At 36.3% G+C, this 63,683-nt stretch overlaps 3 protein-coding genes and 3 pseudogenes across 20 annotated transcripts in view; 4 read left to right on the forward strand and 2 right to left on the reverse strand.

The window, feature by feature from the left end:
- Nucleotides 1-8,992: 8,992 nt before the first annotated feature.
- Nucleotides 8,993-10,028, reverse strand: LOC147279947 (uncharacterized; annotated as a pseudogene).
- A 1,820-nt stretch (nt 10,029-11,848) lies between these two features.
- Nucleotides 11,849-17,229, reverse strand: LOC147279948 (uncharacterized). Its single transcript, XM_086252100.1, has 7 exons — nt 16,825-17,229; nt 16,395-16,494; nt 16,222-16,322; nt 14,766-14,825; nt 12,986-13,399; nt 12,403-12,530; nt 11,849-12,022 (listed from the first exon to the last, which is right to left on the reverse strand). The coding sequence occupies exons 1-5, from the start codon at nt 17,227-17,229 to the stop codon at nt 13,322-13,324; spliced, it is 744 nt and encodes a 247-aa protein (XP_086108226.1). The 3' UTR covers nt 11,849-12,022; nt 12,403-12,530; nt 12,986-13,321.
- A 5,493-nt stretch (nt 17,230-22,722) lies between these two features.
- On the forward strand, nt 22,723-27,507 carry LOC147279949 (RNA demethylase ALKBH9B-like). The gene is made up of 6 exons (XM_086251282.1): nt 22,723-23,014; nt 23,487-23,852; nt 25,158-25,243; nt 25,334-25,644; nt 26,866-26,937; nt 27,029-27,507. Exons 1-6 carry the CDS (start codon nt 22,831-22,833, stop codon nt 27,345-27,347), a joined length of 1,338 nt encoding a protein of 445 aa, XP_086107408.1. The 5' UTR covers nt 22,723-22,830; the 3' UTR covers nt 27,348-27,507.
- Nucleotides 27,508-37,725: 10,218 nt separating this feature from the next.
- Nucleotides 37,726-41,757, forward strand: LOC147279950 (uncharacterized; annotated as a pseudogene).
- A 3,351-nt stretch (nt 41,758-45,108) lies between these two features.
- On the forward strand, nt 45,109-47,596 carry LOC147279951 (MDIS1-interacting receptor like kinase 2-like; annotated as a pseudogene).
- A 13,757-nt stretch (nt 47,597-61,353) lies between these two features.
- LOC147279952 (uncharacterized) overlaps nt 61,354-63,683 on the forward strand; it is a 4,221-nt gene continuing 1,891 nt past the window's right edge. For 2 of the 18 annotated variants that reach the window (XM_086249995.1, XM_086249994.1), the window contains exon 1: nt 61,354-63,683. This exon is cut by the window's right edge and continues 1,146 nt beyond it. In XM_086249995.1, the coding sequence (XP_086106121.1) occupies nt 61,358-63,683 (2,326 nt within the window). In that variant the 5' untranslated portion in view covers nt 61,354-61,357. The other 16 variants (XM_086250011.1, XM_086250003.1, XM_086250013.1 and 13 more) reach the window with 16 other exon arrangements.

A 63,683-nucleotide genomic window follows, 5' to 3' on the forward strand; every position in this document is an offset into this window, starting at 1 on the left:
TCGATACTGAGACTGTGAGAGATAGAGGTGGCGCGAGAGACTGATGAGAGTCATAGTGAAACACCTCAAACCTCGAGCCATGAAAATACTGAACATCAAACTGTTAAATCTGCTTTCTCTTACTTTTGAGCCATACACAACAACATAAGTAAATAAAATTTTGTCAAAAACATTTTAAATAAATCTCTCTGGGTCCCACTGCCTCGTCTTCTTTCCACTGCTTCCTCAGTCTGCTTAACCTGCAAAACACAAATCCTACACCGCATCCATGGTGTACCGAGTTATACAACAAACCCGGTAAGCTCACTAAAGCTCGTATGAGTGAAATTTCATAATAATAATTGTCCGCAATAATTTCTTCAATTCCATACTCAATAAATAATCCACAATAAAATCCATAATTATTCAATTTCATAATAGTTCCATCACCAATCATCCAAGCAACAAGATGAACCAAATTCCTCAAATTCACATCAAAATCCCACCAATAATATTAATAATCATTCCAACCAATCAATTGCCTAATCAATCAACCATTAACCTCAACCTCAATCATTCACATTCTAATTAATATCCTCAACGCATAGACACTATCATTTCCATCCTCACGATTCAAGCCTAGACTTTACTAAGTCCTAGCAAACAAATGCAATACAAGCAACCAAACAACCATCTATCTAATTTCACAAACTTCGTTTCATGGAAATCCTCCAGCTTTATAACTACTTTCAAAAATCTCTTCTTTCAAAACCATTTTCACATCCCCTCAACCGTAAATCAAACTCTGAACTGAATTTATCCTTGAAATCTGATATCTCAAAACACTTATTCTTAAAACTCACATCATTCTCGTACCTGTACTGTAGAAAATGTCCTGGCCACAATCCCGCACTCGGGCAGGCTCAAATCCTAGCCATAATCTCGCACATAGAGGTCATTCTGTAAGAGCGGACTCGTATCCTGGCCACAATCTCGTACGGAGGGGTCTCTCCGAACGAGCAGGCTCGTATCCTGGCCACAATCTCGTACGGAGGGGTCTCTCCATACGAGCAGGCTCGTATCCTGGCCACAATCTCGTACGGAGGGGTCTCTCCGAACGAGCAGGCTCGTATCCTGGCCACAATCTCGTACGGAGGGGTCTCTCCGAACGAGCAGGCTCGACCGGTCAACACGTGCATTTACACAGCAGTCTTTAAATATTCTTCTCCAAATTATCCTTATCAAACCCACTCATCAAAAGGAGGTGTCTCTCCTCAAATCACAACGTCTTAATCATCATTGGATAAATAATCAATCATAAACAAAATTCACTCACTGTTTACTCCGATCTACACCGAAACCTTTCCGAGATTGAATTCTACTCACGACCCTTCCCTTGTTTGTCACTCAAATCATTCCAATACTTCCTCAGGACAAACTCTAACATTCCAAATAAATTCCTAAACCTCAGATCCTTATCAATTTATTCTCATGATCCAAATCCTACCCTTCACAGTGCCATTGCTCGGATACCAAATCTGGCAGCATAACGGCATCGGGAATGATATTTCCTGAATCCGTATACCTGTTATGACCAAACAACCAATATTTAAATATTCAGGTTTCACAATTTGGCCGTTCAATGACCGAAATGGGCGGTAACCACCACGCACGGTGACTACCCAGCCCCAAAGTACACCCAATACTCACCCACACGTAAACAAACCCTAGGGTTGGCCTCTAAGAGTCCTGGGGAGGCTGATTAACAAGAAAAACCACCCAACTCACCGCCACAAGTGGTGGAGCCGTCGGTGGCAGCGGCGGCACATACCTAGAAATATCCAAATTCAACTCCGAACAATCCTAATCATATAATAGAACCTCCAATTGCACATAAACATCACAAATTTGAGTCCGATTTCAAGATATTCAAAATAGACGTAAACCCAAAAAAAATCAAATTTCTAAAGTCTCAAAATTGAACATCAACACTTTAGGGGAAAGATTACTCGTACCTAGAGGATCGATTTTGTCAACTGGACCGACGGCCAAAAGTCGCCAGAAACGCCGGAATCGACGGCGGAAGCCGGCGGCTGGCTTGGCTTCCCAAGCTCATTGCTCCGCCGTGAGACATCGTCAGGGCAGGAGGACACCATTGCTGAACTCGCCGTGACGAGAGGTATGATACCCAGTGGGTCCGGCGTCGCATCGTGGCCGGAAAACGCAGATCGCCGGCGAGGAGGATCGGCCCTGTTTCGCGTCATTTCTCCATCGGGGGTGGTCGCCGGAGCAAAGGAGTGGCATGGCTGAACTCGCCGGGGCCTGGGGAAGAAAACCCAAGTGGTCGCCGCCCTCAAATCCGCCGGAAAATGTGAGTCGTCGCCGGAGGCCCAATCGGCCTGAACTGGGTTCGATTTTTGGGGGGTTTCTGGGCTAAACGATCTACAGAGGAAGGAGGAGGGAGGAGAGGCGAGCTCGGAGAGCTTTCGTCCGCCTCCATCCGCCGCCGGACGCGCGCCCACGCGCCGGTGACAGGGCGGCGGTACTGAATGGGTGAGAGAGAGAGAGAGTATCGGGGAGAGAGGAGAGAGAGTGTGAGAGAATCCCCCCAGAAATTTCTGGATTTTTGGGTATTTAAAACCCACTCCTACAAAATTACAAAATTGCCCTTCCCTTCAAATGCTCGTATCTTTCAAACCGTAGCTCCGATTAATGCGTGCCGCGTGTCTACGAACTCGTGGACTCAAGAGCTTTCCAACGTGCCCAAAGTCAAAGATGAAAGTCCATTATTTTTAAAAGTCAACTTTGGGTCGGGTCGTTACAACCTTCCCCCCTTACAAAAATTTCGTCCTCGAAATTTAGCATATATCGTAACAGACAAGTGATGCCCAAACTCGTACCTTTTATCGACCTCGCTGATCCCTCTATTGACCACGTGCCCACGTGATTTGTTTAAGTCTCACCATGCTTCTGCTGCGCCACTCTGATTGACCCTCTGATCTCTTATTAATAAACTTACTCAACCTTCCAACTTTTCTAACTTCAAACCTCATACTAAGTCTCAAACTTCCAACTTTCCTGAACTTGCTGAGGAGCAGAGAGACGATGGCAGACGATGGCAGTGCAGGAGACATTTCTCAAAACTTTCTCAAACATTTTCATGGCTCAAATAAAATACTTTTCTGAAATCACTTGAAAATCATTTTCTTTCTCAAACTAGCTTTCACAAACATTTTCTGAACTGATTTTCTCAAACTGATTTCTCAACTGATTTTCTCAAACCTTCAGTAACATCACCAATTCTCACCCGGGCAGTGTGGGATCACTCACTTCTCCTCACCTGGTAGCTCGCCACTGCCTCGCGCAGCCGCCCACTCAGGGTCTTGGTCCCTGGGTCTTGCAATCCACACACTTCCGGCCGGGTCTAGCTCTGATACCATTTGAAACACCTCAAACCTCGAGCCATGAAAATACTGAACATCAAACTGTTAAATCTGCTTTCTCTTACTTTTGAGCCATACACAACAACATAAGTAAATAAAATTTTGTCAAAAACATTTTAAATAAATCTCTCTGGGTCCCACTGCCTCGTCTTCTTTCCACTGCTTCCTCAGTCTGCTTAACCTGCAAAACACAAATCCTACACCGCATCCATGGTGTACCGAGTTATACAACAAACCCGGTAAGCTCACTAAAGCTCGTATGAGTGAAATTTCATAATAATAATTGTCCGCAATAATTTCTTCAATTCCATACTCAATAAATAATCCACAATAAAATCCATAATTATTCAATTTCATAATAGTTCCATCACCAATCATCCAAGCAACAAGATGAACCAAATTCCTCAAATTCACATCAAAATCCCACCAATAATATTAATAATCATTCCAACCAATCAATTGCCTAATCAATCAACCATTAACCTCAACCTCAATCATTCACATTCTAATTAATATCCTCAACGCATAGACACTATCATTTCCATCCTCACGATTCAAGCCTAGACTTTACTAAGTCCTAGCAAACAAATGCAATACAAGCAACCAAACAACCATCTATCTAATTTCACAAACTTCGTTTCATGGAAATCCTCCAGCTTTATAACTACTTTCAAAAATCTCTTCTTTCAAAACCATTTTCACATCCCCTCAACCGTAAATCAAACTCTGAACTGAATTTATCCTTAAAATCTGATATCTCAAAACACTTATTCTTAAAACTCACATCATTCTCGTACCTGTACTGTAGAAAATGTCCTGGCCACAATCCCGCACTCGGGCAGGCTCAAATCCTAGCCATAATCTCGCACATAGAGGTCATTCTGTAAGAGCGGACTCGTATCCTGGCCACAATCTCGTACGGAGGGGTCTCTCCGAACGAGCAGGCTCGTATCCTGGCCACAATCTCGTACGGAGGGGTCTCTCCGAACGAGCAGGCTCGTATCCTGGCCACAATCTCGTACGGAGGGGTCTCTCCATACGAGCAGGCTCGTATCCTGGCCACAATCTCGTACGGAGGGGTCTCTCCGAACGAGCAGGCTCGTATCCTGGCCACAATCTCGTACGGAGGGGTCTCTCCGAACGAGCAGGCTCGACCGGTCAACACGTGCATTTACACAGCAGTCTTTAAATATTCTTCTCCAAATTATCCTTATCAAACCCACTCATCAAAAGGAGGTGTCTCTCCTCAAATCACAACGTCTTAATCATCATTGGATAAATAATCAATCATAAACAAAATTCACTCACTGTTTACTCCGATCTACACCGAAACCTTTCCGAGATTGAATTCTACTCACGACCCTTCCCTTGTTTGTCACTCAAATCATTCCAATACTTCCTCAGGACAAACTCTAACATTCCAAATAAATTCCTAAACCTCAGATCCTTATCAATTTATTCTCATGATCCAAATCCTACCCTTCACAGTGCCATTGCTCGGATACCAAATCTGGCAGCATAACGGCATCGGGAATGATATTTCCTGAATCCGTATACCTGTTATGACCAGACAACCAATATTTAAATATTCAGGTTTCACAATTTGGCCGTTCAATGACCGAAATGGGCGGTAACCACCACGCACGGTGACTACCCAGCCCCAAAGTACACCCAATACTCACCCACACGTAAACAAACCCTAGGGTTGGCCTCTAAGAGTCCTGGGGAGGCTGATTAACAAGAAAAACCACCCAACTCACCGCCACAAGTGGTGGAGCCGTCGGTGGCAGCGGCGGCACATACCTAGAAATATCCAAATTCAACTCCGAACAATCCTAATCATATAATAGAACCTCCAATTGCACATAAACATCACAAATTTGAGTCCGATTTCAAGATATTCAAAATAGACGTAAACCCAAAAAAAATCAAATTTCTAAAGTCTCAAAATTGAACATCAACACTTTAGGGGAAAGATTACTCGTACCTAGAGGATCGATTTTGTCAACTGGACCGACGGCCAAAAGTCGCCAGAAACGCCGGAATCGACGGCGGAAGCCGGCGGCTGGCTTGGCTTCCCAAGCTCATTGCTCCGCCGTGAGACATCGTCAGGGCAGGAGGACACCATTGCTGAACTCGCCGTGACGAGAGGTATGATACCCAGTGGGTCCGGCGTCGTATCGTGGCCGGAAAACGCAGATCGCCGGCGAGGAGGATCGGCCCTGTTTCGCGTCATTTCTCCATCGGGGGTGGTCGCCGGAGCAAAGGAGTGGCATGGCTGAACTCGCCGGGGCCTGGGGAAGAAAACCCAAGTGGTCGCCGCCCTCAAATCCGCCGGAAAATGTGAGTCGTCGCCGGAGGCCCAATCGGCCTGAACTGGGTTCGATTTTTGGGGGGTTTCTGGGCTAAACGATCTACAGAGGAAGGAGGAGGGAGGAGAGGCGAGCTCGGAGAGCTTTCGTCCGCCTCCATCCGCCGCCGGACGCGCGCCCACGCGCCGGTGACAGGGCGGCGGTACTGAATGGGCGAGAGAGAGAGAGAGTATCGGGGAGAGAGGAGAGAGAGTGTGAGAGAATCCCCCCAGAAATTTCTGGATTTTTGGGTATTTAAAACCCACTCCTACAAAATTACAAAATTGCCCTTCCCTTCAAATGCTCGTATCTTTCAAACCGTAGCTCCGATTAATGCGTGCCGCGTGTCTACGAACTCGTGGACTCAAGAGCTTTCCAACGTGCCCAAAGTCAAAGATGAAAGTCCATTATTTTTAAAAGTCAACTTTGGGTCGGGTCGTTACACATAGAGACACAGAATGGGGGAGATGAGTGTCTGAGTGAGAGTCTGAGAGATAGAGGGCGGCTCGAGAGAGGGTTCGAGTTTTAGCCTTTTAGGTTTGTCTGAATGAATGTGAATATGAATAATGAATATGTGATTTACTGATTTACTGATTTCTAATTTTTTTATTTTTGTTTTTGGTCTATTGTGTGTTGACTCTATTCTAATATTACAGACTTTACACTATTAATTAGTTTAATTTAGGTATGCCACTGTCTGATGAGTGATTTCTAAGTGATTACTAAGTGATTTTGTGATTTTTAATTTGTTCTTTTTGTTTTTGGTCTATTACAGTATTTATGTATTACTCTATTTGTTTGGTTTTTTTTTTTTTTTTTTCTATTTTAGTTATTTGGGGTTTTGTTTGGGGTTTGGGTAGATTGGGGTTTCGTTCGGGATTTGGGTAGATTGGGGTTTCATTTGGAGTTTTGGCAAATTGGGCTTATAACTTGTAAGTTATATCTAATATAAGATTATAATCTGTAACTATATATATTATATAATCTATTTGTTGGTCTATTTGTTCGGTTTTTTTAATTTATTTTATTTGGGGTTTCGTTTGGGGTTTGGGGAGATTGGGATTTTGTTTGGGGTTTGGACAAATTTGGGTTATAAGTTATAACTATATATAAGATTATATATAACTACTATAGAGTAATGAGTATAGTATATATATAACTATATACTACTACAATATATACTAGTATACTACTATAATTATATATTACTTATATAGTTATATATAACTATTGTAGTATGCATACAACTATATATACTAAGTTACTAACTATATAGTTATATACTAAGTTTATATATAACTCTATATACACAAAACATTATTATATAGACTATAGACTATAGAGTATATAGAAATATAATATACTAATTTTATTATATAAGATATAGCTAAAATTATATACTAAAACATTATTATATATATAATATTAAACTCATAGGGTTATATAAAATATATTTTAGGGTTTAAAATAAAAATGTATAAAATGTGTATAAAAATGTATAAAATGTGTACAAAAATGTATAAAATGTGCATAAAAATATATAATTATATTTTTAAAAAATTACACGGTTTGGTTCGGGTAAAATGAGCATGGAACCAGAACTGGAACCGTCCATATACGGTTTGGTTCGGTTTTCTCTTACGGTGTTGACTTTTTGGTCAACTCGGTTTTTTTTTTTGTTTTTTTACGGTTGGTTTGGTTCGGTGTTTCGATGCGCCGGTTATTATGCCCACCCCTAGCGAGAAGACAGTCTCATCAAAGTGACAATCCGCAAAACGTGCGGTAAAAGTATCACCTGGCAAGGATTCAAGATATCTAATAATGAAAGGTGAATTAAAACCAATATAAATGCCAAGTCTGCGTTGAGGACCCATTTTAGTGCGTTTTGAGGGTGCAACAAGCACATATACCGCACAGCCAAAAACTCATATATGTGAAATATTAGGTCGAGTACCAGAAACGAGTTGTAAAGGAGAGTAAGAATTGTGGGCAACAGGCCTCAATCTAACTAATGATGCAGCATGTAAAACTGAATGTCCCCATGCAGAAATTGGCAATTTTGTTTTCAAAAGTAAAGTTCGAGCGATCAATTGAATATGCCTAATAAAAGCTTATGCTAGTCCATTTTGAGTATGAACATGGGAATTGGATGCTCAACATCAATCTCAAGGACATATAATACTCATCAAAAGTTTGAGATGTAAACTCTCTAGCATTACCAAGTCGAATAGACTTGATAGAATAATCTGGAAATTGTGCTCATAATTTAATTATTTGAGCAAGTAGCTTAGAGAATGAAACATTACGAGTCGATAATAGGCTAACATAGGACCATTTTGTGGATGCATCAACTAGGACCATAAAGTAACGAAACGGTCCACATGGTGGTTGAATAGGCCCACAAATGTCCCCTTGAATTCTTTCTAAAAATGTTGGGGATTCAAATTCAACCTTTAATGATGATAGTCTGATAACCAACTTTTCTTGTGAGCAAGCTTTGCATAACTTGTTACCAAACAACACAATGTGTTTGTTTGTCAACGAATGCCCAGATGATCTGACAATGATCCTTCTCATCATTGTGGATCCAGGGTGACCAAGATGGTCATGCCAAAGTATAAAGGAATTCAGGTCAGTGAACTTCAGGTTCATGACACTATTGGCTTCAATTATTTTTATTTTTGTATAATATATCCCTAAAGAGAAAGTTGGGAGTTTTCCCAATATAAGCTTATGGTTATCTATATTGGAGGTGATGCAAAGATATTCCACATTGTTCTCATTTGTAGTTTCATTGTGGTATCCATTCACACGTATGTGTTTAAAACTAAGCAGATTTCTTCTAGATCTGACATAGTATAAAGCATTTTGAATGGAAAATTGTGTCCCATTTGGTGACATAATCGAAGAACCTGATATAGTAGTTACATATATTAGCTTTTGATAATGTTAACTTCGAAAAATATTTTCGATCTCGGAGAACTGTGTGTGTAGTCGCACTATCTGCTAGACATACATCTTCACCATTATTTTTTAAATGGAATATCTACAGGTCTCATCCATGCGAACTAATATAAAAATAAATTAAATTAAACCAATTACTCAAAAATGAAGGAAATTAAAATCTTTATTCAATTTAAAAACTTTATTATGATGTGAGAACATACAAACAGAACTAGAAAACAAAAAAACAACATAGATAGATTAAAAAAAAAAAATTTAGTTGGGAGGGACAATCCCGTCACCAATCATAGGACGAAAAGAGTTCACATCCATGTCCACAAAGAAATCTGAAGCTTCAAGATGGGTCATGTCCATTGGATCAGAAATGTCCATTTGATCAAATTGGTCAACATAGTTGGTCTCCACATTTTTCTCTTTCTCTTTTAATGAAGCTTGATAATTAAAGATCCACCAAATTTTTGGGCGTACAACAGGCCCTAGACCAATGACCATTCACACCACACCTGTGGCAGACAGTCTCAGAATTTTTAGTAGCTTTATTCATTGGACCTTTCCCTTTGGCATTGTTCCACTTCTGGTGGTGATGCGAAGTTTGGGTATTTTGGGACCCAAGTTATGGTTGTGACCACCACGACCTTGACCACTGCCACGTCCACGGCCACGACCACGACCACATGATGTAGTGGCATTCACTTCAGGGAATGGTGTCGATCCTGTTGGACGAGATTGATGATTCTTCATCAAAAGCTCATTATTTTGCTCAGCAAGCAGTAGGAGACAAGATATCAGATCTGCATATTTTTTGAATTGATGCTCTCGATACTGTTGCTGCAGGAGTACATTCGAGGCGTGAAATGTGGAAAAAGTCTTTTCCAACATATCCTCATCTGTTATGTTTTCTCCACACAATGTCAGCTGGGAGCTAATTAGAAACATAGCAAAATTGTATTCAGAAAAAAATTTGAAATCTTGGAGACGGAAGTGCATCCAATCATGGCGAGCTTTTGGAAGGATCACAGTTTTTCTGGTGATCATATCGCTCATTCAAATTTTGCCAAAGAATTAATGGATCTTTGACCGCCAGATATTCACTCTTAAGTCCTTCATGGATATGGTGATGGAAAAAAATCAAGGCTTTGGCGTGATCCTGCTGGGATGCGTCTGTGCCTTCCTTGATGGTGTTCCCAAGATTCATAGCTTCAAGATGAATCTCAGCATCCAAGACCCATGAGAGGTAATTCTTCCCCGAGATATCAAGTTCAACAAACTCAAGCTTAGTCAAGTTGGTCATTCTTGGTCACTACATAATAATAAAATAATAACAAATTAGGATCCATTGATACAATATGTAAGAACATAAAATAAAAACTTTAAGTTTACAATGTTGGGATCCATGAACTTTTGGTTCATATTAATATATTTCAATGGACATGCATTCAAAACTTCCATGTTCGGATATGTGTGTCTAATTTAGAACTTCGGGTTCTTAATAAAAAAAAAAAAACTAATAGAAACTTCAGGTTCCAAGAGTCAATAAGCTTGAGCTAAATACAATATAACTAAAATTAGGAACTTCAGGTCCTATATTATGATGATAAATTTAATATATATATACACATACATTTTGCATAAATGAAACGTACAATCCATAAATGTACAAATGAAAAGATAACATTTAAACAATATAAAATCAAACAACAAACAAGATAAATAAATACAACTAATGATCGAATATTTAAAATATAGGTAAAGTAAAAACAAATACCATAAAGATCAAAGAAAATTGTAACAGACAAAAGAAAGTTCACGTTACTTAATAACAAATTAACAGCCAAATTTTCAGAATAAAAATAAAAGCTCTTAATAGATTTTAAAATTGATGATGAACCAATTATATGATTACAAATATATGGTGATGAATCCGAAGCAAAAGTAATGGACGAAAACAGTAGCACCTAGAAAACCAATTATACATAGACTAATCCATTTAAAAAACAATATATAGCACTACTACAAAATAGCAATCAGACAACGGATTTTCACCGTTGTCTAAGTTTATAATTTACCGTCGTCTAATCGAGTGTTGTCTATTCATACCCCCAATAGACAACGGATAAAATCCGTTGTCCTGGTGCACCTACACAACGGTTATAGATGTACCACCGTTGTATATACAACCTTTAAAATCAATGATTTGGAAGATACCGTTGTTGAGTGCCAATTTAAACATCGGTTTATATTTAAAAACCGATGTGTATATATATGTTAAACAACGGTTATGTTAAGTAAAGAATTGGTTTTACAACTATTTTAGGTAGAAACACGAGGTGAAATAGCCATTAAAACAACGGTTTATTGTTAAAAACCGTTGTCTAATCTATTGAATAATATGTGTATTGCCATGTCTATAGGTTTTTCAAACTACGGTGTTTTATATGAAACCGTTGTATTCATGCATTAAGAAAATTAAATATTAACCACATAACCGTTGTATATACTTATTTGGTACATCGATTTTTGGATTAGAAACTATTGTATGAAGGTACTTAGCACAATGGCTTCTTAAGATTTGTGTGGTATGCTTAAGAATTAGACAATGGTTTATGATATTGAACCATTGTAAGTCAAGGGCACAGACCACGCTTTTTATCGAAAAACTGTTGTATAATGTGCCTGTTTACATCTGTTTTTAGAAACTCCCAATTGTCTTTGACCACAATGCAATTATGAACAAACAATGCAGAATCTGATTGATGAGATAGGTTGTTTTGGTACAACCATCAATTGATTCCCTTCATAATTAACATTTCTAATAAATTATACATTTACAAAATACCAATTCACAATAATAAAGGATTGGAATTTCTAATATAACCAAATAATATAAGATATTTAAAGGTAGTAATTGTATATATGTACCTTGCTCCCTTAACCCAATTTCATTCACAAAACCAGCCATATATGCCATAAACAAAAACCCTCCATATATACCTTTCCAAAAAACTAGGCATCAATCTAATGAATCAACCTAATTGCTGCCATATATATATCAAAATATTATCCAGCAGCTAACCTATCAATCATCCCAAGCTAATCTAGTAAAGTAATCAATATATCATATATACCCAAAGCTAGTCTAGCTAAACATATGGCCTACGTAAAAAAGGTGTCATGCAAAAATCCAACCAGAAATGTCTACATAAACTGGCCCACGAAGTTTGCCCATTCAGCCCGGACTTCATCGATATCTTCTTGGGTATAAGTGTTGTCTTGCCTTCGTTCCCACTGAAACAAGGCAAACATGGAGTACTAATTAAAAATAAAATTCAACCAAAAATTTTATGTAACAAAGATAATGATGTAACACCACAAATAGAAAGAAGAGGATTAGTTCTAAATCTCAATGTCCCAACCTCCCTGGCCCTCTATATTTGTGATGGCATGTCACTATCCCTGCTTGCATTTCATTTGTTCATACTGTTTTTTTTTTGGGGGGGTAAGGGGCATTTGTTAATCTATGGTCTCAATTTAAAATTCATCTATTTCTAAGACCCATTTCCCATCTTTGTTCGGTTAATTGAAAGCAGTTGAGGTTCCTGGGACTATCAAGGTGGCATGCCTATCTTTTGTTTACATAGAGAGTGAGAAGAGCTAGAGAGAGATACCCTTTGGGGTGCTGGTTCAAGAGCAATTCTAGCCCTAGTGATGATTCCAAATTGCCCTAGCCCACCAAGAACAGCGTGGAACAACTCTGAGTTTCACTCTTTTGAACATGTCATGAGCTCACCCTTACCTGCAATTAATCCAAGAATTAAGGTCATTAATGCAATATTGATATCATGATACTGCCAAAGATTGAATTTGAACATACATACCCACAACCACCAATCACCATGCATTAATCAAAATGTATATTTGGCAGCAACCCACAACAACTTACTAATGTGATTGATGACAATCATATTGTTGTATCATTTAACAAAAAAGAGCCCATGTGAAGGCATACATTAATTAATATGCTACAGTCCACAAAGGAATATCACATTAACTGCCTTTCTATTTGGACGTTCATACAGACAAAGATTAATTAGTTTAATGATCAAACAACAAATACACCACAATATATCTACTAAAATCATCATTTTCTTCGATCTCAATGGTTGATATAAAATACTGAATTGAAAACCTAGCTTACAAAAAAATGATCTATAGAATAGTTATATATATAAGAAAGTGTGAATGAATTACCTGTAACAACGTCAAGCTCATGAACATTACTAATCTGAGGTCCATGGTTGAAAGCTTGGCCACTCATTCCAGCGTTGGAAAGAGTTCCACCCACTGACAAGTACAAGTAGTCAGTCCACGACTTGGGTGCCAGCCCATGCTCCAGCGTTGCCCTCAACACATCTCTCCACAGCTCCCACCCCAAGCATCCATATACAAAGTTTAATTACCATATCTAATTTGGCATATAATACTCTTTTACATGCACAATCATACTTACAAATGCATGCTTGTTTAAGCAATAATTAATAAATCTCGAACATGCTTACAAGAGTCATCAATGGTGGCAAGCAGAACTTAGTCCCTCTCCTGCTCCCACTTTCCTTTTACGATTTCAAGAATGACTTTTTGTAGTGATGCTCCCTTCACTGCAACCTGAAATCATACAAAAAGAAAAGTTACAAGTTGAAGTCAAATGCATATGGGTCTTTAATGTAAGTTAAAGAAAAGAAAAGAAAAGTTACAAGTTGAAGTCAAATGCATCATCAAAGGGGTTTTACAGGTTTCACAACTCAACTTAGCACCCTAGCTAACAGATACCATATGGGTCTTTAATGTAATCATGCATAATTTATGAGGTAGATATTTTGTGTGTGGCTAAGCACCCCACCCACAACTAAAGCAACAACTAAATGGAACATGAATTGCAACCACGTAAGCATGATAAGAATAGTATGATCCAATAGGAGGTAATTCAGTTCATGAAAATCCAGAGCAGGCAAAGCCAACTCAATAATAAAATGATCTGAAACAGATACATCTAGCCAATATAATTATCCACTCAACAAAATCACTCAAAAAAAGTTTAATGAGTGGGAATCAATTGAAGTTAATCTCACAAGTGAATGCCTTACCCTGTCAAGAGGTATGTCCTTTGCATCTTGTAACTTCAAATCAATCACAACAAATTAAGACTTCATAACAACATAACAAATGACAATATTTTAAAATGTGTTGCACATAGCAAACATCAAATAATGTAGAGAAAGTGCTGTGAACAACAAATTGTTTTAACTATTATTGTGCAATCACAACTATGGAATTTTTTTTTCTTGTATATATATGGACTGGACTGTTTACATTTAACAAAGTTAAGTTGATTCAGTCTGATGTCAGAAAGCAACTACACCAAATGAAGCCATAATTTATGTCAAGAATGTGTAGATGAGTAAAGGCAAGACGCAAAGATTGTAAGCAAGTATAATTTTATAAGCAACTGTAACATTTTCATTTCCTTTACACAATAAAGAGCTCAAGTGACAATTCTGTGATAGGACAATATAGTGTGTGTGTGTGTGTGAGCACAAGAGTATTCTACCTAGATATGCAATACTTTCCATTTCGATCATATGCATCTCTTTGCACTGGATCACTCAAAACTTGATAAGCTTCACCTAGTACTTGCAAATATTAAGATTTTTATACCCACAAAAAAAAGAAAAAAAAAAAGAAGGGTAACAGACCATACAAATATGTGATACAACATAAAACGGCTCACGTTAATAAGACAATATAATAGCGCCTGTGTCTTCACAAAAAAACTTAAATGCAGCAACCCATTTTCAGAGCAAATAAATGACAGAGCAACGCTGCAATGAATCAGAGTTGATTTTATTGCTTAAGAAAAAGAAAAATTAGATGGCTCCGATTCTATTAAAAGGGTGGAAACCAATAATTATTTAGCCTCCATTTGATTCATAAAAGGGCTGTTACCAAGAAGAATTAGAAGCAGTGGACTTGCCTGAAATCTTTCAGCCGCTTGAGGATCGTTTGGATTTTTATTTGGATGAACTTGCCTTGCCTGTACCAATACACATAGCTTCTCCCTATTAAATTCTTGAGTTTTCAATACAGAAAAAGATTCCCAGTTCATAAAAACGCTCATTAAACAAAGTTAAATAGTTCACCAAGATTTGAACAAAAGAAAGCATAAACCCATAAGTGACATGTAAGTTTTAAAAAATGTGTTAGTATGAGTAATCAAATATCAATAAAGTGATTAAGGTCTCTTAATAATTTAGAAATCAAAATATTCATATTCTTCTAAAGCTCGATCAGATTCCCATTTCAATCAGTCCTTAATGTTTCAAAATAGACAAAAAGAAGGCAGCCCATTATCATACAAGCGGGATCTACCACCAAATAATTCCATTCTAAGGTCATAAGAAAGGTAAGAACATTAAACAAAATATATCTATTATAAATTTAGAATTAATGGTTGAAATTCATTTATTCATTCTTGTATATGAATCATACCAATGCACCAAAATTAACTGAGAAAAGGGTTAAAAAGAAGTTAAAAAATAAATGCAAAACTATTATGAAATATTGAAATGTACAGCATATCAAACTTCAATCTGATCAAATTTAGAAAAATGGAGGAATATATATGAAATAATGAACCTTGAGATAATAGGCCTTGCGAATTTCCTCTTCGGAAGCCGAGGGGCTGACGCTGAGGACATCATAGTACTCAGTTTCTTTCACCATTGTTTCTTGCTAAGTTGCTTATTGCCAAAGGACTCACTAACTCTCACAGAGCTCAGAATGTGAAAAGTTAAGGCTCAGAAAAAGAGAGAGAAAGAAAGAAAGAGTAGTGGGGGCGAGAGATGGTCAGACTGACTGTCTTTGCACTTTGCACTTTGCACTTTGCACTTGCCTTTCCAGTTTGCACAGACATAAAGAAATGCTCGAAACCACTTTTTTGCGGGAGCACAACAGTTTTTTTAATTGTCCCCATAGTGGCGCTTATGATAGGCATTCGGAAATAGATAGCTTTTTATATTTGGGAAGCTAAAGGTCCATAAATTTTATCTGCAGAAATTATGTTTTGGAAAATTACAAAAACCAATTACAGATAGAGGCACAGCATATAGATCACAAACAGAAACATAGGATACTGCAATACCACTGTTCAAATTATTGCAGAAAATGGTTTATTTTCTCAAGTTAGCACAATCTACATTAGAGATTGTACATTATCCCTAAGTTGATATGGGACAAAATTTAGTCAATATACAAAAATACAGCTAAATCAAAAGGCAAGCGCAAAAAGTTGGGATGACATAGCTATGTCGTATACAAAAAAAAAAAAATAATAAAAAAATTATTGAAAATACATAAAAATATAAAAAGCTTAAAATATCATATTAATGGTACAAAAAGACAAAAAAAAAAAAAAAAAGATATGAGCATACCTCAACTTCGTCAAGATCATCCAATGTCTCAAGGGTTATATTTGTAAGAATCACAGATGAAGCTCTGGTAAGTAAGTTCTGCATTCGAGACTCAATCAAATCTGAACATAGAAAGGATTTTACGGGCATAAGTACAACAGCTACAAGAAGTTAGCATAAAATTTCTGACATACCTTCATATAGAAGTATTGATGCAGCAATCGAAGGATTCAGCTGATGGTTTTTGTGTAATATGATGGTTTCATGACTGTTCCAGGGTAGTAAATGCATATTCTGTTAAAAAAAAAAAAAAACTCAGAAAACAGTTAATGAAAAAAATTAATAATAATTAAGAACAAAAATTCCTATTAAAAATCCTAGTTCATGAGATTAAACCAAGCAAGAAAATTTTAAAAAGAGATGACATGAAAGGAATCAACCTCAAAAAACAAACGAATCTAACCTCAAATCCCTCCAAAGTAAACTCACAAAAAAATTACAGAAAAAAGAAAAAAAAAAGATAACAAAACACAAATTCAGCAACGTAGAGGAAATAATCAAGAACTTCATGTGAGAACCCTAGCACAGAGGAAAAACAAAAGAGTAAAGTGAGGGAAAAAGCACCTGAAAGCCCAGTGTGAGCTCAGCGAAGTCAATGGTCCAGATTAGGGTTAGGGTTTCAAGCTTTCCCAAATCTTTGTGTGATTTGGTTGGAGGATAGCATAAATCCAGTGATTTCAGCGCAGAAGGCATAAACGACTGAGAGTCGACATGATAAGAAGATGTGTGCAGCCATGGCGACGGTGATGAGAAGACGAGTGCGTACATGGTGGTGAAAGGGCGACACAATGGTGGTGAGGGACGGTGATGGGTGATGGCCATAATCAGAAGAGAGAAAGAGAAAGAGTGAGCAAAGTGAGAGTGCGGGAGGTCTGGGTTTTGGGAAGAAGCAAGTCTGGGTTTGAGGGCACGAGGAGGAGGAGGTCTGTGTTCTGTCTGAGGGGTTAAAGGCGCGATGGTTTTTTTCATTAACGCGGGCGTGTATTTTGTCAAATACAAAGACCCGCAAATTTTTTTATTTTTCTGTAACTTGTCCAACACAACGGTTTTACTTAAAACTATTGTGTTTAATAATTTAAGAAAATTCATCCGACCAAATAGCATTGGATATGATACCTTCATATAACAGTTTATTAAAATCCGTTGTGTGTTAAATTAAGATAACGGACAAAATAAGAACCATTGTCTATTGACTGTTGTCTATTTATACAATTGTAGTAGTGTATATTAAAACATCCAAAAGAATCAAGTATAAAAAATGGCTATATTAGTTAGAGAATAAAACAATCTCAAATGGATTAAACTTAACTCGAAGCACACACATATGTAAAAAAAAAGCCACACATGAGTTCAAAGTAATAGTAAATAAAATTAGAAAGATTAGTAAACATGCGAAAACTTGCACAATGGCACATTGATAATCAAAAATGCAGAAAATTGCATTGTCCAAAATATGCCATCATTGCGACTTACAGTACAACATTGAAAAGAATAATCACTACAACAAAATCTAGCAAAGGCAACCAATTTTTTTTTGTAGGAATAGATACAACTGCCACTGTTGTTAGTTTGTATTGCCCATTGCCACCCTGCAGTCATCATAGAGCATGTTGGAGGTTAGTGTTGGGGTGGCAAGGGAGCTAAGGCCACCCACATGTAAGAATGGTGGAAGCTTCTGCCAAAACCTGCCATGACATTTTGCAAGGTCCGGTCCTCACCAATGCTGCAGTTAGTTGGTTTCAATTGTTCACCATATCTAATGAGGTTGCTATATTGGTGGAGGATTGATATTATTAAATAATGATATGCCATGGATTCTTCTACTATCTTGTTAAAAGTGGGTTAGGTAGCTCGCTAATTCCAACAGTAGCTTGCTGCATTCCCATCTTCTTGGTATTAGTTTCTGATTTGATTTCAGTAATTAAATGTCCTCCACCATGCAAAAAAAAAAAATGCTTACTAATTAATAGTAATGAATTTTCATGTAACCTCAAAGGAACACTACTAATTAATAAATTGCTCATAAAATCTGAAAACACATACTTGAACCGAATGTAACTTGCATTACACATATATATCAGTTGAAGCCTAAATTACAAATCCTTCTATCAGTTTCCTTCAACATTCTTACAACTAGAAACATCTCAAACAATTAAACTTGGTCAAGCAACAGCTTCAAACCCGCTACAAAATACGTAGATACCCTATCAGTTTTCACAAAAATATGACCAAGCTTTCATCATCAATATCATCCCCTTCAAGATCCCCCTTCACGAACTGAAGATCCTTTAATACCATCAATCTCACAGAACTACAAAATGAAATTTCTTTAATTGTACCACCAAAATAAATATATAAATGCCCCGATAATTATCAAGAGTGTACCTTAAGCATGCAACTTTATCCTCTTGATTTGTTGCTGCTTCAGTAGTAACTTTCTCTGCTTCAAGAACACCATTTACAAGTCATATAGTGCATAGCTGTTAAATTTACTGATAAACAAACTTTTTTGTTGTACTTATATAGAATTAACCAACAACAATACTTAGCCATTGTGCATCATCTAAAATCTACACAAATACATACACCAATATATAAACCATGCAATGTTGAATGTTCCATATTGATGTAGAACAAGAAGTAGATTCGAAGCTTGAGGACCGGACCTCTCCCCAGAGGACCGAACCTCTAGAAACTCACCATTGAAACCATGAAGCTGAGGACCGGACCTCCTCCTTGAGGTTCGGACCTCCAGGAAGCCTCCATGAAGTTAAGAACCGGACCTCCAGGAAGCTGAAGACCGAACCTCCTCCTTGAGGTCCGGACCTCCAGAACCTCCAGCAGCTCCCACCTTCACCATGAAGACCGGACCTCTCCCAGCAAAATCTAATACTTCATATTCCTTTTATTTTTGAGTCTCAAAATTTACTACGAAATTAAGTGTTTGTTTATAGCCACAAAATCATAAGGAAATTTATAAAACATAAATAAATATAAACATATCTAAAAATAAAAAAACAGATTCACAACAAATATAAACAGATCAACTCTCAAACTCTTGTTCATAAGAAAGAAGCTCGCTTTTTATTGTCCACAACATGACTCAAACTCAGTTTAACTAGGATATATGGAGGTCTCTTAGAAATTAGGGATCTTGGACAAGGCAGAAATTAAGGTTCATGGTGGGTCTCACCAGAAATTCTTCATATCCTCCTTTGGGTGGTCCAGAGGATGTTCTTAAGATGATGATGATGGCGACAGTAGAAACAACTTTGAAGATAGAAATTCTTCAAAGCTCCAAATCTGAAAGGAAACAATGAAACATAATAGTTACAACCTAAATCTTCCTCTAAACACCAAATCTACAAATTGTAATAATTTTCAAAATCCCGAAACCCTAGAAGAAAATTTCATGATTTGAGAGAGGAAGAGAGAAAATGTTTGTTTACCCGTGCATGTCCTTTAACTTGTATCCATGGAGAATGCAGGAGAAAATATCTTGGGACATAGCAGTGAGAAGATGTGAATCCATGTTTCCATTGGGTTGTTGAGCAATCAAAAGGCAAGGATAGAGAGAGGAGGAAGAGACTAGTTGATTGAGGTCCATGTCGTCGGTGTTGGCAACTGGACGACGAAGAGATGGCCGAAGAGAGCTCACAACAGAGGAGAGAGAAGAGAGAGAAAGAGAAGAGGATGTGCGGCTACTTCAAGACTAAAATGAGAAGAAAAATGTTGAAGCTAGGTCTTTATAAACAAACCCTATCTGACGAATTTACTAAATTGCCCTCTAAAAGCCACATGGCACACCCCTATAGGCTGTAGACTAACTAGAAGAACTAATAACCACAATCACTAAAAATACATACACGTGTACAATTCAGCACAGCCATGAAGAGAGGACCGGACCTCCACCTTGAGGACTTGACCTCCAGGAAGCCAACATGAAGCTGAGGATCGGACCTCCACCTTGAGGTTCGGACCTCCAGAACCTCCAGCAATCAGCACATTTTTTGAAAACCATATTGTCTCCATCTACACAAATGGGTGTAGCAGGTGCTTCCTCATTCATGCACAACCCAAGCACAAAGAGGAACCACAATTTCTGAAAAAACCCAAGTCCAGGTGCCACAAACATGAATAATGGTAACCATAGAAGCAAAAAAACTCATGAATTTCCCCCACCTATGCGCAACAACAGTGGAAGGATTGAACCTCAGTTATTTGGCAATAAACAACCCAAAGGAAACCCACTTTCCGATGGTGACTGGAGGAGGAGCAACCCCTTAATTTGGGGATTTGAACCGATCGGCACTTTCTAGCGTGAGTGTTGACATCCACCGATGCTGGATCCTGTTTGGTTTGGGGGTGGGAGGAAAGAGATGCTGCCACTATATAGGGAAACCCAGTAATGGTTTAGCCACTAGGAGCAACCAGACAAAAAATTAAATTCCTTTTTTAACTCCTTTTTTTAGTTTAAATTAATTAAACCCCTTTTTTAGTTTAAATTACTGGGTTGCCACAATTTAATCAACTAATCATAATCATTAGTTGAATATGCAATCACTGTTCATGTCAGACTTAATAATGTAATCACTAATAATTAACATTAGTGAACAGCCACATTAGCAATTGGCACCCCCCCAACTTTGGTGGAAATCATTGGAGGCCTTTGGCCAAAATTGTTGTAGTGAATAAACAATACTGCGATGTAATAAGAAAGAAAATATATCAAGAGATTCTTCGTGCTGATAACGTGTTATAAACTAAGAGTGTTTCTCAAAAAGCTTGTGTATTTCATCTTTGGTAGAGGTGCCTATTTATAGGCTTACAATGATAGGATGATTAATATATACAAATCATTAACCACCCATAAATTTGTAGGTTACAAATCACTAATTACCACCATTAGTACATAGGTTACAAGAATGTCATTAAGGCATAGGTTATACAATAATGATGATATGATAATGGTGGTCATCCACACATTAATCCTTATGATTTATAACAAGAAAATGTGTCTGATTTATTTAATTGATGGAAAAATGAGAATATGTGGGGTTGTCAATGTTTGTTTGAAGCAAATTTAAGGCTGATTGGGCGGCGGTTGTAGTGGGTGGTTGCATCGGCAAGGAAGGCCGCCTCGGTGGCGGCGGTGGCTGAGAGTTGGCTTTAGAATTTGGGTATTTGGTGATGTGGGTATTGGTACATGTGAGAATGGTGTTGGAAAATTGTTAGATATAGAATTTCCCTTGTGAGCATTCTTAGCTTTGGTGGAGGATCTACTTAATTGAGGTAGGGGAAGTGGTGCTTACCAAAAAAAGCTATGTTTTTCATATATATATATATATATATATGTGTGTATGTATAAGTAATAAACTTGGATGAACAAGTGCTTGATGGTTGAAATGTGAATGAACCTTGAATGCTTGTGAATGTGATTGTTTCTGAATGTACGTGAACTTGGCTGCCAACCTGTGAATGAAATTTGACTCATATCTTGATGTATTTAACATGTTCAAATTCAAACTTGATGCTAGCATGTACATATGATTGCCATGCTTAGTTGAATTGGGATGATGTATTTATTTATTTATTTTTTTAGGGATTATTCCAAATATTTATTTTTTACGAAAGTAACTTGGGTATATACGCTTTCTTTTCTTAAGCCCAAATCAAAAGATCCTACTACCACATATCTCTGCCTCTAGAAACCATGCATCCATTTATTTTCTCCCCAAAGTTAGACATTGAGCAACAAAGCTCAGAGGAACTTCTTCCTCTGGTGAATATATGATTTAACCATTAAGATCACCAAGATAAATGAGGATAGGGCAACCAACACATCTGTTTTTTTTTTTTTTTTTTTTTTAAATTTCAAAAGCAATAGCATGCTCCATTATTCAATCAAATTATCAAATCATAAAGCATGCTCCCATCTATCCACCCCTGATAAAATGTGAACGAAGATGATATTACAATTAGCATACAAAAATTTTTTGAAGACACTCCACAACAGAGAGCTGCATTCTTTATAAATGTAAAAAACCATTTTTGAGAGTTGGGATATTTAAAAAAAAAAAAAAAAAAGGTAAGAAGAGATATAATTATATAAACCATAATTTTAATTTAACAAATATATGATGAACAAAAATAGTAATTAAGAATATGTCTGACATTGTAAATGAAAAAAACGAGGTTAACGAATTATTATTTATAAAATAAAACTATGATAAGCCCATCAAAGGCCCAGACCCAGAGGCGCCCAAGTAACCACCTTGATGGCCTGACTAACTGATTGATTGAAAGACTTAAGACAGTTACTAAAGAAAGAAAGAGTTGACAAGAACAACTGAACAAGATGTAATAGGAGGCATCCAAGGCCCAGGGGCATTGTAGTCAAATTATTTTTCTGACCAAAAAGAGAAAGACTTAATAAGTCTTGCAGAACACTGACAAGAACAACCTCAACTTCCCCAATTCCCAAGTCAATCCATCATTCTGTCTTCCAAAACTGAAAACTGGCAAACATCTCATAAATGTCAACTCATCTCATGTAATTGTGAATTTGTAATGATGATGACTGGAGAGCATGGCAAGGAGGAGTACTTGCCGGAGTCCAGTGGCGGCGGCGGCGGCGGCTGGATGAGTTTGCTGAGGACTTTAGAACGTGACGAAATTTTGCAAGTTTTGTCAAATGGGTTTTGTCAGTGCTGCCAAGTCGTTTTGGAGGATCGAATTCACAGCTTCATTAACAGTAAGAAATCGATATACCATCTCTGCATTTTTTGTTTTGAATTTCGCATTAATTCCTGTGAGTGAGAATAACAGAATTATTGGTTGTTTTTCTTTTCTTAATTATTATTTCTTATGAACAAATTATGTTTTAAGTTTATTCCTTTCTTCAAGCAGCTGATATATTTTACTTTTTTTGCTTTTGCTGTGGCCTGTGGGGTTTTTACTGTTTGTTTGATACCTTACCTTTTAGTATAAAAATAGAAAAAACAAAAGAATGTTTTATATGCCTAATTCAGTATTTTTGGGGTTTCTAGCTGTACTTGAACATTTTCTCCAATTAGGGAAATATATGTTAAGGTGGTTAGTATATTTCACTACTTTGTGTTTGTTATTCCACAGATATATATGTTATCACTTATCATTAACCATTAATAAATGCATTCTATCCTTTCCTTTTCTTTGTTTTTATTTTTTATTTTCCTTATAAGCAGAGAAAGTGGATGAGGTATCCTTTTCTAGTGATAACCACACAAGATATACACAAAAGATATCCTACCCATCAACACAAAGAGGACACAGAGGCAATTCATTTGAGCATTCAGGTTCTCAAAGATCACTCAATGGAAATTCCTCATCCATTCATGATGGGTTATCGGAGGATCCGAATGAGCATAACCGATTATCAGAAGTTCGCAGAAAGAAGGACTTCATTCACATTGAGAATATAAGTGGCAGAGCAACAAATGTGCTATTGGGCCTAGAGCTACATACTCGGGTTTTTAACTCGGGTGAGCAGAAGAAAATTGTTGAATGCATCTATAGTTTACAACGTATGGGGCAAAAGGGACAACTGAGAGGTATAATTTATTTTGACAGCTATAGTAAATTCCACACATGTTTAATTTCCATTCAACTGTTTGGGTTCCTGGGTTGTGCTTAAGTGTGCAAAAAATGAGATAACACATCATTCAGATGTAAAAACAACCTATCTGCAAAGAGTAGGAAGAAATGGAAGAGTTCTCTAGCAGTTGATAATGCTATAAATGATTAATTCGATATCTTCAACAAAACATTCTAGGAGGATATATGTTGGTTAGTCTGGTCTATCTAGATTGGGGAGGAGTTTTGTTTTCATTTTGGGGGTTTTATTTGTTTCTGTTCCGGTTCTTTAATGGTCATCCATTGTTTGTCAATTATCTTAGGCTTTATTGCACTTTACCTATTGGACTTTAGGGCCGATCTCATTTACAACTTAATAAAATAAAAAACTGTGCTAATTTATTATCTTAATTAAATTTTTTTGCAATGTCAGACCTCGGGCAGATTTCGTCATACTTTCCGTCAAACATAAGCACGTGCGCGCGTGTCGTACGTGACCTCCTTTTAAGGGGCATTATGGTTTTTTTATGTCTAATTGGAAGTGTATTTGGAAGTTTTTCATTGTAAAAAAAAGAGGTATGTAAAAGAAGCAAATCATCCTTATAGCTATTGCACTTCTAGTACCCCTAAATACAATAAAAATCTTTCGTATACACTTCAAATTTGACATAAAAAGACCAAAAAGCCCCCTTAAAAGTGGGTCATGTGTGACGACACGTGATTATTTTTAACGGAACTGTTATGAAATCTGCCTGAGTTATGATATTGCAAAAAAAAAAATTTAAATTTAGTAAATTGGTACAATTTGTTTGTTAGGTGATAAAGTGAGATCGATCTCAAAATTAAGATAGGTAAAGTGTTAAAAAGCCAATAATTTATGGTGGCTTGTTTACTGTAGATTGCTTGTAGTTCTTAAGATGCTGTGGACTGCTGGTCCACATTGATTGTTCTTCCCCTTTGTATACCATTAATATAATCACTATGTTTCTTTTTTTTAAAAAATAAAATGTCCTGGTCGGAATAATATATACATGGCTATTACAAATCCTATTTCCTTAGTATAGGCCTCTATCTGATTAGACAATGTAAACTCTAACTTGCTATTTTATTAGTAGCTATCGTTATAAAGATATCATGAAAACAATCATTAATTCATGGGTGGACTTCTTTCTGTCTCCTCATTTCCAAGCATGTGGGTTTGCATAACATATATGTGAAATAAAATGAATCAGATATTTGTCGTTCCTTATTCCATTTGTAACTTTTGCTTGAATATCTTACAGAACGTACATATACTGAACCTAGAAAATGGATGCGTGGTAAAGGACGTGTAACAATACAGTTTGGTTGTTGCTACAATTATGCAATGGTATCTCTATGTATTCTCTCTATGTACTATTAGTATTTAATTCAAATTACAATGTATGTTAGCTTTATGTTATTTTGTGTGACATTACAGGATAAGAATGGGAACCCACCAGGCATAGTTAGAGATGAAGAAGTTGATGTGCTACCTCCTTTGTTCAAGCAAATGATAAGGAGAATGGTAAAGTGGCACGTATTACCTCCAACATGCATCCCTGACAGCTGCATTGTGAATATATATGATGAAGGAGATTGCATTCCTCCTCACATCGACCACCATGATTTTGTTAGACCTTTTTGCACAGTTTCCCTTTTGGCAGAGTGCAATATACTTTTTGGTTCAAATCTAAAGATTGTGGGTCCAGGAGAATTTTCAGGACCTGTTTCTATACCTTTGCCTCTCGGGTATGCTTTTTGGTCTGCCTCTCTTCTCAATTGATCACTTCTGTTTTAATTGTTTGATCACTAGTTACCACTTACTTGAGCATTTCTTCAAGAACTGGTAACACAAAATCAAGTCTATGGTAACTTACTACATTTTTGATCGCTAGTTACCGCATTCTTGAGCGTTTATTCAAGAACTGGTAATTCGAGATCAATTAAGTTTGTGGTAACTTACCACATTCTTGCTAGTTACCATATTCTTGAACGTTTATTCAAGAATTGGTAACTCCGAATCAAGTTTGTGGTAACTCTTCAAAAAAGGCCTATCTAGATGAGTTACCACTTTCTTGATATCTCGCTCAAGTAATTGATAATTCCAGATCAAGTTTTGGGTAATTTACCACATTCTTGATTGCTAGTTACCACATTCTTGAGCATTTATTCAAGAATTGGTAACTTACAACATTCTTGAGCGTTCATTCAAGAACTAGTAACTCCGGATCAAGTTTGTGGTAACTCTTAAAAAATGGGTCTATCTAGATAAGTTACCACTTCTTGATATCTCGCTCAAGTAATTAGTAACTCTGAATCAAGTTTTGGGTAACTTACCACATTCTTGATCGCTAGTTACCACATTCTTGAACGTTTATTAAAGAACTGGTAACTCCATATCAAGTTTTTGGTAACTTACCACATTCTTGATCGCTAGTTACCACTTACTTAAGCTGGTAAGTTACCACTATCTTGATATATCGTCAGTTATCACATTCTTGATCGTTAGTTACCACATTCTTGACGGCATTGTATGCCCGCAGTCATTGTAGACGCTGTCTTTCTAATGTTTTTTACTCTTGATATACTCAATTCCTTATTATTGAAATGCATCCTCTTTTTTCAATCAAATAGCACATTCATGTTAGAGCTAGATAAAAATTTTATATAGAGTGTCAATGTATACCAAAGTGGCATTTCTTTTGAATTCTCCCTCTCTCTATCTCTCTCTCGCATTTTCTTTTCCTATATTAATTATGTTCTAATAGAAAAAGTTTAGCTATAACTAATAAATCAAATATTTCCTAGTTAACTCATAGCACTACTATTGGCCAAAAAAACGCATAGCACTACTAAGAGATATATATATATATATATTTTTTTTTTTGTCCTTCAAGAAAAAATATATGAGGAATGTATGCTGGATTTTGTAGTTAATTAATTGTTAATTGCTATACATATGATTTGCAGATCAGTGCTTATTCTAAATGGTAATGCAGCAGACATTGCTAAGCATTGTGTTCCTGGTGTTCGAGCAAGAAGGTATCCTATATATCATGTTCCCCTTCAATACAACCACTTTTTCTTTTCGTCTTTTTATGTATTTCCTGAATATTTTCTGCAATCGCTGCAGGATTTCGATTACTTTCCGAAAAATGGATAATAGCAAACAACCATACCATTATTTTCCCGATCCCGAGCTTCAGGGAATTAAACCTGTCGCGTGTTCCCCCTTTGCCAAATCACAAGTCCAGCAAGAACAACAAGAGAGGCCTTACTCCTTTTCTCCTTTCAAGTCACAAGTCCAAAAAAACCTCCATCAACGTGACAAATTTGACCGCGATAAATCCAACAATGTTAAGAAGAGGAATAGCAACTCTTTTCTTCTTGAGAAAGATGATTTCCCTCCAGGTTTAAATTATGAGAACAGGCGCATGGTCAAGAAAAGGTGAGTTATAATTTGATTTTTTTTTTCTTTCTCTTAGCTGCATGTATCTGTAGGATTTGGTTTATTGTATCCTAAAACAATTGGGTGTTTTCATAAAGTCATTCTTCTGTATCCTTTAATAAACTCTTTGTATTTTTAGTGTTAATTTAATAAAAGTTTGTACTTAATCAGAGTGATGCATGGGGGATTGGAGATAGACCTAAACTTGCATATTTGCTTTCTTTGTATAATGGCATGGTTTGACATCTTATGTTGTGTTCTGTTCTAGCCACAGTTAAACAAGTAAGTCGACCAGTGAGAGAATTTTCTTTGGCCAGGTTTGTGAGAGAGCTAGATGTGAAAGTTTTTGGGTTTTGGTTATGGGAATCAAAACTACTCTTCATTGTTTCTTGTACGCATTATTCATTTGAAGGATAAGGTACGTACGTGTTAACCATAAGTAGATATTTGTGAAATCACCTCCAATCTGGCATAAACTGCTAACAATATACCCAAGTGTCAGATACACAAAGGCTACAGAAGGATACAGCAACATATACAAACAAGAATTTGAGTTTGTATTACTCTTATAATATTTTGATTATGGGTTCTCAAAACCATGACCATATATGAAAGGCTTTTTATCATGTTACCCACTTGAACTTTAATCTGTTTTTCACTTTACCACATAATAAATTTTTTGACTCGGTGTACCACCTGAATTTTAAAAAATTTTCAATGTGAAACCTCCTTCCAATTCTGTCACATTTTTTGTTAAAAATAAGGCTATTTTGGTCTTTTTATCTTAATTTACTGTTCATCATCTTCAACCTCAAGCCTCATGTTTTTCAATTTTTATCTCAACTTCACCCCTACTTTTGACTCATCAAATTTCCACCAAATTCAACAAACTTATACTCATTTTAAAGCTATGCAACTCCTCTTTATAACCATACAAAGATCACTCAAAATAGACGGGTAAAATGCAAGATAATTGGTCTCAAAGGTAGGTACCCGAAATTGTCCAAAATTTGCAGATTTCCCAAAATTCATCCAACTTCAATTCTCTTTGATTCCCAACATCCAATTCGGTTCCTAAGGCTAAGGAATGATAAATTATAACTTATAGTTCAATTAAAATCATAGAAAACTCGATCAAAAGGAATGAAAATCAAAAACCCAAAACTGAAAATTTACTCTCTACACCCCAACTCGAAAATCACTTCAATTCTCCTTCAAACTCTAGGTTGTTTGTGATCCTATAAACATCTCTAACAATTATATAAACCTCACCAAAACAGATTTCATCACCAAATTCGAAATCAAAGAAAAACAGAGTGTATGCAATTGGAGTTTACCTCTTCTCCTTTCCAGCTTTCTCCTTTCTCTTTCTCTGTATTCCTCTCTTTGTCCCTTTCTCTCCTTCTTCTCCTCTCTCTCTGGTTTTTCCTTTCTTCTTCCTTTTTCTTTCTTTCTCTCGAGTTCTCTTTGGTTCTGCTAGGTTTGATGTTCTAAGTTGTGTTTAAAACCCCAGCCTTATACCACCAACACCACACCACACCACCACAAACACACACCTCACTTAAACCACCACCCAGTCACCTCTTAGAATAACCAATCAAAACTATACTCTAAAACAACAAAAGAAAATAGAGAAGTGTAGAAGCTACTATCTTCTACACGTCCAAATTTTTTTTTAAACATAAATATAAAAATAATTGCAACTAATTAGACAAAATTATTAGCTAATTTAATAAAAACTGAGTTATTTCATTTTACTTCTCTTGATTTTGACTTCTTAGTTTTGAGGTTTATGTTTTTTATGGGGATTTTGAAGGAAATTGAAGGAATTTGGAGTTGGGTGAAATTTGGGGTGATGAATTTGAAAGAAATTGAAGTTCGGTGAAATTTGAAAAATCTGCAATTTTTTTTAGATAATTTGGCAGTTTCGGGTAGCCTAGTTTGTGACCCATTATCTCGAGTTTCATAGCTTCTTTTTGAATTATTTTTATATGGTTGTAAAGAGGAGTTTCATGGTTTCAAAATCAGTATAAGATTGTTGATTTTGATGGAGATTTGATGAGTCAAAAGTAGGAGTGAAGTTGAGATAAAAATTAGAAAACATGAGGCTTGAGGTTGAAGATGATGAACAGTAAATTAACATAGAAAGACCAAAATAACCTTATTTTTAACAGAAAATGTGACGGAATTGGACGGAAGGTCTCACATTGAAAATATTTTAAAATTCAGGTGGCACATCGAGTCAAAAAATTTATTAAGTGGTGAAGTAAAAATCGGGTCAAAGTTCAGGTGAGTAACATGATAAAAAGCCTATATGAAAATTTCACATTGTCTTCTTAAATTTGGCTGATGCACACCAAATATGAAAAAAAGAAAAGAGAAAGGGTCAAACAGGGAAACAAACCAATAGTCAAGAATGCTAAGCAAATGACTTATGAATCAATGAGTAGCCAAATTGAATGAACAGTTACACAAAATCAAACAACCATATACAGGAGCATTTGATAAAGAACATGTCCATAAATAGATGACTCAATAAGAAATTATTGGGTATAACAGAAACATTGCCACGTAATATAACCAACTTATGTGTTATACATTGCCATGTCGTCCAACAATACCCTTACACGTTGGATTGGTTACACTACGTACGTGGTGGTGTATCAGTATCAAGACCGCCCCCGGATTTCCACCCTGAAACCCGAAGAGGTCCTGCGGGATCCAAAATTAAGGAAAATTCTACCGAAAATTCGGCAGAACCTCCCCTAAAAATGGTCTAATCCCAAAATTTATAACCTGTTAAAACACACTTCTAAATTTTTCAACTTCCCAACCACAACCAATTTGGGTCTCCGACCCAACATAAAATTTACAAATTTCATAAGGTTACAACTAAACATCAGAGCCAACTACAAGATAAGGTTTACATGAAATCCTACACTATACAATATGAAGAGAAAGCCCGCCTCGACGAGAAAATTGTGACCGGCTGCCGCTTCCACCTGGGGGAACCATTAAAACACAAGAAAAATGACTCACGGTGAGAAGGGCTCAGTGAGTGGATGAACAAGTCAAATGATAACAAAGTTAATAAGGTAAAACATTTTATTAATAATCTCAATTGCACAAACACAATAGATTTCCCCCATTTTAAAATATGCTTTGAACTGATAAAAAGAATTGACTAAAAATATTTTATCTAATAAAGTTTTTCAGAATTATCGTTGGCCATATAAGCACCCAATGGACAGGCTCCACATTGGTACCGTACAAGACCGTCGCACCAAGTGGACCGTCTACATAACCTTCCACCCGCACCGTCGTAACGCCGTCATACGAGTGGAATTATGGTGTCCCTTGTACTGTCGTAACGCCGTCATACAAGTGGACTTACGGTGGCCATTGTACCGTCGAATCGCCGTCGTACAATAAGCCAAGTGTCGTACGTGCGCATAGATTACCCTTCCACCCACACCGTCGCAACGCCGTCATGCGAGTGGATTTGGGGTGTCCCTTGTACCGTCGAATCGCCGTCATACAAGTGGACTTACAGTGGCTCGTGTACCGTCGAATCGCCGTCGTACAACAAGCCAAAGTGTCGTACGTGCACTTAGATTGCCCTTCCACCCACACCGTCGCAACGCCGTCATGCGAGTGGATTTAGGGTGTCCCTTGTACCGTCGAATCGCCGTCATACAAGTGGACTTATAGTGGCCCGTGTACCGTCGAATCGCCGTCGTACAACAAGCCAAAGTGCCGTACGTGCACGTAGATTACCCCCAAAGGGCGAGGCATCCCGGCACACGGCCCAAAGCCTATGTGTGTGCCGTGATGGGTCCCAAAGACCTACTTAATAACCGGTGGGTACTTAGACGGCCTACCAATTAATTTGTTTAATTATTTGATAACCCTTAGATCGACATGGCAAATAATTCAATCCATTTAAAATATTTATTTATGCATAACAGACTTTACTCAATTCATTCTTTCATTATTTAACTCAAAATTTCAAAAGTAATATCAAAACCATAAAACCCATAAACTTTGCAAGCAAAAGAAAATCCACTCACAATATTGGAGCCTAGTGTCGGCCTCCGGATGAATCACCTCTAGTCTCGGGAGCGTCGCCTAAAACAACCAAGCATACAAAACATAAATTTGACTTGGTATAGAATGTAGATTAAAGTGTGAAATTGAATCTAAGTGTTCTTCTCTTGACTTCTTGGTCTCGTTTAATTCACCCATCAATACAACGCCTCCAACAACTTGGAAACATCTAAAATATTCCTCTATATACTTCCATAACCCAATCTAATCTTACCCAGTTAAGTAAATCTTTTCTCTATTCCCATTTTCTCAAATTTGCAAACTTTCCCTTACTTATTTCACTTATAACCGAAACTAGGGATCCTAAGGATTTAAAATTGTCCTCAATGCATTTAGAAACACCTCATATTGCCAATTTCTCCATTAACCCATTTGGGCATAATACCTCCAACCGAATTTCTCAATTTCTCTATATTTCCTTGAACTCTTCCCAAAGTTTATGATCCTAATCCTAAATTTAAGATTCCTAGAGTGAACACCATCTCAAACCCATCAAAAATACTCCCCCAACTTCGAATTTCTTAAGAAACCCGAAATGGTCTCAACGCTCAAAAATTAAACTCTGATTTCTCAAGTTTTTAACAGCAATTTAAAGGAAAAGGGAGCCCATTACCTAGAGAGAAAAAACCCCCAAAATTTCATGGAAAACGGGGTAGAAATCTGGCCGGATTTGAAAGAGTTGTCGGCTGCCCTTATCGCTCGTTTCTGGGCTGTTTGTTGCAACCGGGGTTGGGGGGTGGCTGGGCTGGTGGCGCCGGCGGCTAGGACGAGTGGCCAACTACTCGACGTCGGCTGGAAGTGGGCGGAAGGGCTGGACTTGTGTGGAGCTGAGTGTGCGCAGGGAATTGTTGCCGAGAGAGAGAGAGAACTTAGGGGCTCGGGGTGGACGATCGGCTCCGGCGATGGGGGTCGCGCGGCTGCCTTGGTTGACGAGGAAATGGCCGGCGTTGATGGTTGTGGTGGTGGCTGGCTGAGTGTTTGCAGAGAAAGTCACGGAGGGAGGGGAAGAGTGAGGTCGCGGGCAATGAGAGAGAGAGAGAGAAATAGATAGGGGGGGTGTGTTGAGTAACATTGTGGGGGTTTCTAGAGAAATCCTGTTTTAATACTAAAAAATTTTCTAGAATTTTCATGAAAAAGGACAAAATTGCCCCTAAAATGTTTCGCCCCACATTCTCAAACCGTGGCCCAAATTTAAATTCCGTCTTCGGAAATACGTTATGAACTACTCATTTTCTTATTAGAATGTATAAGTCTCTTTCAAATTAAACTTCCCAACTAGGTCACTACCGAATGAAATTTAACTTGATTTTTATATAAAAGAACGAAACTTGGGTCGGGTCATTACAATCAGTTATACTGTTACCCTAAAAAATCACGGCAGACTTAGCCGAGAAAATTGATTCACTGGTAGTCCTTATACTTTGTGCGCGGGCGTGCCACTTCATGGCCAGATGGCCGGATACAGAATGTATTATGATGCCTAGTTTGTTGTATTACACCGTGATTCAAACTCCCAATCAAACGAACGTGCGGCAGGATAAGGAACAAAAACCTCGCCTAGATTCAATCGCCTTGATCCTCAAGGATTTCTAATTACTTGGTGTGACTATAACAGTGTGCTCGAAAGTAAAGATGCGATTAATGGGTGCTTGAGTAATTGGATGCAACGATAAATTATGAACTTTGATGTAAAAAGTATAGACAATCTGATTGTCTTGAAAACGAGTAACAATTGTAGTTCTAATAACAAATCTCATGATGAAAAGACATGAAAACCCAGGATTAAGACAAAAGAAATCGATACTAAGAACAATGAGATCCTAGTAGAGCTAAAACAAAAGGAACAATTTGCTTGAGAGCTTGAAGAACTTGAAAAATCGAGATGCTTGATCTGAGATTTGAGTTGAGTTGTGTTGAATGTGTTGGAGAGAGCTCTTCTTCTTGTCAATGCTTCATTTATATAGTGATCAATCCTTTAGGGTTTTAGGAAACCCTTTCCTATACAAACTCTATTTCCTCTTTCCTTCACGCTCAAGACGTACTTACCATTTTGGATTGATTTAAATCTCCTAATTCACCAAGGACTCTCGGCGCAACTAGGTTTCTTCATAAAAACACATTCTGATTTGGATTTTGGTTTTGGAGCATCCTTGCTGTGGACTTGGGCTTTAACTGTCATTGGGCTTAAACTCTTCTTATGAATTTTTGGGCTTAATTGGTCGTGCTTTCGGCCCAATTCCGAAATAGGGTGTAAACATATACCCAATAATTTTTCCACACACATGGGCTAGTAGTGATGTCATGACTCATGTATAGCCACTACTCCACCAAACACCTGGGCTTTAACTGGCAGTGGGCTTAAACTCTCCTTATGATTTTTTGGGCTTAGCCGTGCTTTCGGCCCAATTCTGAAATAGGGTGTAAACATATACCAATAATTTTTCCACACACCTGGGTCAATAGTGATGTCATGACTCATAGCCACTACTCCACCAGACACCTCATCCCTTATTACTTTCTGAACATGCTCGAACCCCGATTATGCCACAGAGGCACCCTTCCTGAGTATCCCAAGAGATTAATGTCAAACCACTGACCTTAATCCCCCAAGACACTCGGGGACGATCAGAGTACTCATTACACAATAGGATCTTTAAAGGAATAATAAAATCAAAATAAATAGTAATCAAAATAAAGATTAACCAACCCGTTAGGGTGAAATAGTTAAATCAGCACCCCAAAAAGAGAATTACCAAAGTATAAGTAAAACCCAAAAGTTACAAAATGAGTAAACAAAATAACATTGTTTCAAAATGGGTTCCCAATATAAAACACACATGGGAAAGCAAGATCCGCTACTATAGCAAAAGACATGATAACAGAGACCTTGAGACACCCGACAAGAGAATCCAAGCTACGCACCCTTTCAGTCAAGATCTCCTCCAAGAGGTAAATCTGCATAAGCAATGGGGTAGAAACAAAACAAACAAACAAAGTAGGGTAAGCATCTCATACGATCATAACTTCCCTCAAGGGACCCTGCTAGGTTTGAAAAACCTTTAAAACCATTTCCTTGTGAAAGATTGATTCCAAAATCCCAAAACATTTCCACAAAATCGATTTAACACCTCAGCTACTGCAGTATATGGTAAACATGCATAAAAACCCATAAATAACAATAACTCAGATGATCGATACACATTAGGTACAACTATGGCCAGCTTTAATAAAAAAAAAAAAAAATAGCATTGATAGCGAGAGTGCTCTGTAAACAGAAAATAGGAACTTATAATTGAGAAACCGTATCACTGCCACTTAATCAATCGCGGGTCTCCGTTTCGCACAAACACACGTAGCCACGTGTTAGCCTGGCTAAACTCCCCATAATGTACAGATCAATTCTTCTAGAAGGTTTAGGAATTTGAACCCAAGGTCCCATACTAAGCTATCCAAACTCTCAGACCAAACACAATAATAATAATAGCATATTATCATAGTTTAAAAATTACATATACACACACAAAGTCCATAGTTAGGAATGTAGGATAAATCTCCCTACCTGGAATCCAATGCTTTACACGTATTCTCTTCTATAAGCCTTCCATGTTCGCGCACGGTTCTATCTTGGCAAATCCGTCGTAACTAGACAATACTGCAACCTTAACCTCTTAATAACTCGGCAACTAGGTAACTTGGTAATTCGATAGAAACAAAAACGACAAAAGAAAACAAAGTCTAAGTTAGGGATGATTAACAATAAGGGAAGACGATATGACCTTTCCTTTAGTCATACGTCGCTCGTTTCTGGTCCTAAGTGGACTAAACTCCTCTCTTTAGAGTTTACTTAAGCGTTCACAAGTTTCAAGTTTTATCTTGACGTCGAACCAATTGACTATTTGCTTAAACTCAAACCAAATCCTTAAAATAATTTAGATTGATCCAATTTAATCGCTATAATTGAAACTTGATAATTCTACCATGCTAATTACTCTTAAACAAACAAATAAGTCTCCAAAAATAAGGCTGGGTATGCTTAATTAATAAATAAGTCCTACTTAATTAATCTAAGCATGCATCCTAATATTAAAGCCTAAAAATAAATAAATAAAGTAGAAATAATAAAATACTTATCCAGTTATAGACCTCCAAAGCTAGACCCACTCCTAGGGACTCCTCCTTTCACTCCCAAAACTTTAAACTATGAGAAGTTTATTCCCTTTTGGTATGTCTCTTCTTAGAGATCGAGACTCCCAAATAACCAAGGAGTGAGTAACTCTAACTTCACTTGGTGGTGTAAGTGAAAATAAGGGACTGAGTCTCTAGTTATAGGCACTAGAGGGTTGGAAGAAGTTGTAAATCTCTAATGTGAGACAAATTGCACTAAAATCCTCAAAAGAAGGCTGAAATTCGAATTGGGTCAAGAAAACCCATCACAAAACTCATTTATACTAACAAAAAAATTGCGGGTCAACCCGGTTGGTGGCGCGCTGGTCGCGCGACCCGGCTGCAAAGTGATCGGTTCTCTCTCTCGAATCAACGGCCCAGATCTCGCTCAATTAATGAGTTTGGACGGTCGCGACTAGATCGCGAGTCTGGCTCCGGTGTGACGCGCGTAGGACAGCTCCCGTGAGCTTGGCATGTCAACGCCTGCTGGTGCCTCGTCAATGCGAGTGGACCAGTCACGTTGCGACACGTGTCACGTGTCAGTCTAGTCTGCAAAACAAATTAATTTCTTTCTTTTCCTATTTTTCTAATTTCTCCAAATTTTGTTAAATCACCAAAAATAGCTCGGGGCTCCAAATAATTCTCCGAAAAATCCTACGGACTTGTAGTGATTAATCCTAATTTCCTGTAACCTAAAACACTAAATTGATCTCCATAAAAGTTAAAGAAAATTCAACTTCAATGAATTTAATTTTCAAAAATTAATTCCGACTTGATAATCACCAAAATGATATCACACTCAAGGATACTGGAGCTCAACTCTAAACCTCTATTGGTACAAGTTAGTTACTCAAGAGATAAAGGAAATCTCTTTCCTTTAAGAAATCTTAAGTTTCTAAGTACAAAAGAAATTCGAAAACAGGTGTCAAAACACAATAGGATTGCAAAAAAATCCAGAGTGTTACACAAGGCAACCCATAAATTGCACAAAGTGTATAATTCTCAGGTGTTTTCAAATTAAACTGCACATTCTTATATATATATATATATATAGACAGCTTAGTTGGCCCTTTTTTTAAAGCTTTTCATTTGTCTAATTAGGTCAGAGTAGGTCTACAACAAACATGGATTGTGTTCGTATCTCTAGTCTTAGATGGAGGACGAGTGTGAGTGACTTCAGTAGCCCTGATACTGAAAGGGAACATTAGCATTGTCTCACAACATCTAATTAAATTATTGTTTCCACAATTGTGTCAAATTAATAGTCATTTACATTGTTTTCCTCATAGGGCAATTATCTTCTTCACCGTCCTTCTCCTTTATTATTCTCATTATGTAGTATATTTTCATGATCGGAATTGTTTATTTTTTAGATCATTCTTTGAAGATCATCTCTGTAAAAAATCAATTAAATCAGAAATCATTTGGTCATATAATCGTTATCAAATAAACAAATTGTGAATCAAACTGTTACAAAAACCGTCTATTTATTTGCTCACATTTATGCAATTAAACGATTTCGGATTCGGTAGATTTTTTTTAGAGATGATCTTCATTGAATAATCTAAGAAACAAATGGTTTGGATCATAAAAATACATTGCGGAATAAGACTAATAAAAGATAAGCTAGGTTGGTAGAGAAGGTAGATTGAAGAAGGTGAATTGCATTTCAATTCCCATTGTTGATATACTACTTATGCAATATGTTACTAGCTAATTGACAATTAGAAAAACATTCTAATGCGAAAAATGGACCGGAATGAATAAATTTAAAAAATAGATATTTTTAAAATATTTACTATAAAGATTATAACTATAAAATGATCATGTAAACATAAATTACATAAATAATTTAAAAAATAGTTTGGGTTTTTTTTTTCTTTGAAAATTTCGTTGGTTTATCTAATATTAGACCAACTAGCTATTGGATTATTGATAAAAAAAAAATTCCCAAAAATAAATTGTACGTACCAAAAAAATTAACCAACATAGGGGTTATTTGTAAATTTCAAGGCAATAGAACCTTAGACACGACCATTAAATTGAGCCCAAATCCAATCTCTTGACTCTCTCGGTAAGAACAACATGTAGGAAATAGAAAAAATTGATGAATGATTGGTGGCACCAATCCCTTGCAGTCAATTCCAGATGAATCAAGTCCCTGGACCAAAGAAAAACATTTTCGAAAAACCCCCAGGTATGGGCACATCAAATAACACTCTCACTACTGCTATTATTTTCATTTCATTAACCATGTCTAGAATGTGATTTTGATGAGTGCTAATTAGAATGTGACATATATGTTGAATTATGAGTTACATATGAGGAAAAGTCTATGAGAATTGGGAAGCTTCCCCTCAACCCCCACTTGCAAGTTGCAATTGAATCTTTAGTCATGCATGTGCATCATGAGCCTGAAGATTACATTTTGTTGTCAATTCTTTAATCAATAAACTCAACGCACGCTCAGAGCAAATGATGCACGATCTTCAATAGTGTCATGCTCTGTTGCTTTTTGCCTTATTATCTTGTGTGTTCAGCTGATTTCATCATCAAACTTTGCTTTTGCTTCTGCTGCTCCTACTGAAGCAGAGGCTCTTCTCAAATGGAAAGCCAGCTTTCAAAATCAAATCCAGTTCAATAATCTCACCTCATGGACTTACCTTCCCAGTAACAATGCCACCAATTCTTCCACCAATCATAAACCAAATACAAGCCCATGCATTTGGGCTGGGATTTCATGCGACTCTGCTGGAAGTGTCACCAGGATAAACCTTACCAACTCTGGTGGGATTCTCACCAGAAATCGGTCTCCTAACAAATCTTACCAGTCTAAGTCTCGCTGCAAATAATCTTTCTAGTTCAATCCTTGCATCGTTAAGTGATCTGAGAAATCTTACCCTTCTCTATCTCTATAAAAATAAGCTTTCTGGAACTATTCCTCAACAGATAGGGAACTTGAAATCTATTGATATAGAGTTAAGCCTCAACAATTTAACAGGCTCTATCCCTCCAAATTTTGGAAACTTGAAAAAGCTAAAAGTCTTATACTTGACCAACAATCAACTGTCTGGTCCTATCCCACCGGAGATAGGAAATTTGAAGTCCCTAGAGCAATTAAAACTTTATACAAACAATCTTTCTGGTTCAATCCCAGAATCCATAGGTGATTTGAGAAATGTTACCCATCTATATTTGTATACAAACAGGTTTTCTGGAACTATTCCTAAAGAGATAGGAAACTTGAAGTCTCTGGTGCACCTAGATTTGAGCGAGAACCAATTCACTGGTTCAATTCCTACTTCATTAGGTGATTTGAGAAATCTTATCCATCTCTATCTCTATTCAAATATGTTTTCTGGAACTATTCCTAAAGAGATGGGGAACTTGAAGTCTCTTGTGAGTTTAGCCCTTAATAACAACACTCTTTCTGGTTCAATCCCTCCATCATTAGGTCATCTGAGAAATCTTACCCTTCTGTATCTCTTTATAAATAAACTTTCTGATACAATTCCTAAAGAGATAGGGAACTTAAAATCTATGGTGGATCTACAGTTGGGCTACAACTATTTAATAGGGCCTATACTTCCAAATTTTGGAAACTTGAAAAAGCTAACCGTGTTAGACTTGGCAAACAATCGACTTTCTGGCACTATTCCTAAAGAGATAGGGAACTTGAAGTCTCTTGTGCACCTAGATTTGAGGGAGAACCAATATATTCACTGGTTCAGTTCCTACTTTATTAGGTGATTTGAGAAATCTTGCCCATCTCTATCTCTCTACAAATAAGCTTTCTGGTCCTATCCCATCGGAAATAGGAAGTCTCATGAGGTTGACAAACTTGGAGTTACATAATAATCAATTAGTTGGTTATTTGCCCCAAAACCTTTGCCAAGGTGGATCACTCGCAAACTTATCAGTAAGCAACAACCATTTGACAGGTCCAATCCCTAAAAGCTTGAAAACATGCATGAGCTTATTCAGATTGTGGCTTGATGGGAACCAATTGACAGGCAATATATTTGAAGATTTTGGTGTCTATGAAAATCTTCATTTTATAGATATAAGTGATAATAAATTTTATGGTGAAATCTCACAAAAGTGGGTACAGTGCCCACAACTAACAACCTTACGAATTGGGGGAAACAACCTTACTAGTAGTATACCACCTGAGATTGGCAATGCAATCCAAATTCAAGAACTCAATGTTTCTTCAAATCGTTTAGTTGGGATTATCCCAAAGGAGTTTGGGAGATTGACTTCTTTACAGAGGTTGATGTTGGATAGAAATCAACTGTCTGGTCGTGTACCATCAGAATTTGAATCACTTACTAATATTAAGTATCTCGACTTGTCCACAAACAAATTCAATGATTTAATTACTAGCTTTCTGGGTGACTTGGCCAAATTATTCTACTTTAATTTGGGCAACAACCAGTTCAATCAAGGAATTCCAATTCAATTGGGGGAGTTACTTCACTTGACCCAACTTGATTTAAGTGCTAACTTGCTTGGAGGTAAGATACCATCAGCAATGGGCAATTTGGAGAGTTTGGAGAAGTTGAATCTTTCCCACAATAATCTTTCTGGTTTCATTCCAACAAGTTTTGGAGGTATGCATGGCTTGTTGAATATTGACATATCCTACAATGACTTGGAAGGGCCCCTTCCCAACATCAGTGCATTTCAAGATGCTCCCCCAAAAGCATTACAAGGCAACAAAGGATTGTGTGGATATGTTGGAGCTTTGCAACCCTGCGAACATGGCTCAAAAAAGGAAAAGGACCACAAACTCATATTTGTAATCACATTTTCTCTTGTGGCAGTACTTTTACTTCTTTCTTCTATATTTTCAATTTGCCTTTGTAGTAGAAAGGAAAAAGAAGCATCAGCATCCAGAAGAAACCATTGCGCATGAAGAGGTTTCTTTTTTAGTATTAAATTTTGATGGAAAAACCATGTATGAGGAAATCATAATGGCAACCGAGGATTTTGATTCTAAATATTGCATTGGGACAGGAGGATATGGAAGCGTACGTCTTCAGAGTAAATTTGCGATCCGCCAACATAGTTGCAATGAAGAAACTTCATTTGCTATGCAATGGTGAGAAGAATTTTCAAAAGGTGTTATTGAATGAAATAAGGGCACTAACAGAGATACTGAAATATTGTGAAGCTTTATGGTTTTTGTTCCCATAAACAGCACCCATTTTTGGTGTATGAGTATCTAGAAAGGGGTAGCTTGGCCACAATGCTGAGAAAGGATGATGAAGCTAAAGAATTGGGGTGGAGTAAAAGAGTGAATATTGTTAAAGGTGTAGCTTATGCCTTGTGCTACATGCACCACAATTGCTTGCCACCAATTGTGCATCGGGACATATCAACCAAGAACATTTTGGTGGATTTTGAATATGAGGGCTTTCTATCAGACTTTGGCACTACTAAGTTTTTAAACCCAGACTCAACTAATTTGACTGCCCTTGCGGGCACATACGGAAATGTGACACTAGGTAATATTGTGGTTTTATGTCTTTGATATTATTGTATATTTAACATGTTTTATGGTTTTATTTTTAGACTAATGATTCATTTTCAGGGTTAGGATGAGGTTAATTAAGGATAAAAATGTTACACTTCTAATTAATCATTGATTGCATGATACACTTTATGCAAACTTTCATTGAATAGTTATACCTACATACTAACAATGCCATTGTTATGAGCTTTTTCTTTAAGCAAAGCTTGCTTATACAATGGAAGTGAATGGGAAATGCGATGTGTATAGCTTCGGAGTAGTAACACTAGAAATAATTTTGGGAAGGCATCCGGGTGATCTTCTCTCATCTTTATCTTTAGGGTCATCATCATGATCATCCTCTTCATCTTCATCTGCATTACCAGCCCATCAAATTCCAATTGTGGAGTTTTTGGACAAACGCATTTCCCCTCCTACACATCAAGAAGCAGGGGAAGTGCTCTCTCTTGTGAAGACAGCGTTTCCCTGCTTGAATGCCCGTCCACTATCCCGTACAACAATGAAACAAGTTTCTCAATACCTCTTTGCTCAAAGTCTGCATTTGTCAAAGCCATTGGGTTTGATAACCTGTGGTGAATTGCTTTCTCTCCATGGTTTCACTACTTGAGGAAGTTTCTTATTTCCTATACATATTTGACTTTGTGTGAGCTTTCTTTTTAGAAGAAAGATTCTTCTTCGATTGTACCTTATTGTAATCTATTTCACATACTTGCATGTGTACTGTGGCTCTTATATACTCCATGTGGTGTGCCTCAATGTTAAAAGTTTGTTGTTTTCCATGTGAGAAATTTAAGAGAATAAAGCAATGGTTTCTATTTGTATAATGGTTTGATATATTTATATACAGTGCATTCTTATATGCGTATATGTTATATGCAATACGACTAGACAATGCAGGCTATGCAGCAACACATACAGACCAATCTGAGTTTGTACATCACCCCAACAGAGAAGAAAAGACCCCCACAAAGCTAAAAATCAATTAAATTTTCAAAATTAATCAACAAAATCTATCAACAATTTAATCAGAAAAATAGGTAAGCCGAATTTGACGTGGCAGTGATTGCAATGGCGACACTATATATGAAACAAAGGGTCATAAAATCATATACAAACACAGCCATTCTCAGTTTCAATTTTCTTACAAAGACCAAGAATCAGAAAACAAAAGTGTCGATGTCCCTAATCAAGTTCCTTTTGCATCCGAAGACTGTGAGCAACTCAAAAAGGCCTTCAAAGATTCCTTCTTTTATTTTCTGATCGTTTTATCCTTCGCAGCATTTCTTGTTCCGATCATCACATGCCCCATCTTTTGTAATTCGCTTCAAGATTGATTCTGAACCAACCCCATTTGACCGATCCGATTGTTAACGTTAAACATAACGTAAATGATCTAATTAATAATGGAAAATGAGCTGTCTTTTAATTCATCTTCATTCACTCTTTCAGTATCAATGGTCAGATCGGTGTTTTATGTATGTGGGGTCTCGTAGGTTGGTGTAAGAAAGGTCCATGTGAATGTGATTGCCTGCCTTTTGTAAACGATGATCTGTTAAGCATGTTTTACATGTTGGTCACTTCACTCTGCTCCAAAACTCTGTTTGTATTAGAAGAAGATTATGTATTTGGGCTAATTCTACTGGAAAAAAAGAAAGAAAGAAATAATTGGTATACATACATTATAGCATGTTTGTAGATAAACATTTGCATCTAATTTTTTTTTTTTTTTGGGGTGACTGGGAGCCTGCAAAGGCCCAAAACAGAAAACAATTTGCACCTAACTTTATTGAGGAACAAAAGTGAAGTTACTGTGAATATAAGAGACAAAGACTTTGACAGTACTGTTATGGGATAGAGGAATGAATTGGTTGATTGCTATATTTCTAATAGGTACTTATTTACTTTCCCAGATACCCAATATGTAATCAGTATGAGAGAAAATATATTTTACTTTTGTATTGCTAATTTTAGCTTTAGCTCAGTAGCAAGATGGGTTAACGCATCACTAACAAAAACCATGACATCTACAACTTATTCTGATGATAAAATAGGCTCTCTGGCTTATTTTCTTATATTGCATGAATTCTCACTCTTTAGTCTTTGCAATTCACCTGTTGATACATGCTTGCCGTGCGTGTCACTGTTCTCCTGTTCTTAGTCTTTTACTACTCTAAGTGGATGAGCTGTTCTTAGTCTTAAAGGTGAAAGACAAAGACTTTGACTCAAGCGTATGAAAAACTCCGAGGAATTCCCCACCCAAGTCTTTCCAAAGAAAAGAAATAAAAGTGAAAAAATATATTGGAAAGACTTCTGAACTTACTTTAACCATGTCTCTTCTTCGAAAAAATACTAGATAGTACCTCATCCGATATTTTCTTTTTATTTTCTGTCTAGGAGAATTTAAGATTTTTATGAGTGCTAATTAGAATGTGACATGTTGAATTATAAGTAACAGTGAACATCCACAAAGTCCACAACCCCCATATGAAGAAAAGTCTATGAGAATTGAGAAGCTTCCCCTCAACCCCCATTTGCAATTGAATTTTTAGTCATGCGGCATGGTCATCAACTCATCATGAGCCTGAAGATTACATTGTGTTGTCAATTCTTGAATCATTAAACCCAACGTACGCATGCCCTCATTTTAAGACCACTAATCTTTAGCTAAGTTTTCATGTGCATTGGAGACCGATCGAGGAGCCGAATTGTCTTGTTTTCATGTGCATTGTGTTGGTCACTTCTGCAGTCTGCGCCAAAGCTATGTTTGTATAAGAGGAAAATGTATCTGAGATAATCTGATTTGTTTTACTTCAGTCTATTTCTCTCTTTTCAAGTTGGACCACCAGACCACTGAGCAAAAGCCTATGAGAAAATATCCCTGAATCGCTATTTCACCTCAAATGCTCATTCCCTATAGTACGCACCACATACATCAACATCAACAACAACAACAACAAAAAAAAAAGTAAAATTTGCATTTGACTTAATAGATTGATAAAGCTCAGAGACAAATTAAGACTTTCAATTAACCTAAAGCACACGTTCATTTTAAGGCCACAAAAACATTTAAATAGAAAACTAAGACAGCGGTTTTAGTGTGGATTGAAGAGGAGCAGAGTTGGCGCACTCTCTTCTAATTGATGATGCTCCCTACTCACAGTGGATTTGGCTCACTTCTATCCATATTGATGATGTACTCTCCACGATCTTTAGTGTTTCCTGTTCAAGTGGATGAGCTGTCATCCACGAAATATTTTCTTTGCCAATCCATGAGTAACATCCAATAAAACTCTCTCGATCTTCAATGAATCTATCATTTTCATTTCATTAAGTTCAAGGAAACTATGCAAAATTTCCAATTTTAACAAGATACTGGAACGACTTTCAAGTCTACACCCTAAAGACTTGTGAGTTTATTATGGAAATAAAAAAAGCACGTAGCAGGGCAGTTGGCACTATAAATAAGTCCCAGAAGCAGTATAAACATTATATACACCAAAAAGAAAAACCATGACATCTTGACGCAGCGTAACACGCAAGTAGGGAAAACCAATGTTAACCCTAAGAAAGAATCTGGAGTCCAGCAGAGAAAAGAGAGAAATCTCAAGGTTTTCTGATTAAAATGATAATAATGAAAAATACAAACAGCCAAAAAGGTTGTTTAAATACGTTCAGAACCCTAAACGTTCGAAATTCAAAACGAAAATAAAAATGGAAATAAAGTGCAATTTAGGAAAGTTATTCAAAAACACTAAATTGCTTATTTGAAGCCCTAAACGAAGGAATTTGGCCAAAATACATAATCGGTATATCATGGGCCCATTTCAGACACTGGGCCGGGCTGAGGCTTGTTCCTTTTCTGGGCCTTCTGGCGGTCGAGTTGTTGCATGAACCGTTCTGCCATTTGTTCTACATCACATCTTCAAAAGTATCAAGCTCTGTAGCTTTTTGCCTTATCATGTATGTTGAGCTGATTTCATCATCAAACTTTGCTTTTTCTTCTGCTGCTCCTACTGAAGCAGAGGCTCTTCTCAAATGGAAAGCCAGCTTTCATAATCAAACCCAGTTCAATAATCTCACCTCATGGACTTACCTTCCTAGTAACAATGTCACCAATTCTTCCACCAATCATAAACCAAATGCAAGCCCATGCATTTGGGCTGGTATTTCATGCAACGCTGCTGGAAGTGTCACCAGGATAAACCTTAACAACTCTGGTTTACAAGGTACGCTACATAAATTTTATTTCCTGTCCTTCCCTAATCTTGAATATCTTGACCTCAGCATCAATCAACTCTTTGATCCCAGCCCACCTCAGATCAGTTCCTTCACAAAACTCATTTATCTTGATCTCTCTCACAATCAGTTGTCTGGGATAATCCCACCAGAAATTGGAAATTTGAAGTCTCTAGTGGAATTAGGCTTTTCTACATCGTTGGGTGATCTAAGACTGTCTGGTCGTGTACCCTCAGACTTTGGATCACTAACTAATCTTGAGTATCTCGACTTGTCCACAAACAAATTCAATGATTCAATTCTTAGCCTTCTGGGTGACTTCGCCAATTTATTCTACTTGAATTTGAGCAACAACCAGTTTAATCAAGGAATTCCAGATCAGTTGGGGGAATTAATTCACTTGACCAAACTTGATTTAAGTCGTAACTCCTTGGAGGTATGATACCATCAGCAATGGGCAATTTGGAGAGTTTGGAGAAGCTGAATCTTTCCCACAATAATCTTTATGGTTTCATTCCAACAAGTTTTGGGGGGATGCACGGCTTGTTGTATGTTGACATATCCTACAATGACTTGGAAGGTCTCATTCCCAACATCAGCGCATTTCAAGATGCTCCCCTAGAAGTGTTACAAGGGAAAAAAGGATTGTGTGGCAACATTAATTGGAGCTTTGCAACCCTGCAAACATGGCTTAAAAAGGAAAAGGACCACAAACTCATATTTGTAATCACATTTACTCTTGTGGCAGCATTTTTACTTCTTTCTTCTATATTTACAATTGCCTTTGTAGTAGAAAGGAAAAAGAAGCATCAGCATCTAGAAGAAACCATCGCGCATGAAGAGGTTTCTTTTTCAGTTTTAAAGTTTGATGGAAAAACCATGTATGAGGAAATCATAAGGGCAACCGAGGATTTTGATTCTAAATTTTGCATTGGGAAAGGAGGACATGGAAGCGTCTTTAGAGCAAATTTGCCATTCACCAGCGTAGTAGTTGCCGTGAAGAAACTCCACCTGCTATGCAATGGTGAGAAGAATTTTCAAAAGGAATTCTTGAATGAAATAAGGGCACTCACAGAGATACGACACCGAAACATTGTGAAGCTTTATGGTTTTTGTTCCCATAAACGACACTCATTTTTGGTGTATGAGTATCTAGAAAGGGGTAGCTTGGCCACAATGTTCAGCAAAGATGATGAAGCTAAAGAATTGGGGTGGAGTAAAAGAGTGAATATTGTTAAAGGTGTAGCTCATGCCTTGTGCTACATGCACCACGATTGCTTGCCACCAATTGTGCATCGAGACATATCAACCAAGAACATTTTGGTGGATTCTGAATATGAGGGTTGTGTTTCAGACTTCAGCACTGCTAAGTTCTTAAACCCAGACTCAACTAATTGGACTGCCCTTGCGGGCACATACGGATATGTGGCACCAGGTAATATTGTGGTTTTATGTCTTTTATATTATTATATATTTAACATATATATTTTATGGTTTTATTTTTAGACCAATGATTCGTTTTCATGGTTAGGATGTGGTTAATTAAGGATAAACATGTTACACTTCTAATTAATCAGTGATAGCATGATACAATTTATGTAAGATATAATTAATGTTTTTAAACTTTCTTTGAATAGCCATACCTACATACTAACAATGCCATGTTATGACCTTTTTCTTTAAGAAGAGCTTGCTTATACAATGGAAGTGAATGAGAAATGCGACGTGTTTAGCTTCGGAATAGTAACATTGGAAATAATTTTGGCAAGGCATCCGGGAGATCTTCTCTCATCTGTAGCATCAGGGTCGTCGTCGTCATTATCCTCGTCGTCTTCATGTGCATTATCATCCCATCAAATCCCTATTGTGGAGTTTTTGGACCAACACATTTCCTTTCCTACACATCAAGAAGTAGGGGAAGTGCTGACTCTTTTGAAGACAGCGTTTGCCTGCTTGAATGCTAGTCCGCAATCCCGTCCAACAATGAAACGAGTTTCTCAACACTTCTCAGCTCAAAGGCTGCATTTGTCAAAGCGATTGCGTATGATAACCTTTGGTGAATTGCTGGCTCTCCATGGGTTGACTACCTGAGGAATGTGCTTCTTTCCTATACATATTTCACTTTGTGTGAGTGAGAAGAAAGGTTCTTCTTTGATGTTTTCTTATTGTAATCTATTACATGCACTCTTGTGCTATGGCTCTTAAGAGAATAAAACAATGGCTTCTTTTTGTATAACTATATGCTATACGCAAAACGACTAACTACAGGACAATGCAGCAACACATACAGTGAATTTGAGTTTGTACGCCACCCCAACAGACAAGAAAAGAAAAGACCCCACAAGGCTCAAAATCAGTACTAAGCAATTCAATTTTCAAAATTAATTAACAAAATCAAACATTCAATAAATACAAAAAAGGGCAATTAGACTGCTGGAAAGACTTCCAGGTATGTTGAATTTAACGTGGCAGTAATTGTAATTGCAATTGCAACTGATATGTATTGGTTCTCGTTGTGGTCATTTTTGTTGAAAAAAAGACCTGTTCGGTTGTGGCCTTCCGAACAAGACTGATGATGTTCGGTGCCTCTTTGCCGAACAGTATCCCAAGTGTTCGACACTGGTGCACCGAACATGTTGTGATTTCATTTTTTAAAAATACTAATTTTTTCGGTAAAAAATGAAGAAATGATGATAATATTTCATTTGAAGACTCCCAAATCGCGACTTATGCATCCATTTATCAATATTTTGCTTGTTTGCCTTGATATAGAGAATGTTAGTGTAGTGGAGTTTAGGGTTTTGTTAAAGAAGAGAGGTGTGTAGAGATATAAAGATGAGTGCAGATGTTGGGTATACTGATGGTGTTGGGTATAGTTTAAATTAAAAGCAAATTTCACTTTGCACCTCTGAGGTTTGCTCAAATTGTCAAGTTGCTCCCTCAGGTTTTAATTTTGGCAATTTCGACCCAAGGTTTGAAATCAAAGACAATGTGGCCCCTTAGTCGTTAAATGCTTACTAATAAGGAATTTTTTTATTTTTAAAATTTTACAAAAGGATGTGGTTAGAGAGCAGACATGGAAAAGTTCTGAAATTGCCCTTATAATGGTTGCAGACATTGTGGGTCCCACATGTGCCACATAAGCATTTAACGTCTGACTTAACGGTCAGACTTACAGAAGGGCCACATTATCTTTGATTTCAAATATTAGGTTTCAAATTGCCAAAATTGAAACCTAAGGGAGCAACTTGACAATCTGAGCAAACCTCAGGGGTGCAAAGTGTAATTTGCTTTTAAATTAATTATTGGGTAAGGTACAATTTAGTACCTCAACTAAATTAATTATTGGGTAAAGTACTTCTTTCCTTTTTCTTCCTTTTTTTTTTCTTTCTTCTTTCTTCTCCTTCTTCTTGTCTACGACTCTCTCCTCCTTTTTTTTTTTTTTTTCTTTCCTTTCTTCTTCTTCCTTTTCGTTTTTCTTTAATCTTCTTCTTCTTCTTCTTTCTTCTTGTTTTTGTGTGAAGTTTTTTTTTTCCTTCGATAGTTTATATTTTAGAAGAAGGGCTTGGGAGATTTGGGGGTATGGGAAGAGAGACAGAAAGAGAAAGAAAGGAGGACGAAATGAGGGGGTCGCTGGAAAATTACCCGAGAAGTCGCGAGCTTCTTTTCTTCGACTCGCCGCTGTGGGTCGTTGTCGGGACAAGGGATTGGTACCAAATTGATCAGCAAGATAAGAGGAAGCTTATGGTGGAGGTAGGAGGTCACGTCGTGGCTGGAATCGGCGAATAGACAATGAGGATTTTCGGACTTATTTCTCTTCAACTCACTGTGTTGGTAGCTCTAATGATGGAAAGGATGACAGAGGGAGAAATAGGATAAAGAGATGGTTCTAATGCCACTGGCCGAAAATGGAAGATGGGTTCAGGTCGGGTCGGGTCGCACGTAAACGGAAACAAAGAAAGAAGAAGTAGGAGATTTTCTGTTTATCATTCAAATGATGCCATATGGTGATGTTAATTAAGCAGGATATAGATCAATGATTTTAATTTGGAAGTAGATGATTAGGATAGCAGGTCAATGTTGGATTTTTAAGTTTATCTTGATTTTTGAAATTACAAAAAATTCTTTTACATTAATGTTTTAGGGCCTTTTGGTTAAAATATATTGGAATTGGATGTGTGGTTGATTTACCAATTGGTTGATTACTTGTTTGAGTTTATGCCAGCTCCAAGCCATCAAAGTTTTAATAGATGAGCATGCATGTTAATCTTTTAAAAACATATCTCATAATTTAAGACAAAGAAATGAAATTAGAGAAACTCAAAAAAGATGCTTAACTTTAATTTCCTTTACCAGAAGTCAGGATTAGGGGTGTAAACGAGCGGAGCCAAGCCGAATACCACTGTGCTCAAGCTTGGCTTTAATTTTTCGAGCTCGGCTCGTTTAAGAAACAAGCCAAGCTCGAACGAGCTAAAAAAAAAATCGAACCCAATACGAACTTGAACTGTATCGAGCTTATTCACATAATTTTATCAAAGATATTTTATTAGCTACTATTTTTAAAAAATATTAATTTCTATCAAACATATTCTTCTTGAAAGCATTATAATATATTAATATGTTAATATAACTTAGAGTTAATATATATTTTTAATTAAATTAGATAGGCACCAAAGACTTCTTTAAAATACCATATAGATGAATATGGTTTCCATGAAATACAACTGTACCAAATAATTCCATCTAAACATTGATAACTTATAACATTTGCAAAAATTCTCATTAAAAAAGAAAATGCAAGGTAGTAGAATGTGGGGCATTGAAGGTGGGCTTCAAGGAAGTTGTTCAAGTTGAATGGGCTTATGGTGTGTGCCATCTGCGGTTGGGTTGGGATCTCTTGTCCCCAAATCCTTGTCCCCTCTCACATATTTTGAGAAAAAAAAATCTTTTTTTTTTTAAGTAAAACAAAATTACGAAAAGACCCTCAAAATTTGTGAGAAGGGACAACGAAGGACTGAGAATTTGGGAATAGGAGATCTCTACCCTCTACTGCGTGGGCCCTTATTAAAGTCGTCGAGCAAAGACATGGCTAATACAGTCATTTTAGCAATACACGACGTTTTTGTTGTAGTCGCAATGCCTAATGAATAAAATGGACATCAATAACTCAGTAACATATTCCTCAAATTTTTTCTGAAGGAGCCTACAGATAATTGAAATTAAAGAACAAGAAGATGGCATAGGGATCTCCAGAATAGTTTAAGTAAATGGCTCTTATTCTTTTTGTAATGAGCAACTTTCTTTACTGTACAATTGTTCATGGAAATTAAGGCAGATAAAAGCCTAATTGAATTTGTTGGTGATAGGTACTTTTCCTTGACCTATAATATCAACACTCTAATACAATTCCTCTTACAAATCGCATTTTTCACAAGTCTATAAACTGTCATAAATTATCACATAAAAGTGAAGAATACGAGCTTATTAAATATGAACTGAGGAAATGGATGAAGTAATTTCCTTGATTCGTGGATCAGCACTCTCTAAACTAACACCATGAGGATCTTCTCTAACTAACAAGGCCAATACATTGAATGAGCTCTAACAACAAATACCGCATCAAATCCACTAGCTCGAGGAACTCCAGCCAACAAAACTCCTTCCATATTCATAGTAGCATCCAAAAGCCTTGTTTGTGATTCTGGTTCTATTTGCAAATTTGTGAAGTCAAAGAATCAGAGGGGAAAGTAAGATATATCACTACCTAAACTGTATAAACACAATTTAAGATGAAAAGAGGAAGTATATATGACCATATCCTACCTGTAAGCTTACATTGCCAACAATGAAATTACAAGTAATGAGGGCCTGTTGAAAAGTGGAATTTCATCCAGGTACTTTAATTTTATAATTTATTGACTAAAACCTTATGGTTTTTAAAATTCTAAGTAAAGTCTAATAATATTGTAACTAAAGTCCAACAATATTGTAACCATTCCATATTACATAATATTGGTTCATTAGTTTCAATTTTTTTCACACATAGCAGGCATCGAGCGCTCGACTACCATTTTCGAGTGTTTGGCAGTCCATTTTTACTTCTTCCTCAAGTCCTGGTTTGTCGGCTTTATATTAGATTTTAATTTTGAGCCCAAAATCCTATAATTAAAACCTAACATGCAGCCTCCACAAACCTCATTTTATACCCTAGAAAGGTATGAGGTGAACTCGTACCCTATACTTTCAAAAAATTTTAAAAAAGGGTTAAATACATTTTTTATCCATGAACTTTAGGCAGTTCCTCAATTTGGTCCACCAATTTTAAAACGTGACAAAAATAACCCCAAATTATCTAATTTGTGTCAATCCAAGATCTTCCGTACAAATATCTAACGGAGGCTGACGTGGCCGTTAAACGTTGACGTGGCGCGCTGGATGTACACCATGTGTCACCTCTTTTATTTTATTTTTGGATTTTTTCTATTTTCCTATTTTTATAAACTTTAAAAATTAATTAAAAATAGCTCCGGACTCATAAAAATACACGGAAAATTCATACGAACTCCTCTTGACTAGTACTAATTTAATATTGGGTCAAACTACCAATTTTCCCTCTAAGTGTTTCCAGAAAATTTGGGAAGTCCAAATTTATTTCTAGAAAATTAAAATACTTTAGATTCTTTGGAAATTCATAGAATAATCTCCCGAACTCCAAAAAATACGAAGTTTGTACTGTTGGTCTTCTAAAAACTAACACTACCTTTCTCGTGAACACTTGCTACCCAAAAGACCTCTCGGTCTGAGAGGAAAATAAATTTTTTATTTTAATTTTTTAGAAATGAATTTGGACTTCCCAAATTTTTTGGAAACTCTCAGAGCACAAATTGATAATTTGGCCCCATAATAAATTAGTACTAGTCAAGAGGAGGTCGTAGAAATTTTTCGTGTATTTTTATGAGTCCGAAGCTATTTTTAATTAAGTTTTAAAGTTTACAAAAATAGGAAAATAGAAAAAATCCAAAAATAAAATAAAAGAAGTGACACGTGGTCAAGGGTTTAAATTTCGAAGTTTTCGGCGAAATTTCGCCGAAAATTTCGTTTTTTAGGGGTTCCGAAATTTTAACACGAATTCGACTAAATTTCGGAAAATTTCGGCGAAATATTCGAAATTTCGCCGAAATTTCGCCGAAATTTCAAACGAAATTTCGAAACAACCCAGAAACCCAGCCGCCTCAAGAGGGGCGGCGGCAGGGGGTGGCCGGGGGGCGCGGCAGGACCGCAGGAGGGAGATCTTGGGCGCGGCGATCTTGGGCGCGGCAGGGGGGGCGAGGCAGCGGCGCAGCAGGGGTGGAGAGAGAGAGAGAGAGAGAGAGAGAGAAAAAAAAAAACAGTGGAAAGTTGTGCTGAGACTTGTAACAAATATCTTCGATATATCAGCAATATCACTCTATTTCGATAAATTTTGACAGACTGAGAAGAAAAAGTGGCGTGATCTGGGTGATAGATGTATGCGTTTCTGCAACGGCGGGTTGGGACTCAGCGCCTTCTATCTTTGCCTGTTTCCTTCTTTCAATAAAAGTATAAAAAACAAGTTTGGTGTTGTGTAGTTTAGACTTTAGACAAAACGCACAGCTTTCTTCTATCTTTATTCTGTAGCCACGTTGTCAATCTCTTTATACTTGACAACTCTTTATACTTATCTTTATTGATGCTTGTTGAATCATAGATTCATAGTCAGTTTCAAACAAACAAGACTCCTAAATAGATATAAGAACTTAATAGTAAAAAATTATCAATATTAAATAAAATAAAACTTCTAATACAATAATACTAAGTAAAAAAGGATTTTTAATGCTAAAAGACTTATATTGATAATTTTTAATGAGAGTGGAGACTCGGGGGGAAAGAAAGAAAAGGGAAGGAAGGAAAGAAAAGGGAGAAAAAAAAAAAGAAAGGAAAAAAAGAAAAAAAGAAAAGAAAAAAAGAAAAGAAAAAAAGAAAAAGAAGAAGAAAAAAAGAGAAAAAAAATTAAAAGGTTTAGGGTAGATTGGAGTTTGGGGCCTTTGGTCAATTGTAAAGAAAATAAAATAGTTTGGGTTTTTATTTGGCTTTTTTGGAGTTTTATGTAGTTGTTTTTAAACCCTAAATTTGTAAACTCTAATATATTTCAATATAAAAAATAATTTAAAATACTCTAAAGAACCTAAACCCTAATATCATATACCATATCCTAGTTTGAGGTTTTTGGGCAATTGAAAAAAAAAATGATTTGAGATTTCGTTTGTCTTATAACCAAACAATACAAAAACAAAGTAGGAAATAAAAATAGTAAGTCCTCATATAAGCTATGGAAAATGAGGTATGAAACATATAAACTAGAAAATACGAGCTGCTCACGAGCTTTCCGAGCCGAACATACTAAAGCTCAAGCTTGGCTTGTTTCTTAAACGAGCGAGCTTCGACTTGACTTATTTTTTTTCAAGACGAGCTTAAACGAACCAAGCTCGAGCCGAACTCGATATGAACTCGAGCTGTATCGAGCCAATTTATAGCCCTAGACAGGATGCAAAAGAACAGGCATAAGAAAAATGATGCTCTCTTTTTGCTTTAAACAAATAGAAAAAGAACATCCATTTGAAAATAATATCCTGCATATAAACAAATGTGTTAACTTTTAATGTAATTGTTTTTTATTCCAATTTTTTTTTTTTTACTGTAGTTCTTTTTTTAGTAAATAATTATAAACCCCCTAATTCTACCCTAGTTAATTCATAGTCTCCAACCATGCTTTTAGTTAATTCATAACCCCCTATTTTACTTAAATTTTTGCCTAAACACCCTAGTCAATGGATATACAGCTATTATTGACTTTCATTTTTGTTGTAATTCCGGTTTTGCCCCTTCCCATTATGATTACTGCACATGTGCACGACCCACTTTCCAATTTCATTTCTCTCATTCTCTCCTTCCCCTTTGTCTCTTTCTCCTTTGTGTTCTCTCTCTCTCTCTCTCTCTCTCTCTCTCCTCGCGGCTATGTCGGCGCATGCTCCGTCGTCCGGCAACGGTTGCCGGCGAGACTGATCCTGATCTTCTCATCTCTCCTCCCTCTTCCTCCCCCTGTATTCCACTCTCAATGAAAGCTAGCATCGACACCGGATTGGGTCTAGGCAGACCCGAGCTCCCTAGCCGGCAATCCGTCGATTCCGGCAACGACAAAGTGCCGGACCGCCATCGATGGCTTCCTCTCGACGTCCCAAGTCCACTGGTGCCATCATAAGATCTGGATGACCCCTAGGTTGTTTCGAAGGAGAGAAGCCGGCGACATCCTCGCCGGAGATCTCTGTGTTCCGGCAACCATTTCCGTCAAGTCAGGTACCCATCTTCTCCTCCTCATTGTGGTCTTCACTTATGTGTGTTTGGATTGGTCCAATTAATTGTTGATGAATCGAAAAACCCCAAATCAAACCTCACGGCCACTGCGGCGACTCCGCCTCGAGTGGTTACCTGATTTTATTCACTTTAATTAAAATCTTTTAGCAATTACAATTTCTATTCCCTTTCTTGTGAGTTCCAAGCATATCATATATTTGTTTGATTTACCGAGGATTTAGAATTTGGGGGCCAATTGAAATTATCTAGAAATTATTGTGTTGAAAGTTCCAATACAAACGGAGCATACCAAAAATTATGTCCATGAAATCTTAGTTTAAATTTTTGTTGCAAAATATCATAGTTTAATTTATGAGCTAATTGCATGGATTGTCTTCATGGTTGTGCGTGTGTGCTTAATTGCTTGGAATTTTGGTATTCATGTCACATATATCTTTAGCATAAAAAAAAGAGTATATATATATATATATATATAAATTCTTCTGTTTTATTTTTTCACAATAATTATTTTGCTTTTTGTCTACTTGTTTTGTTGGAATAAGGGTTATATATATGTATGTATGTACGTATGTATGAATAGTTATACGAAGCGTGATTTAACAATGAAAGTTTTGTTGATCTCTGATTATATGCTTCAGAGAAAGTTTCAATTTATATTCAGTTTCACTTCGTATTCAGTTTCAGTTATGATTTAGCTTTGATTTATAATCTATTTGTTATATATTTTGTTTTAGCTTTGAATTTTTGTTCTTGAATAGGTCTGTTGCTTTGATTATAGTGATATGTTGTTTTGTTGTTGATCTCTGATTAATTATATGTTTCAGAGAAAGTTTCAGTTCAAATTTAGTTTCAGTTAATATTCAATTTCAGTTCTGATTTAGCTTTGATTTATAATCTGTTTTAGCTTGATTTTTGTTCTTGAATATGTCTGTTGCTTTGATTATAGTGTTATGTTGTTTTATTGTTGATCTCTGATTAATTATATGCTTCAGAGAAATTTTCAGTTCAAATTCAGTTTCAGTTCGTATTCAGTTTTAGTTAATATTCAGTTTCAGTTTTGATTTAGCTTTGATTTATAATCTGTTTGTTATATAATATGTTTTAGCTTTGATTTTTGTTCTTGCATAGGTCTGTTGCTTTGATTATAGTGTTATGTTGTTTTGTTGTTGATCTCTGATTTATTATATGCTTCAGAGAAAGTTTCAGTTCAAATTTAATTTCAGTTAATATTCAATTTCAGTTCCGATTTAGCTTTTATTTATAATCGGTTTTAGCTTTGATTTTGTTCTTGAATAGTTTGTTGCTTTGATTATAGTGTTCTGTTGTTTTGTTGTTGATCTATGATTAATTATATGCTTTAGAGAAAATTTCAGTTCAAATTCAGTTTAAGTTTGTATTCAGTTCTGATTTAGCTTTGTTTTATAATCTGTTTTAGCTTTGATTTTTATTCTTGAATAGGTCTGTTGCTTTGATTGTAGTGTTCTATTTCATGTTTTTTCGATTGAAATTGTTTTATTGTTTACTTTCAGTTACAATTTGAAGATTTAATGATTTGAGGATTGAAGTTCTGAAGATTTTTGTTAAGTTTCAGTTGTAATTGAAAAAAATGCCCCAATGCTATGAATTCAGACTGAAACTGAATTGATGTAATTGTTTTTGTTTTGTTAAGTAAAGGTGTAATATATTATTAATTTTTTTTTTTCCATGAAAAAATAATGGTGTAATTATTCTTTTATTCTAGTTAATAATAATGTAAATTTTTTTTAGTGTAACTGAATTTCTAAAATTCAGTTTCACTGATTCATGTCAGAGCGTGTCAGCATGTGTCAGGAGGGTAATTTAGGAATATAAGTTATAGGGAGGTTTGAGAGAATTTCTAGATGGGTGGGGGTTTAGGCAAAGTTTTTAGGTGGCTAGGGGGTTTTATTGTAATTTTTTTTATGAACAGTACATGATGGCTTGGGGTTTTGGGATAGCTAGAGAGTTTTGGGATAGTTAAGGGGTTTTTTTTAGATCTTTTAGATGACAGGGGGTTTTGGTAGAATTTTGGGATGATTAGAGGGTTTATAATTATAACCAAAAAATTTAAGGGAAACTTTCATTCCAGTTTTTTAATTATACCTTTTACAGACTGAAACCTTATGACTTTTAAAATTATAAATAAACTCTTATAAATATATGGCTGCAAATTTTTTTATAGGATTCCAAGCGCAAAGTTCGATAGTTCATTTTTGCTTCTCCCTCAAGTGCTTGACGCCTCTGCTCAAAATCACAGAGTTAAAACCTAAGTCTCATTCTACACCATATAAAGGTATGAGGTGAACTCATAAAGGAAAAACCTGGCAATGGTCAAAAGGCTTTATTTAAAAAAAAAAAAAAAAAACCATAGAGATTCAGTCCAAAAAAGATACATAAGAAGGTGTAAACTCTAATTTTTTGAAAAAAAAAAAAAGAAGCAAAAAGAATAAAAAATATCTAGATTCGAGACCCCAACCCACCCGATTCTAGCGACCCTTTACATAGCTGCTGTAATAATCATCTCCAGCGAGCTCTCTATTTCTGATTCTCTTCTTCCACACCATCAAGCACTGTCAATTCCCTGTCTAACATCCAATGAAATGCAAAATTTGCATTAAAAACTTTAAAGATAAGACAAAAAGACTCGACTCAAGTCCAAGTCTATGAAAAACATCCTCCACCAATAACATCCAATAAAACTCTCACATCTATCAATTTCATTGTTAACTTCCATGAGAAGATGCAAAATTTCCAATTTATACTTTCTAAAGGAAACAAGTTTCTCAATACCTCTCACCTCAAACGCTACATTTGTCAAAGTCATTGAGTATGATAACAAAAAAAATATAAAAAAAATTGCTTGCTCTCTATGGTTTGACTACCTGATAGAAATGTGCTTCTTTCCTACTTACATTTCTGCTTAATTTTTTTATCAATCTTTTGCTATGGCTAATATGTATGTACTTTATAAAGTTGAATTTGTTTTTCCTTGTGAGAAGTTAAAAAGAATAAAACAAGGATTTCGTTTTGTTCAATGGTTTGATAATTGATAATATGTGTTCTAAATCTTGTGATATACCATCCTTAAAGAGTAGACTCCACAAAGCTCGAAATAATTAGTAACCAATTCATTTGACCGAAATAATTAGATATGCAATTAAGATTAAATACTACTTTTCTTTCTTTTGTTATATTTTTTTTGTTGGGTTTTTTCCTCGATCATTGAAGTTTGAAGCTTGATTTTACTTTAACCATATATATATATATATATATATATATCTGTTGTTTGATAAAAGACTAGCTAGATTAGCATATGATTTTTTTTTTTTTCTGACTAGGATTCTTTTAAGATTTTTATGAATGAAAAATGTTTTTTTTTTCATACCAATATGAATGCGATACGTTTGAATATGAGTAACAGTGAACATTGACAAGGTCCACAACCCCCGTGTGAGGAAAAGTCGACTATGAGAATGAATTTTCAGTCTTGCATGTGCATCATGAGCTTGATGATTCCTTTTTGCTGTACATTTTTAAATCAATAAACCCAACACAGATTTCTTTGTATAATGGCATGGTTTGACATTTTATGTAGTGTTCTGTTCTAGCCACGGTTAAGCAAGTAAGTGAGAGAATTTTGTTTGGCTTTGTGAGAGAGATGTGAAAGCTTTTGGGTTTTGGTTATGAAAACCAATTTCTTCATTGTTCTTGTAATTAAACAATTCAATTTCAAGATTAAAAAAATCGATAGGACAATACAGCAATAGTCAAGACCATATATGACAATTCGAATTTCATTCCTAATTAAATTTGTCTGATACTCAAAGAACAGGATAAAAAAATAGTCAAGAAAGCTATAGTCAAGTTGAGGATGAACCAATAACCATTAATTTAACCACTGCAAGGCTACCAATTAAATTGCATTGTCACAATCCCATCAACAATATAGGCCAAAACTGTAAATGGTTTCTCAGGTGCTATCTCACAAGCTGCAATCTGCATAGTCAATTATATTAATTTACAAATTATATTAATTTCTTCTAGTTAATTAGAAGCTTATTATTTGAATACATATATATCTAGCCATTGAATTAAACTATCCAAATCAATTCTACGCAACAAACCAGATTTAAAGAATAAGGTGTTAAACATAAGTAGATATCACCTTGGTATTTTCTTTCTCTCTGTTGGGATTCTATGTTCGGTCAGCAGTAATCATTCCTAATCAAGTTATATCTGGCATAAACTTAAAATTGATGCCAAACAATTCAGTTTTCAAAATTAATAAAATCAATAAGACAATACAACAATAGTGACCATACATATACAAGAGCATCTCCAGTTCTTTTTCTATATTTTACTCCAATTTGATGATAAGTTAGAGAAAAAAGTTAGATTTGGGGAAGGGCACTCCAATGCTAAAGTTGAAATTTGTCCTAAATCTTTTTCTCTTTTTTTTTTTTCTGACTATTAGAGGTTTAGGAAAAGTTTGAGGAGCCATTTCCATTTAACTTGCTTTGGAAAAAATTTTAGGGGAATCTTAAATTTGGGGAGATTAATTTAGAAAATGATTGAAGCTGTGTTTTATATTATTTTATTCCAAATTTAAATTTGGGGAAAGGCTTAAGGAATGACTGAAGTTGCTCTAAACGCCAAAAGAAAATCACTGTCAAGCATCCATTGGGTGTTGGTGTGTGTCTTTGTTGGTTATACCAGTGATATAGGTAAAGAGCATGAATGGAGGTGTTGTTGGGTTTATTTGTCTCAGTAGTCATATGGGCTAATAATGTAAACAAGTTCTAAACAAGTTCAAAGCCTTCGCCCAGATGATGCCTTTCAGTTTAAAATAAAAACAGGATCCCAAAATGTACAATTATTCATCCTAATAACAAAAGTTAAAAAATAACCAAAGTTCAACAATAACCGTTAATCTTCCTCGAAACAGGCCCCCCTAACTTTTTTTTGTTTAATTCACATAGGTATTTATTTTCAAATTTCAAAGCAATGATATTTTTAAATCGTTATATCATCGATGCCACATAGGCACTACATCATCAAAACTAATGGATTACTTAGCGAACTTCACGGAGAATAGTAAAGCGCGACAAGCAAATAAATTGCATATGGTTAGTTAAGAGGAGAAAAAATTTTGGATAGTAATGTGAGATTCACGTGATACTTTGGGTTGCACGATTATGCCTTCATTTTTTAATGGGTTTAGATTATAATGTTCATTATATGTTAAAGAAAGAAAAAGAGAGAGAATGAAAGACAGTAAGAATGAGCTAGAGAAAAAGAAAAAAAAAAAAAAGAGACAGAAAGAATGAAAAAGCTAGAAAGAAGAGAAAGTGAAAGTAGAAGAAAAAGAAAAAGAGGAAGGGAGAGAAAATCCGACAAAAAAAGAAAAAAAAAATCAATAAGACAATACAACAATAGTGACCATATATAAGAGAATCTCAAGTTCTTTTTCTATATTTTACTCCAATTTGATAATAAGTTAGAAAAAAAAAAAAATTAGATTTGAGGAAGGGTACTCCACTGTTAAAGTTGAAATTTTCTTTAAATCTTTTAATTTTTTTTTTTATGAGTTTTTAGTATAATATCTGACTATTGAACGTTTAGGTAGTGTAAAAGAAAGAGAAAAAGAGAAAGGGAGGGAAAGACCTGACAAAAAATAAAAAAAAAAGGGAGAGGGAGTCTGAAACCACGACATCAACCAAATAAATTGAGCCAATCCAATCTCACAGTATCAGGTACGCACAACATTCTACCAAACAAAAGAAATTGACTGATTTTGGCAGTGATGTGCACTAATTTTCGATCAAGTCTTCTTCACCAGTCTAGCACTATCAATCTTTCAGGTAGGAGTAGGACCCATCTCAAGTCTCAACTCCTACTATCAAACATCCAATAAAATGCAAAAGTTGCATTTAACTTTAAAGAGAAAAGTCACAAAGCCTTATGATTGAGAAACAAAAGTGAAGGAGAAAGTTGGAAACACCTTCCAAGTCTTTAACCTGAAGACTTGTGAATTTATTTTCTTTTCGTTTTTGGTGACTGCGAGCCAAAGGCCCAAAACAGAAAATAATTTGCACCTAACTTTATTGAGGAACATAAGTTAATTTACAGTAAATATAAAAGACGAAGACTTTGACACTGTTATGGGCAATATTTCGTATTAGATATTTAGATACTTATTTACTTTTCCTTTCCTATATAGGAGATACCCAATATGTAATCAGTATGAGAGAAAATATATTTTACTTTTGTATTGCTAATTTTAGCTTTAGCTCGTTAGTCTTTTTCTACTCATATGGATGAGCTGTTCTTAGTCTTTAAAGATGACAAACAAAGACTTTGACTCAAGCGTGTGAAAAACTCCATGGAAAAGAAATAAAAGTGAAAGAAATATTGGAAAGACTTCTGAACCCTGGAATACTTACCAACTTATTACAGAAGAGAGAACAGGGCCCTTAGAATAATTATAGCTAATGCAGGGCAGTTGGCACTATAAATAAGTCCCCGAAGTAGTATAAACATTATATACACCAAAAAGAAAAACCATGACATCTTCAAAAGTACCTTGCTCTGTTGCTTTTTGCCTTATTATCTTGTGTGTTCAGCTGATTTCATCATCAAACTTTGCTTTTGCTTCTGCTGCTCCTACTGAAGCAGAGGCTCTTCTCAAATGGAAAGCCAGCTTTCATAATCAAACCCAGTTCAATAATCTCACCTCATGGACTTATCTTCCCAGTAACAATGCCACCAATTCTTCCACCAATCATAAACCAAATACAAGCCCATGCATTTGGGCTGGGATTTCATGCGACGCTGCTGGAAGTGTCACCGGGATAAACCTTACCGACTCTGGTTTACAAGGTACGCTACATGAATTTTCTTTCTTGTCCTTCCCAAATCTTGAATTTCTTGACCTCAGCATCAATCAACTCTTTGATCCCATCCCACCTCAGATCAGTTCCCTCTCCAAACTCATTTATCTTGATCTCTCCCAGAATCAGTTGTCTGGGAGAATCCCACCAGAAATCGGTCTACTAACAAATCTTACCATTCTCAGTGTCGTTGCAAATAATCTTTCTGGTTCAATCCCAGCATCCTTTGGTAATTTGAGAAATCTTACCAGTCTCTATCTTTGGAGAAATAATTTTTCTGGAACTATTCTTAAAGAGATAGGGAACTTGAAGTCTCTGGTGCACCTAAGTTTGAGCCAAAACCAATTCACTGGTTCAATTCCTACTTCATTAGGTGATTTGAGAAATCTTACCATTCTCTATCTCTATTCAAATAAGTTTTCTGGAACAATTCCTAAAGAGATAGGGAACTTGAAGTCTCTGGAGCAGCTAGATTTGAGCCAGAACCAATTCACTGGTTCAATTCCTACTTCATTAGGTGATTTGAGAAATCTTACCCTTCTCTCTCTTTGGGGAAATAAGTTTTCTGGAACTATTCCTAAAGAGATAGGGAACTTGAAGTCTCTGGAGCAGCTAGATTTGGGCGATAACCAATTCACTGGTTCAATTCCTACTTCATTAGGTGATTTGAGAAATCTTACCCATCTCGGTCTTTTTTCAAATATGTTTTCTGGCACTATTCCTAAAGAGATAGGGAAATTGAAGTCTCTAGTGGGGCTAGATTTGAGCGAGAACCAATTCACTGGTTCAATTCCTACTTCTTTAGGTGATTTGAGAAATCTTACCATTCTCTATCTTTGGGGAAATAAGTTTTCTGGCACTATTCCTAAAGAGATAGGGAACTTGAAGTCTCTGGTGGAGCTAACTTTGAACGAGAACCAATTCACTGGTTCAATTCCTACTTCATTAGGTGATTTGAGAAATCTTACCCTTCTCTATCTCTATTCAAATAACCTTTCTGGAACTATTCCCAAAGAGATAGGGAACTTGAAGTCTCTGTTGAAGCTAAGTTTGAGCGAGAACCAATTCACTGGTTCAATTCCTACTTTTTTAGGTGATTTGAGAAATCTTACCCATCTCTATCTCCATTCAAATATGTTTTCTGGAACAATTCCTAAAGAGATAGGGAACTTGAAGTCTTTGGTGTGGCTACATCTGGGTGACAACCAATTCACTGGTTCAATTCCTACTTCTTTAGGTGATTTGAGAAATCTTACCCATCTCTATTTCTTTTCAAATAAGTTTTCTGGCACTATTCCCAAAGAGATAGGGAACTTGAAGTCTCTAGTGAAGCTACAGCTGGGCTACAACCAATTCACTGGTTCAATTCCTACTTCTTTAGGTGATTTGAGAAATCTTACCCATCTCTATCTCCATTCAAATATGTTTTCTGGAACTATCCCACCGGAAATAGGAAATCTCACGAGGTTGATACACTTGCAGTTATATAATAATCACTTGGTTGGTTATTTGCCCCAAAACCTTTGTCACGGTGGATCACTCGCAAACTTATCAGTAGGCAACAACCATTTGACTGGTCCAATCCCCAAAAGCATGAAAACTTGCATGAGCTTATTCAGATTGTGGCTTAATGGGAACCAATTGACAGGCAATATATCTGAAGATTTTGGTGTCTATCCAAATCTTCATTTTATAGATATAAGTGACAATAAATTTTATGGTGAAATCTCACACAACTGGGTACAATGCCCGCATTTAACAACCTTACGAATTGGAGGAAACAACCTTACTGGGACTATATCACCTGAAATTGGCAACGCAATCCAAATTCAAGAACTCAATCTTTCTTCAAATCGTTTAGTTGGAATTATCCCAAAGGAGTTCGGGAGATTGACTTCTTTGCAGAGGATGATGTTGGATAGAAATCAATTGTCTGGTCGTGTACCCTCAGAATTTCGATCATTGACTAATCTTGAGTATCTCGACTTGTCCACAAACA

This window comes from Dryas octopetala, chromosome 7, assembly GCF_963921425.1.
Source record: "Dryas octopetala chromosome 7, drDryOcto1.1, whole genome shotgun sequence".
Classification (NCBI taxonomy): domain Eukaryota; kingdom Viridiplantae; phylum Streptophyta; class Magnoliopsida; order Rosales; family Rosaceae; genus Dryas; species Dryas octopetala.

Bases quoted from the DNA above. Each gene is read 5' to 3' on its own strand.
- LOC147279948 (XM_086252100.1), bottom strand. From the start codon at position 17,229: ATGAAAAAAACCATCGCGCCTTTAACCCCTCAGACAGAACACAGACCT. The intron at 16,323-16,394 runs GTATGTCAGAAA...TTCTATGTTCAG, and splicing joins ATCAATACTTCTATATGAAG to ATTTGATTGAGTCTCGAATG. The intron at 13,400-14,765 runs GCAAGTCCACTG...GTATGATTTCAG, and splicing joins AAGCGGCTGAAAGATTTCAG to GTTGCAGTGAAGGGAGCATC.
- LOC147279949 (XM_086251282.1), top strand. From the start codon at position 22,831: ATGATGATGACTGGAGAGCATGGCAAGGAGGAGTACTTGCCGGAGTCC. The intron at 23,015-23,486 runs GTAAGAAATCGA...CCTTATAAGCAG, and splicing joins AATTCACAGCTTCATTAACA to AGAAAGTGGATGAGGTATCC. The intron at 25,645-26,865 runs GTATGCTTTTTG...TATGATTTGCAG, and splicing joins TCTATACCTTTGCCTCTCGG to ATCAGTGCTTATTCTAAATG.